The sequence below is a fragment of the Prionailurus viverrinus genome, chromosome C2 (assembly GCF_022837055.1).
Source record: "Prionailurus viverrinus isolate Anna chromosome C2, UM_Priviv_1.0, whole genome shotgun sequence".
In the NCBI taxonomy this organism is placed as follows: Eukaryota; Metazoa; Chordata; class Mammalia; order Carnivora; family Felidae; genus Prionailurus; species Prionailurus viverrinus.
This window is the reverse complement of record NC_062569.1, coordinates 147744351-147815209: the sequence shown is the minus strand read 5'-3', so window position 1 is coordinate 147815209 and position 70859 is coordinate 147744351. Positions and strand designations below refer to the sequence as shown.

General features: G+C 49.4%; 1 protein-coding gene across 6 annotated transcripts; it reads right to left on the bottom strand.

Moving 5' to 3' along the window:
• Positions 1–33820: 33820 nt before the first annotated feature.
• OLIG1 (oligodendrocyte transcription factor 1) lies at positions 33821–64265 on the bottom strand. Of its 6 annotated transcripts, XR_007155467.1 has the most exons (4): positions 62526–64265; positions 53880–53885; positions 37790–37795; positions 33821–33833 (listed from the first exon to the last, which is right to left on the bottom strand). XR_007155467.1 is itself a non-coding variant. In XM_047874129.1 (1 exon), the coding sequence occupies exon 1, from the start codon at positions 64182–64184 to the stop codon at positions 63360–63362; it is 825 nt and encodes a 274-aa protein (XP_047730085.1). In that variant the 5' UTR covers positions 64185–64265; the 3' UTR covers positions 61983–63359. The 6 variants fall into 6 exon arrangements, 1 of the variants encoding a protein (XP_047730085.1); XR_007155469.1 differs by lacking the exons at positions 33821–33833; positions 37790–37795; positions 53880–53885 and adding exons at positions 60729–60950; positions 61284–61412 and having other exon boundaries at positions 62992–64265; XR_007155468.1 differs by lacking the exons at positions 33821–33833; positions 37790–37795; positions 53880–53885 and adding an exon at positions 47345–47355 and having other exon boundaries at positions 62836–64265.
• Positions 64266–70859: the final 6594 nt, after the last annotated feature.

Sequence of the window (70859 nt, the reverse complement as noted above, 5' to 3'; positions counted from 1 at the left end):
GACAGAGGGACAGAGGGACACGTGGATCAGAGCTGCTCCTGCTGAATCCCAGACCTGCAGTAGAGACACAGAGTCACCCCAAGTGCTGCTGCCTGGGACTCAGTCACCCAGGAGAACAGCCCAGATCAGCCAACCCCAGCCCACCCCCCCACAGGCAGGCACGCAGGTGATCATAGTTGGCCATTTTGTAAAGCCACTGCGTTTTGGGTTCCTTACGCAGCCGTGCCAGACGGATACACTCAATGTTCCACAATAGTTTAAATATTCACTGAGGGCAGAACTTCTATGAAGTCAGGGTCTTCACTGCTTCTAGAACAGCTCCAAAAAAGGAAAGATTACAAATCGGCAGACTTTCAGCTGGTTTATAAAGTTGCACTCTATACGCATCCCGTATGTCATACAGGTTGATCTTCCCATCTCCCTCCGTTAAGTTCACTGGCTGGGGGCTGTGTGACCTCGGGCAAAGAGGATTATGGGATTACAGAATTGACACTCTCCATGTGAGATATGACTATTGTCACACCAGTGCTTCATATAATCAGAACTTTCCAGTGTCATCAGATAAGGCCCTCATGTTGAAAAAGTAAGGCTCCCTTCTTCCTATCAGCACCAATCACTCGTATGTTTGTACTTTACCCCTTTCCCGAACTAAAGGGCATGGTTTAACAGGATGTTCGTTAATCTTGTTGGAGTACATTGTATCTGAAAATTGTCAACAAATAAAAATTTTTTAAATGTTTATTTTTGAGAGAGAGAGAGAGAGAGAGAGAGAGAGAGAACAAGCAGGGGAGGGGCAGAGAGAGGTAGACACAGAATCCGAAGCAGGCTCCAGGCTCCGAGCTGTCAGCACACAGCCCGACACGGGTCTTGAACTCACAAACTGCGAGATCATGACCTCAGCCGAAGTCGGATGCTCAACCGACTGAGCCACCCAGGCGTCCCATTTTCATTGGATTCTTCAAGAAATCAGTAGCTTCCTAGCAGGTGAAGAACCATCACCCTAGCAGAAAGTCCAGTGCAAAAGAGGCTCTTACCCTCCAAGCAATTTTCCTTCAACTTCTATAATCCAGGGGCTCTAAGGATGAGGCATGTTAGTGGCGGTAGCATTTCCCGGGTGTTACTGTGTTGCTGGGCATTCTCAGTGCTTGTATGTGTGTTATGTCTGATTTAACGCCATTTACAGATAGACCTTGTGAGGTTTAGAAAAGAGGACTTGAAGCTTGAGCTTTTTTTCTTTTTAGTGTTTATTTATTTGCGGGGGAGGGGGGTGGCGGGCAGAGAGAGAGCGAGAAAGAATCCCAACAGGCTCCTCACTGTCAGTGCAGAGAGCCCAACGCGGGGCTTGATCTCACAACCTTGAGATCGTGACCTGAGCCAAAAGCAAGAGTCAGATGCTTAACCAATGGAGCCACCCAGGTGCCCCAACGCTTCCTATTATAAAGCCACTGATTTAGGTGTATTTTAGCAACTTCCGCCCCAACCCCTAAGTGAAAACACACACACACACACACACACACACACACACAATACCCCACTGTTGTAGCAACTCTCTCTGAGTTACAGGTATGCGTTTTCAATGCCCATGATAATCCTGCTTCTTACCCCTTCCTCCTCACCCTCTTCCTTTGTTCGCAGCCACTGTCCCAATTTTCTCTCGCCCTGAAGCTGTGGGTTCCCAAACTGACAAGAGCTTTCCGAAGACCAGGTTGAAGGCACTTAATTACAGAACCCACGAGCCTGAGGGACACATGTGGCTTGTGGGGTGCATGTGGGCGCTTAGGGACGTGCCGTCCAGTGCCTTCACGTGGTCTGGTGCCCCCTCTCCTCCCCAGCACGGAGGGGCAGGTCCTGTGCCTGCCAACGTCCTTGTGGACAGTGGTGACTTCCACACGTGTTCTCAGTGAGAAAGAACTCAGAAAGTCTCATTTGGACTAACTTAGGGGCGGCATCGGGCGTTGATAAGCGGTGAAAACAGCACGCAGCAAAGAACCGGGAGCAGCCATGCGAAGACGTCAGGTGCACTCCTGTCCCAGAGTGTGGAGGCCCCACCGAGGTCAGCGTGGGGTGTCCTGCTCATGCGTACAAGCTGCTTTGTTGTCTTCCCCAGGGCACCCCAGAGTGCAGCCAGGAACAATTTCCCTGCGGCCTGTGACCGGGGCAGGCGAGGGCAGTCACGGCCCTCTCCCCACTCCTAAATTCCGCAGCTCCAGGGCCCGGCACCTTCCTCTCTCTTTCTGTGCTCCCTGTGGAGGCTTCTGGGCCTCTCCCCAGAATCACGTTTCCCAGGGCCTGAAAAAGAAATACTCAGGATTACAAAGGAAACCAATTCTCCTGAAAGATAGTGACGAGAACGTTCTGCAAAGCCACATCCGTGTTATGTAATTACGTGTTTCTTTGAAAACATGCATCAAGTAAAGATCCGTTCGCAAGTCTCCTAGGCATGTAACTTTGAAACGGCGACGAGTAAACAGTATTTCGAGAGACTTCCAACACCTGCAACATGACTTGAATGTATTTGCCATTTTGGTTGGTGACGCACATTACGGCGGCTTGTGCCCTGCATTTGTAATCAGATGCAACATTTCAGTCGGGGGATAGTGAAAAAGAATATGGGGTTTCTCTCCCCAGCTAAGTTCACGCAGCCGGCTGAAGGCCTAGGAGGCCTGATATGGGTCACATTGTGCCCTCCCAAATTAGTATGTCAAAGTCCTAACTCCAAGTCCCTCAGGATGTGACTTTATTTTATTTTTTTAAGTTTATTTATTAATTGAGAGAGACAGGGAGGGAGAGAGAGAACAAATTGGGGGAGGGGTGGGGAGAGGGAGAGAGAGAGAGGATCCCAAGCAGGCTCTGCACCGTCAGCATGGAGCCTGACGTGGGGCTTGAACCCACAAACCGTGAGATTATGACCTGAGCCGAAATCAAGAGTCAGACGCTTAACCGACTGAGCCACCCAGGCGCCCCCAGAATGTGATTTTAATTGGAAATAGGGTTGTTGCAGGTGTCATTGGTTAAGATGAGGTCATGCCAGAGGAGATTGGGCCCCTAATCCCAAATTCCTGCCGTCCTTATAAGAAGGAGAAATTTAGGCGCAGAGACACGCACACAGGGATAACAGCGTGTGACACTGGAGACAGAGATCGGGTGACACTTCTAAGAGCCGGAGAACAGCCAAGAATGCCAGCAAACCACCTGAAGCCCGGGGACAGCCATGGGTAGATTTTCTCATAGCCTCAGAGGGAACCAGCCCTGCCCGACACCTCCATCTCAGACCCCTCGTCTCCAGGACTGTGCGACAAAACACAATACACGGGGGTGCCTGCGTGGCTCAGTCGGTTACGGATCCGACTTCAGCTCAGGTCATGATCTCGCGGTCGGTGAGTTCGAGCCCCGCGACGGGCTCTGTGCTGACCGCTCGGAGCCTGGAGCCTGCTTCGGATTCTGTGTCTCCCTCTCTCTCGGCTCCTCCCCCTCTCACGTTCTGCCTCTCTCTCAAAAATAAAGTAAACATTAAAAAAATTAAAAAAAAAACCCACAATACACAATGGTTTTGAGAAAGACTGAAAATGGAATCAATCCTTCCAATCCTTGCCCCCAGATCTTCTGCCAAAGAGCTTTGGTTTCAATACCTATGCCATCTTTCCTCCTTCCCCAAACCTCTCGTTTAGGTGCACCGTGGATTCCCAGGAAGCCCACGCTCCCCGCAATTTTTAAACGACATCTGTGAGGCAGTTGTAAAATTCTGGGCACCAAAACAGAGACGTTGTGCTTAATTGCGGGGCCGAGGCATGATTTTGACAGTTACAATACCTGGTTCAACCTCGCCGCTAGCCAAAAGTCACCCGTGAAACATGTTTTCTTAAACATGACTGATAAATTGTTACCTTCTAGCTTCTGCTGCTAATTAGACAACACGAGTCAAAGTTAATTTGGTGGAAAACATTTCTCAACTTAATGACATTTATGGGCAATTAGGCGCGTGTGGAAGGGAACGCACATTTACATTTCGGCCCCATTTCCAGGGCTTAACAAGAATCTCCTCTTTCCCGGCTGGAGATTTCTCATTCTCTGAGGAATATGTTGGGTACAGACACCATGGGTCTCCTTGTTATGCTAGAGACCGGCAATTGTTGGCACGAAACAAGCTACCACCCAGTAATGAGGTGCAGGCGGAATTAGGCTCAGTGAAGGCTTTTGTGTTGTTGAGACCCGCGTCTCGCAGCAAGAGGTTGTGAGCTGTGTGCGTGGTGAAAACCACAGTGGCAGACTCACACGGCTGATAAAGGTGGGCCACGTTCGTATTTCTCAGCCCAGGGTCAGAAATGGCTTCTAGTATCCCTATCAACCCGTTCGAAAAGCAGCTATGTAACACGCAGCATTCCTAGCGTTTGAGATTACACGCCTTTGCCGCCGGGTCTTTTTTTTTTTTTTTTTTTTTTTAGGTCAGAACATTCCCAGTGGGTCATTTTGTCCTAATGGACCGATCCAACCTCTTGCCTGCACTCACCACGTGGAAATCCAGCGTGGGCTGAGAAGCAAAAACTCCTGTGAATGTACAGGTTGTTTTCCTTTGGAACGGAAGGGTCGTTTTTATGCACATGCGTAAACACACACACACACACACACACACACACACACTGATAGTAAATGGTGGGGATTCCTTCCCCGCCTCCCTGGCAGGATGGTTTCTGGGCATAAAGAACGAAGAGCGAGGGAGAGCACACCATTCCGGTAGTTCCAAAGCAATGCAGTGGGCTAGGGTGCCGAATCGAGTCAGACCTTCTCGTAACTAAGCACGTTCCCAATGCAAGAGTCTTTCACAGGAGGCCAGGAATTCACAGTTCTATAAAACCTGGACTATGAGATGCCCTTGTTGCCTCGAGATTTATAAATTTCTCATGCTTCACTTAAATATTTAAAAATGTTTACTTTGTTTAATGTGCAACATACATAGACAGTATATATCCAAACATTAAAAAAAAAATCATTGTTTGGTTGGCGAAGGGTTGGGTAAGGCTTTACGTAACAACCAATAATGATAACTTTGGAGAAGCCTTGCTCTGTACTTTAGTTGTTATAAACTAAAACAAAACAAAATGAAACCCTCTAACATATTAATAATGTTTTAATATATACATGTTATTATAATATATAAGTATGTATGGAAGTTGTAAATAATATTAAAAGAAGAGGAAGGTAAAAAATAAAATAATGATCAGGTGACAACTTTTTTAAGTTTATTTATTTATTTTGCAGGGGAAGGGGCAGTGGGAAAAGGAGAGAGATCATTCCAAGCAGGCTCCGTGCTCACAGCCAATTCAGGGCTCCGTCTCAACAAACCATGAGATCATGACGTGAGCCGAAATCAAGAGGCGGATGCTCAACGGACTGAGCCACCCAGGCGCCCCGTGATCTGGTTAAAACTTTACAAATCGACAAGATAAATAGCACTCTATTTTAAGAAAGCTTCCCAGAAGACCTGTGTGATTTTCCTGACGGTCTGCATTTCAACGGAGAAGATTACAATTTTTAATGAGACCCAAACGTCCCGAAGAACCAAGGCAGTAAAGAGACCCAGCCCATCTCAGGGGGAAAGTCCACCCGGAAACCCGTGGGCAGGTCTTCGTGGGTGCTGCAGACTGGAGACCGAGTCGGAGGAGTGTGAAATAGTGGGCCAGGCCTCCAGGTGCCAGCTGCAGCAACAGCTTGGGGATGCCAAAAGGACTTCTCCATGGAGAATGTCCTCGTGCGGTGTCTCATCTAGATCGCTGGGCGCTTGGTCAAACCCTTGCTGGCCGCCTGATTTGGGGTAAGCTCCTAATCCTATCATTTTCTTCATCTGCAAAATGAAGATAATAATCGTACTGACATAGTATTGTTGTTATGGAGAGTAAATGAGCTTGCATATGTAAGCTGCCTCCAACCGTGCGGGCAGGGCACATCATGGTGGCAGTACTTGTGACAATGGTAACGATACCGATCACGGCTAACGCTTCCATTAGTGCTAAAAGCCAGCTCTCCCTCGTGGTGCGCAGACGCCAGTTGTGCTAAGAACGCCAAACGGGGAAATCAGAAGACCCCAATTTGAGTCCTGGTTAGCTGCTTGATATTCACCGAAAGCCCTGAGGTCCAGTCTCCTGTCTGTAAAACGGAGCTAATGACACCCACCTCGCAGAGTTGTTGCCCTCAGAGTGTGCACACTGAGGGCCGTGTTGTGTTGACCTGCCCTGGAGCGAGTAGTCAAAAGAGAAGTGCAACCTCGACTTGCTTTTCCTTTGGACTTGGGGCTGACCGCAGCCTCGCCTGGGCGTTGCCCTGGACCGCACACCGTTCTCCTGGCTTTTCCGACTCTTCCTCTCCATCACAATATGCCTGACTGGTGTCCTTCTCTGCGGGATCCTGCTTCCTGCCAGGTGACAGCAAGATGATCCAGCCATGCTTCTTGCTAATGGGGATTAGGGTGTTAATGGATTCTCCCTCTAGGTTAACATATGGACTTCCACAGCGGGGCCTTCTGCAGACGATGCTTTTGCCAGAAGAGTGACTCTCATGGACCGAGTTTGTAGGCAAGGGGGCGGGGGGAGACCCTTGCAGTCACGTGACTTCCGTGCTCTGTCAGCAGCCCCCTGTTTAACTCTACACAAAGTCGGGCCCAAACTCTTCCAATATGCCCATCCCTCAACTCCATTCCCCACTCACAAAACTCAGAAAGCTTTTCTTGCGAGGACAGAAAATATAGCTCTTAGTGAATGAATCAATTCATCCAATGTTTCCCGAGCACCTTGCAAAACCATAAGGATCGTTGTCACTCATTAAGCACCTGCCACGTAGTGAACTTTGCGCTTGGTGCTTTATGTATATTATTTTATTCAACTTCATGACCACCTTACAATCGAAGAGATAAGTTGTTGGTTTTTTTTTTTTTTTTGATTGTGGTGAAGTGTTGGGGAGGGTGGGTGATGGGTATCGAGGAGGGCACCTTTTGGGATGAGCACTGGGTGTCGTATGGAAACCAATTTGACAATAAATTTCATATATTGACAAAAAAGAAAAAAAAGAAATTGTGGTAAAATGCACATAGCATTTACCACCTTGACCATTTTTAAGGGGACAGGTCATTGGCACGGAGTACATTCATACTGTTGTGTGAGCGACACGGTCATCCATTCACAGAGCTCGTTTCGTCTTGCAGAACTGAAACTGTGTCTCCATTAAACAATAACTACCCGTTCTCCTCTTCCCCCAGTCCCTGGCTACCGCCATTCTACTTTGGTTTTGTTTTTTTGTTTGTTTGTTTGTTGTTTTTTGGTCCTTTGTTTATTTTGCATTTTTGAAAATTAATTTATTTTTTATTTTTTAAAAATTTTTTTTTCAACGTTTTTTATTTATTTTTGGGACAGAGAGAGACAGAGCATGAACGGGGGAGGGGCAGAGAGAGAGAGACACAGAATCGGAAACAGGCTCCAGGCTCCGAGCCATCAGCCCAGGGCCCGACGCGGGGCTCGAACTCACGGACCACGAGATCGTGACCTGGCTGATGTCGGACGCTTAACCGACTGCGCCACCCAGGCGCCCCTAATTTATTTTTTAAAATTGACACCCAAGTTAGTTAACGTATATAGTGCAATAATGATTTCAGGAGGAGAATCCAGTGATTCATCCCCTACGCGCAACACCTGGTGCTCAACCTAACAAATGTCCTCCCTAATGCCTCTTGCCCAATTAGCCCATTCCCCCACCCAACACCCCTCCAGCAGCCCTCAGTTTGTTCTCCGTGATAAAGAATCTCTTATAGTTTGTCCCCCTCCCTGTTTTTATATTATTTTTGCTTCCCTTCCCTTATGTTCATCTGTTTTGTAGCTTAAATTCTATCATACGACTTCACGCATATGTTATGTCTTTCTCCGACGGACCAATTTCACTTAGCATAATCCCCTCCAGTTCCATCCATGTTGTTGCAAATGGCAAGATTTCATTTTTTTTTGTTGTTGTTCGCTGAGTAGTATCTATATCTATATCCGTCTATCTATACCACATCTTCTTTATCCATTCATCCATCGATGGACATTTGGGCTCTTTCCATGCTTTGGCTGTTGTCGATAGAGCTGCTCTAAACATGGGGGTGCATGTGCCCCTTAGAAACAGCACTCCTGTATCCTTTGGATAAATTCCTGTCTACTTTCTGTCTTTATGTATTTGGCTACTCTAGGGGCCTTGTTTTAAGTGGAATCATGCAGTATTTTGGGTCTGGTTAATTTCACTTCACATAATATCCTTAAGTTTCATCCATGTTATAGCATATGTCAGAATTTCCTTCTTTTTAAAGGCTGAATTATATATATATACATATATATATATAATATATGCACATTTTATTTATTTATAATAAATATATATAATATATATTGTATATACATATATACATAATATATATATGTACCTATATACACACATTTATCTATTCATCCATGGATGGATACTTGGGTTGCTTCCACCTTTTGGCTGTCATAAATAATGCTGCTGTGAGCATGCCTAGGATCTCTTTGGATCCCTGCTTTCAATTCTTTTGGGTGCACACACAACAGTGGAATTGCTGGATCATATGGTAACCCTATTTTTTTTTTTTAATTTTTTTCAACGTTTTTTATTTATTTTTGGGACAGAGAGAGACAGAGCATGAACGGGGGAGGGGCAGAGAGAGAGGGAGACACAGAATCGGAAACAGGCTCCAGGCTCTGAGCCATCAGCCCAGAGCCCGACGTGGGGCTCGAACTCACGGACCACGAGATCGTGACCTGGCTGAAGTCGGACGCTTAACCGACTGCGCCACCCAGGCGCCCCCCCCATTTTTAACTTTTTGAGAAACTGCCAACCGTTCTCCCCAGCAGCCGTACCATTTTACGTTCCCTCCAACAGGACACAAAGATTCCAATTTTTCCGCATCCTCGCCAGCACTGGTTATTTTGTGTTCTGTTTGGTTTTTTGACAGTCGCCCTTCTGGGGGCACGGAGGAGACAGCGTTTGGCCAGATGCTGTGGGCGCTGTAAAGCAGTCTCATCCTTAGGATGTAGCGAAGCACTTATAGAGGCTGCTGCACTCATACCTCCGATGCAGAGAGAAACAAGTAACCACACAGGAATAAGGGCTGGGTAGTGTCCAGAGAGCGGTAGCAGGGAACCAAAGGGAACTCCTGTAAGTGGTCGTGGGACCTGGGGCGGGCTTTGTGGAGAGGACGGGCTGAAGCATATCAGAAGGCTGGGAATGCACGCTAGGAAAGGGAGCCACGGACACAAGGGTCCACCCCTTGTGGAACCCAGTAACTCAACTAAGAGGGGCCAAGAGGACCATCAGAGTGACCAGGTATGTGTGACAAGACAAGCCTCCTGCTCCTCCTGGTGAAGGAGGAGGACTCAGACACTCTTTGTAGCCCAATAAGGAATCAGAGGGTTAATCTCAGCACTGTGACACTTTGTGGGAGATTAGGAGGCGAGCCTGATGTGGGGTGTCAGCATCTCTGCTGGTTGGGAGTGGGTGCGGTGGCAGAAACAACGAGAGATCGTCTCCACACAGGACTGCTTAACAAATACACGGCGTCTGCAACATCGGGAAGTACAGAAAGGAACGTTATGATCATTATTCTCCGGGTTGAAGGTGCCTCTGACGACATTATGTATATTTAACTATGTTTCTGGACAACAGACACCATGTATATGGAGGCCACTATGGGAACCAGATTTCTCATGTGGAAGAAGGGAGTTACAAATGTGGAAAAAGAAACCTAGAATAGCTCTTTGGTCTTGGGCTGCTATTGGAGCTATCCATGTCAAGTCAGCATAAACACACGGAGGCATATTTTTGCTCTGTCCACTGAGAGGGCCTGGGAGCGGTGCCACCCAGTAACAGACGGCACGTTTCATGCTCAGATCTTGGTTGCTAAAATCCTAACTAACAGTAGCCCTAGCTCCTTGGGAAAATGGCTGATTCCGAGGCTGGGGTAGGGAAAACACACAATGAGTGTGGACCATCTTGCATCACAAAGCGAAGAAGGGCCCAAGAATGACGGGAACACGTCAAGAGAACACAGAAGCCGGTGTGAAGGAGTTCCTCCTGGCCAAATCTTGGACAATTCACGCCGAAAAATAAATAATAATAGTAGTTTCGTATAGCCTATTAAACAAAATAGGAACCCACAAGTTCTTACAGATATATAGAAACAAGGGCACCTGGGTGGCTCGGTTGATTAAGCGTCTGACTTCGGCTCAGGTCATGATCTCACGGTTTGTGAGTTCGAGCCCTGCGTCGGGCTCTGTGCTGACAGCTCGGGGCCTGGAGCCTGCTTCCGATTCTGTGTCTCCCTCTCTCTCTCTCTCTGCTCCTCCCCTGCTCACTCTCTGTCTCTCAAAGGTAAATAAATGTAAAAAAAAAAAAGATATATAGAAACAGATGAACAAAGTAATGGAAAAAGTAGAAGCTTTCCCTTAAAGTAGAATTCCAACTAATAAACACAGAAGGGATGATGAAACTAGAAAGTCATCAACTGGCAACTGTCATAGCAATTATTAACCCAACCAAGAAACATCCATGGATGTTAAAAACAGTGAGTGAAAGTTTGATGGGGAATGGGGATATCTGCATAGACTCAGAGGACGTCCCTACAATGTATCTTATTTTTTAAGTTTATTTATTTATTTTGAGAGGGAGAGAGAGAGACAGAGAGAGCACGAGAAAAGGCTACCAGGGGAGGGACAGAGAGATAGGGAGAAAGAGAATCCCAAGCAGGCTCCAGGCAGGCAGCGCGGAGCCCAATGAGATCACGACCTGAGCTGAAATCAAGAGTCTGACCCTTAGCCAACTGTGCCACCCAGGCGCCCCTACAATGTATCTTATTAATTACAAAGGGGGAAAAGTAACCTTACGGTGGAGACACGCGGAACACATCGCCTTAGTCATTTGATTTACATTAAAGTCAGGAGTATTGGGGTAATTTAAAGTCATGTGCCACTTGGCCAGAGGCAAGGGGAAGAACCCAGCGTCACATCTGTGATGTTTGTGTCAGAGGTGCTTAGCCTGAATCTAACCATGAGGAGTCATCTGAAAAACCCACATTCTACAAAAGAATTGGCCCGTAATCTTCTGAGAGGCAGAAACTATTCCAGATCGAAGGAAATGAAAGAGATACAACAATCAGTTTGATGAGTAATCCTGGACAGGGTCCTTTTGCCATAAAGGGCATTATTGAGAAAACTGGAGACACTTGAATAGCATCTGGGCATTTAATGGTAGTAGGGCTCAGTGTTAACTCCCTCATTTTGATGGTTGTATTTGGAGTATGACAGAGAACGTCTGGGTTTGTAGAAAATAGACACCAAGGGTATTTTAGGGTGATGGGGTATCACGTCAGCAATTTCTTCGCAACCACATTAGGAAAGAAAATTCTTGGTACCCTTCTTGCAACTTCCCTATGATTTTGAAACAATTTGAAAACACAAAGCAAAACATTTTTGACAATCTCCAAGTTAACACGCCACATCAGCATCTGGGTCCCAGTCAGTAATCAGAAATGGATCGAGCAAAGGCACATCCCCTAGAGAATCTCCCAGAGAACACACATACCCTAGAGAGTGCGTGACCTATTAGTGGTCCAGCCTGGCCCTGAAGGATAGCCCTCTTTTGCTTTATCTCCCACATTGGATACATTTTCACAACAAGGATTACAGTTTTTCTCTTCTGCCTCTTAAGTGAATGACTGCGTGGTGTTGCCCAAGAGTCTAGAATCGAGGCTGCGTCCCTGGTTATTGGATAAGCAGGAGCAGGTGGCCCCGGGGAAACCACTCCCAGACCTCCCTGCAGACTGTGTGTGTTAGAAAATACTACTCAACGTTGTAAAAGTCAGTGTGGCTGGTCCATGAGGTTCAATAGGTTTTACTAGAGAATAGCAAGATTGTTTGATTATGGACTGCTGATCTCCTCCCAACCAGGACACTGGCGTGGAGTATCCTGAAAGATTTTTGGGGGAAGGCAGAGGAAATCAGACGTGATGGAACCAGCATGGGAAGTCACTGCTGACTCCTGACTAGGGTTCAACATATTGATAATGGCATTGGGAGGGATTAAGAAGTCTGGCTTAGAGCATCCAGCTAGGCTAGCCCTCTGTTTCCAAGGGGGGGTGGTGGTGGTGGTGGTGGTGGAGGGGTGGGCATTACAAACTTCCTTTGATTAAACACACATGGATTCAGAACGAATTAATTGATGCCTTTGGTTTGCTGGGAGGACTCCGTGAATTAACACGTGTGAAATCACAGCACGGTGCCTAGACTGATAAATGCTGGGTAAACAAACCTACAACAAGCCCCAGGCGAGAGCTGGGCACATGAGAAGCAGCTTCGCCAAAATGCCTAAAAACCTTACCTAACCCCGTTAGCTAAAAATCTAAGTCTTAAGGCACAACACTGGCCACCCTGCTCCACCAACATGAGCATTGTGACCTCTTTATTTTATTTGCAACGGCCGTTCCCTCTGAGGAGTTCCAGGGTTCTTTACAAACTTTAAATTACCCCAGGGGGACGAATCCTCACAAGCAAGAGAGCAAAATAAAGCACCTCCACCGAAATTAACTCCCTCCATCTCTCCCTCTCCCTGAGCATCAATCCCCTCCCCGAAAATAACCCAGGCCAGCTTTCTGGGCCACCCCACCCCCACCCAGAGCACTCTCCTGCAATCAGCTGCCCCATCCATGCATTTTGCTAATGAACCTTTAATCGGGAGGTTTCTTTCACCCAGGTCCCAGTCCCTCTCTGGGTTTTAGTGACGGCCCTCTGACACCAACCACTGAGAATTCAAATCCATCCTGGTCGTAGGGAACGCGGATTCTCCTGCCACAGGGTTTTTGATACTAGTGAAGACTTCTTGACGCTTGGATCTGCTGTGATCACACACGGTGTTTGCGGTTATCGGTCTCCTGGGAGAAGCAGCCCCCCATGATAAAAACTCCCGGAGATGAACCTGACTTTGCCGAGACCAGAGTTCAAGACAGAGGGGTAGTCAGGAGCCCTGATCTGGGATTTCAAGAGCTGCTGTTCCCCCTGTGCCCCACATTCTATAAATAGGGATGAAACAAACAGGCCAGCCTCCAGGTTACCAATGGTTACCCCAGGAGCCCCAGAACCTCCTCGATTTGCGACCCACTGGCCAGTAAGGGGCGCTGTTGATTGAGAGACTGGCTGGAAGCCCGCGAGAGAAGTGGCCCGCGGCTGGGTTTTTGTGTGTGTGTATGTGTGTGTTCCCTGGTCCTTAGAGGTCTCGCTCTTTGGGGGGCGATCTGCTTCGAGCTGGAAAACTCAAAACAAGCGGCTTCAACCGCTGCAGGCTCAGTGCTATGCATCTCTGGACGGACAGCAATCCCCGCGGCAGGTTGCTCTGCCGGGTCCTCCCTGGCCACCCCCTCCCCTTGTCCAGCCACCTCTCCATCCCCAGCAGACAGCGTGGAGGGCTCCAGACCGCCACATGCCGGTTTGCTGGGACCGCTCGGGCTGTAAACTCCAGCCTGCTCCGTCCGCTTACCTACCTTTCCTACTGCCTCTGAGAACATTCCCGGCTGAATCTAGCCCTACTCCCCGCACCAGTCCGGCGCGCTGAAACTTACCAAGCACTTGGCTGGGTAGACTGCTAAGATTATCGACTCCAGTCCTCAAACTCGGGGAGGGAGACAGCAAAAAAGAGACAGAGAAGAATCCAAAGGCACTGGCAATGCCTCTCTCTCCTACGTGTGATGGGACCATACTTGTAACTGGATGATATATCTGCTACGTATCTTCTTTTAAAAACTCCTGCGGCCCCCTTCAGCCCAGGGTGAAAGACAGTGAGCCTCCTTGCACCAAGACAGGGATGGAGATGTGACCCAAGGCTAGAGTCCCCCCCCCCTTCCCACGCTCCCCCCTCCCCTGGGGACAGGCTCCTTTGCTGCTGGACCAGGCCTGTGTTCACTGGGAGGACACTTAGAGGCCCCCTCGAGAAAGGGCTATACAAGTGCAAATTATTAATAGTCGTTATCCCGTGATGCTCACTTAAAACCCCGTTAACAGCCGATGACACCGTCCAGGCCTCTTGCCATTTGCTTGGGCTTCTCCCTCAGCGGCCGGCACACCAAACATGCGATGTTTGAAAACTCAGGATGTCGGCATCTTTTTGTTTCTATTGGTCAAGCGAGGGAAGCCGGGTTTGGAGGGAAAGGTGCGCTTTCTCTTGAGCTGGCGGGGAACCAGTTAAATGAATACCGCTCCCCTTCCTCTTTTCTTGAGGTTACGTTGGAAGATGAAAGTGCCCCCCATTAACATGCAGATTTGGATATCCATCTGGAAGGAAGCGAGTTATTTCAGATGCTCTATGGGAATCCTTTCTGTATTTGTGCCTTTGGGGGTGGAAAGTCCAGCTGCCTCTTGTGGGATTGCCCATAACTCTTCAGATGTCAACAAATCATTGAAAGGTGTCAGAATGAGGGAAATGAAGATCATTATTCCAGCCGTGGAGAGCTACTTTGAAAGTGAATAGAATCTGTCAGATCGTCTTTTGAAAACAGCGGTTGGCTGCTTGTCTTGGCCATATTAAATGGATATATCTAGACCCCAGCGAGGTTGTTTGAGATGGCGGTAATCAGCTTAAGTTGGTTTTGGTGGAGGGAAAAAAGGCACTGGAAACGGGGCCATTACTGACTTGGCGTGGAACAGCCGCCCTGATATGGCGACGAGGGGGCTCCTGTTCAGTTCTTTAAAAACAAAACAAAACAAAACGGAATCTTACATTCTTTGTGAATGAATAAAGAGCAAAGTCCGTAAGGACTTGGTAATTTCCAGATGGGGTGGGTGTGGGGCAGCAGAGGAGGTTTTAAGGGGATCCTCGGCCTGGGGTGCGTGCGGTTCAGTCTCCGCTCAGGAACCGAACCAGGAATGGGAGGGCAGAGCGACCCTGAGGCTGGATAAGGTGGGTGCCCTGTGCTTACGCCGCGAAAACAAAAACGAAGGCTCATCGGACTTAGGTCATAGGTCTCCAGGGGACAAAGCAAAAGGGAAGCGATTTTAGGCAGATGTTCAGAATTATACAGAAGCCAGAGTTGTTCCTGCTTCTCGCTCCCCAAAGCCAGATTCTGAGAAACTGTAACTGCCATGTTTGGGGGGGGGGGGGGGAGGATGGTTAGATCCAATAAAGGCCAGGCCAGGAGAAAGTTGCCTGGGCCTCAGACCTAGACTTGCAGCGTGCTCTGAACAAGGCTGCCTGCATAGCTGGTCCCGGGGGAGGGGAGGCCGGAAGCAGGGGCCAGCTGTGAAAGATGCAGCTTGCCCTTGGCCCCAACAGCAAGCCACACCCAAGTGCGCCCAAGTGAAAGTTCTCTTCGAACCACATAATGATTCTGCGGATAGAATTATTCTGTGGGTAGTAACTGTTTACGTGTGTGATTTCTACGTTAAAAGTGCATCGGGGAGCCTTGGGTGGCTCAGTGGGTAAAGCATCCGACTTTGGCTCAGGTCATGATCTCGTGGTCTGTGGGTTCGAGCCCCGCGTCGGGCTCTGCGCTGACAGCTCGGAGCCTGGAGCCTGCTTCGGATTCCGTGTCTCCCTCTCTCTCTGCCCCTCCGCTGCTCATGCTCTGTCTCTCTCTCTCTCTCTCTCTCTCTCTCTCTCAAAAACAAGTAAACATTAAAAAAATTAAATAAAAGTGCCTCAAGGAGGTGACAGTTTGTCCCTGTGTTAGTTATTTCTTCATTTGCTAACAGAGTGGGAGCCACGGGCGGGCTGGGTGGTCCTCGTCTCTGGGAACGGAGCAAAGCAGGCTCTTTCCGTCATGGGAGCTTGGGCCAGATGGCGGGGTGGCTGTGTGGTCCATAGCACAGGTCTCCGTGGCTCCCCACCACGGACAGTTACCTGCCGTGAAACAAGGATTTGTCCTGCCTCGCTTTTCTTCTCACATCTGGGGCCGGTCAGGTGAGGAGGACCCTTCGTACCCGGTGTGGGCTGTGCCCTCTGGCCTAATGGGGTGGCGTGACCCTAGCATGCTGGGGTCGGGCACCCGGTGGTCCCTCCCCGTCTCTCCTTCCGCTCTCCCTGGCCCCTGAAGAGGTTTATCCTGGTGTCCTGGTTTCCCCCCTGGGAAATCGCTTAACCAGGGGGACCTCTCATTGTCTTTCTACCTCCTTTCCTAAGGGGAGGGGAGGCGGTGCAAAGTTCTTCGGATTCAGGATGAATTCTCATGCGCACATTTGTAAGCCCCTGACCCAGCGGCTGGATCCTGTTATTTTTAGTCTGTGGGTGTTTTCCTGCAGGATCCGGGCTTCAGAAGGAGTTTCCCAAAAAGACTGAGTGCCAGCAACGGGTCTTGGGGAGGGTGAGTGAGGACCTTCTACTGATTTCTGCACCTTGGCTCTTGTGTCGCTGGCGAAGGCGACATCATTTGGGATGAGTGAAACGTTCGCTGCTGGCTTTGTCAGGGCGCTGGGCTTCCCTCCAAGTGTCCAGAGACCCAGGCTCTATTTGACCTGACCTCTGTCAGCGGTTAGCAGCTCGCCCTTGCGAAAGTCGTCTGCTTTGAAGGACTTCAGGGCGATTTGGAGTAAGAAAGTAGATTTCCCTCTTATGATCTTGCCGCAAAGCTTGCCTGTACACACGCGTCTGTTTACACGGCAAGGCTGGCCCTGTTTGGTCATTCTCTGGCAAACCGCCACCCAGTGATGAGCTCCAGAGCCATAAAAATGTGTCCAAAGGCAAGAATACGGGCCCCGACTCACCCCCCCATCCCCCACCCCTGAGATCACCATGTGCAGGACTTAACGTTTCTGCAGGTTTTTTTGCTGCTTGAGGAGGACAGAGTCCCAAGGCAGTTCGTCCACTGCTTTTTCTCAGAGGCCAGAGAGAAGCAGGTGCCCTCCGTTAGGAAATGGGGACCCAGGAGGGGAGCATCACAGCCCTCTCCATTGCACCCAGGCAGGGGAGGAGGCAGAGGCTGGGTCCCCAGGGCACTGGGCTCTGATCTGAGGGCAGCTGAGGCCTATGACCGCCCCCACCCGTACTGCCACGACCAGACTCTGTCAACAGGAGAAGATGTCGTGGGGACAGTTTTCCCTCCCCGACAGGCCCCTCTCCAGAGTTTTTGTTTCACTGGCGGATCCGTATGTCTGTCCTCAACTTACCCTATTCATTAAGAAATTTTACTTCTGTACTTGCGGAAGGTTTGGTGTTTACTTTATCTTGATCCTTATGGGAAAGCGGTTTCCAAAATGGAAAGCAGAGAGGGGGCAAAAGCGAGATCTGGTTCTTTCTGGAATTGTCTTTCTGGACACTTCACAGAACGTCCGAGAACAGGTAAGGAAGACCAGCTGAAGGGTCCGCAAAGCTGGGGTCTGATCTCAGTTTCATTTCGGGGAAAGTACTCGACCTCTCTGAGCCGTGTCCTTCTCCTCTGTTGAACGGAGACAATCAGCTACACCTCCTCTTGGATATTTTCCAAATAAACTAGCGTCTGTGAAGGCAGTCTGTAGAAAGTAAAGACCTGTATTGTACGTAAAGCATCGGTATCAGTAGCGAAAAGAATATAATCTGTTGGGTCATCGTTGCTCGGAGTTACATCTGATAATAACATGGCTATGCAAAAAAAGGTCTCGTGCTTTCTGGATCACACACACAAAAATGCAGTTGTATTTTCCTTACAGAAAAGCCAGCCAAGGTTTCCACAGGCCCCGATGGGCCCTCTGCACCTGTTACCAGGAGAACAGCTTCTAGTCAGCTGAAGGCCTCTGGAAGCAGGGCTGACCGATTAGAAGGGAGGAGTCTCTTTTCTAGGTTTTATTGGTTAGTAGAAGTGTCAGTCATTGTATGCCCGCCCACAACTCCATGATAGACTTCAATGGCTGTTGTCCACATCACCCACCTGTGCCTACGGTTCCTGACTACTTCTGGCTGCGAAAGAGGAGTGGGAGCCTTTACTGGCTCGCATGGGGATCAGAACTGGCCGTGAGGGACTTAGTCAAGTGGGGACAGTTGAGGCAGAAGAAAGAGCATGTGGGGTTCAGGGTTCAGTGGCCAGTGAGGATCCCGTGCAGGTGGCAGGAATGAAGTCCCCCAGCTAGCGCGCCACAGAGCTGATCATGTTCTGACCCCCGAGTCCGGACTCTTGAGTATCGCTTTGCCTGACCTGCGTTGTTATCACAGAGTCAACAATACATAACTACAACCCAGTAAAACCCTGCAGCCCGGCCAAGTCAAACCATCCTTCACAGGATAGGTTTTAGCCACAGACTTTTTATGCCCCGTGAAGTCCCTCAGGGCAAGAGATTATTTTTTTTTCTCTTTGGCCGTGACTCCCCCAGCCTTTGGCATTGACCCCTTCTCACAGTGGGTGTCCAGGAAGCTCTGCCAGCCAGCTCTCCTTCCCTTCTCCTCATGAAGTTGATGTTCCCCACGCAAAGGAGCATCAGCAGCCTGACAGTGGACTGCTCCTAGGAAACGTATTTTTTATTTGCATTACTCTTTAAATCGCAAAAGGACTGCGTGTTTGGTGTTCAAAAAAATGCGAGTCATAAAAAAGGGCATGCTGTAAAGGTGGAAAGTCCTCCGCTTTCTACCTTCCGAATGGCTCGAGGTGCATTCTTTGAGGTAACTTCACATATAGATGCAGATACAGACATAGAGCCTTGGTTCTTTGTATTGGATGCACCGCAAGTGGTTCAATCAGGAACTTAGGTTATTTCCAATGTTTTCACTTTTGCGAATAATATTATAATGAAACCCGTTGTACATATGTCCTGGCACACTTGAGGGAGTAGCTCAGTAGGAAATCAGTCCCAGCCAGAAGTGGAATTTCTGGATCTGAGGGTGTGAGCCGGTTTACGGGTTGGTGGAGACTGCTAAATTACTCTTGAAGAAAGTCGTTCCGACTCCCGAGGCCAACAACAGCATACTTGGTCCTGACCCCCATCCCAAAGGGATATTTCTTTTTTTTTTTTTAATGATTTTGTAAGTGTTTATTTTTGAGAGAGAGAGAGAGAGAGAGAGAGAGAGAGAGAGCCAACAGGGGAGGGGCAGAGAGAGAGGGAGACACAGACTCAGAAGCAGGTTCCAGGCTCTGAGCTGTCAGCACAGAGCCCGATGCCGGGCTCGAACTCACGAACCGTGAGATCATGACCTGAGCCAAAGTCAGATGCTCAAGTGACTGAGCCACCCAGTCACCCCCCAAAGGTATATTTCTAAATTTTATTACATTTGTCGTTGTCCTCAGCTTGACTTCTTATAGGTCCTGGGGTCCCAGGTGAGTGTTCATTTGCATGGTTGACTATCACCCTGGGAACACTTTTCCTACTGAAATTAACCAGGATTCATAGGGATAACGCCTCTTGTATCATAGCAGCCACATTGAGGCATTAAAAAACAAACAAACGTGCCCCTGGGTGGTTTAACTGGTTAAGCATTTGACTCTTGATTTCAGCTCAGGTCATGATCTCACGGTTCGTGAGATTAAGCCCAGAGTGGGGCTCTTCACTGACAGAGTAGAGCCTGCTTGGGATTCTCTCTCTCTCTCTCTCTCTCTCTCTCTCTGTCTCCCTCCTCAAAATAAATATATAAACATTATATATAAAAAATATATATAAAATAAATATATAAACATTAAAAAAAGAAAACGAACAAAACCCCTAACAAACTAAGGTAGAGACTTGTACATAGGTACTGAATATTTTACACTCTTGCAAAGATATGTAAAGTCTGGACGGTTTTCCATATGGAAATTTCAACTTGCTTTGATGTTCTGGGAACACATTACTTTGTTTTTAATTTTTTAAAAATGTTTATTTGTTTTTGACAGAGACAGAGATGGAATGTGAGTGGGTTAGGGGCAGTGAGAGAGGGAGACGCAGAATCCGAAGCAGGCTCCAGGCTCTGAGCTGTCAGTCCAGAGCCTGACACGGGGCTCGAACTCACGAGCTGTGAGATCATGACCTGAGCCCAAAGTTGGATGCTCGACCAACTGAGCCACGCAGGTGCCCTCTTTTTTAAAAAGTTTTTAAAAATGTTTTGGGACCACATTAAATTTCTATTGAAAATGTCTGCAGGAGTCCCATAGGTGGCAGTCGGAGTTATAGGGACGTCCTGCTAAATTGATTTAACACCTATTACTAAAGGGTCCGGAACTCAACTTATAGTTGGTTAAATATAGTATTTGTGGTCATTTTTATGAAGAATTAGCCCCCAGACTCTGGATCAGGATCGTGTCCTCTCAAGGAATCGACTGTTTGAGAAAAATCAGCCCTCGTAATTGCAATCAAATGGCTTCATTTCTAGAAATCAACTTGTCATAAGTGCAGAGATTATTCTTAAATTCATTGCAAGCAATGAAAATCTTGGGGTCGATTGGAAGTAAAGCAAAAGTAAATAAAATCATTTTAAGATATCAAGCCAGTACCAGTGGCTTTACGCCAACATGCAGCTGCTAGGCATGCGGTCTGTCATTATTTTTAAAAATATGATTGTCACAAGAATAACATTTAGTTTTGGCCAGCTTCGTGCTGCATGAAGACAGTCAGAAATAGGAAAGAAGAAAGCCAACTAGTATTACAGCAGAAAAAATCCAACTTGCCGAATTATTTGGATTTATGGTAAATAATAATGGCAATAATACAATGTTACTGTTACCAAGGGTCAGGGGCGCCTGGCTGGCTCAGTCAGCAGACCGTGCAAATCTTAATCTCGGGGTTGTGAGTTCGAGCCCCGCACTGGGTGTAGAGTTTCCTAAAAAAAAAAAAAATCAAAATCTATATTGTCAAGGGTCCGTGTGCATTTAAACGAACGACTAGTATCCTGGAAGCTGTTTTCTTACTGAAGGTAGCCAAGGGCAGAGAGGCTATCTCTGTGGTTATCTACTGTGGTTTTGATATGGCTCTCATTTATGAAATAAATCCTTGCTGCTCTCTATCTGTCGGGCATTATGTCAAGCGTTTGTCCCACGTTTTCCAAATACAGTTCCTGCGAAAAAGAAAATACGCTCTCCTCTCTTATAAATGAAGACAGGCACCAAGAGGTTAACCGATTTGCCAAAGATGACCGAGCTGGCAAACGTTCACACAGGAATTCAACCCCCCGTTTATTCCCACACATGGTGTTTTCATCACCATGCTACATGACTCACCCGTCAGGTGGGTCTGGCTGCAAGACAGTCTAGTGCTTCCTCGTACTTGGAAAGCATTTAGAGACCTTATTTTGTGAGGCGTTCTACGCACAAAATGTTTCAGGCGCGGGAGTGGATCAGGGTTTCTTTCTCGAAGACGCAACACCAAACAAAAGTGACAGGAGTCGGAACAGGTGGAATGCTTACGCCAATCGGGCTTTTGGGTCTGTCCCTCATCACGACTCAGTTTCTGGAACGAAATTTTCCCACCAAGCGGCCGTACAAGTGCCTTGGTTGTGGAGCCTGAATTGGACCTTTTCCGGAGAATGACACTTCTTCCATTGAAACGGCCCCCTTTCTTGGATGGGGAGATGGGAGTGCGTGCGTGTGTGTGTGTGTGTGTGTGTGCGCTGTTTTCCTAGTGAAGCGGGCATTCAGGTGGTGCCATGCTGTGAGTGACTTGGGCTATTTGTGAAGGAGCTGGCAAACGTGGACCTTCTCCCTGGCAGGGAGGAGAAAGGACTGCTTGTTTCCGAAATATCCGCAAAAAAAGGCTGGCGCAGGTGGGGCCCCCGTCACTGAAATGTTGTTGGAAGTCATGGTAGCAGGTGCCGCCGCTGGACAGGGACATGGGCTTCCTGGGCCGGGCGGGGGAGAAAGAGGACTGCCAATCCCCAAATAGAACCGCACTGTTGTCCCAAGGGTGAATGAGAAAGATGTTTCAGTGCTGTGGACGGATCTGGATGGTTTGCCACGGAGCACAAAAAGTCTCCTATAAAATTCCATTTACATAGTGCTATCTCACTTGGGCTTTTGGTGACCAGATTCAATTGTGCTGGTGCTCCCTGTGCAGTGTGATATCATAGCTTCAGAGGAAGGCTTTATTTAGAGGTCACACTAGTTTGTCCTGGGGATGTAGTCATTTTTTGTGTCACAGACAATGTTTTACTGTGGAGATATGAGCCAGATGTCCCAGCCACTTGCAGTCCAGAGCTGAACAGAGTCTGCATTGTTGGCGAATAAACAGAATCTATTGTGTGCTGCTCGTGAAACTCTAGTGCCCACCACTGTTGAGAGATGAAGTATTTAATAAATTGTTAGGTCTCGCTTAAAGCATCCGCGAAGCCACATCTCAGCGGGACGCAGGCCTCCCCCCCCAAATCTAAACCTCCCGTGTTCTTAGAAGCCCCTGCCACCACCGCCTTCCTGGCGGCTCTGGGCTTCCTTCCTCCTCCTGCCCCGCCACCTCTTGAGGGCCGTTTACATCTACAGAGGCAAGGCTCTGATTTTTGCTTCTTTCCCACCGCAATCCATATGCTAATATGATCTGTAATCCTGGGGCAGCGGGATGGGGAACAACACGAGCCTGTGCTCAGCCTTCTCCAACTTTCTCACTGGCTCCAAGCCGGGAAGGCCCAGTGCAGCCTTCCAGGGGACGGAGCGTGCCACAGAGACGCCGTTGTAGGATTTATTTCGCCCCTTCTGCCGGCGATCACTCTCGCCGCCCCCAAAGACGGGAGGTGTGGCGTGGGGCCAGCCCCTGTCCCGCGCAGGCTCGGCCTCCCACGGTGGAGGTTAGGGGTGGGGACGGTGGGGAGGGTGGGCTCGCTGGCCCCAAGCGACAACAATGACAAACAAGCCAGCCCAGCAAACACACGAGGGTTACCGACTTCCTCTCGCCGAAGAATGCGCTTGGCGTGTCGCTTTCTGAGCATTTGCCACGACTCGCCTCCCTCTCTTTGTTTTTGTTTTGGTTTTGGTTTTCCCAAGCTGCGTCTTGTCTCCCTAAATGAAGCACGCCCTTCCGTTTCGCTTCGCCCAGCTGTGGCTGGGGTATATTGCAATGTCAGAAGTATTCGTTTCCCGCTTTAATTGCCGCCCAGGCCAACCTTGACTGGCAAGGAGAAAGCCACTGACAGGTTTGGGCTGTGTCCAGACCTCCTCAGACTTTCTGTCAGCCAACTGTTTGACAGTGTATGCAAATGCATGCAAATGCGGGGACACTGGCCGAACACCTGCAGAAAGTGACCATCCCCGCCTGGGCTCTGCCTCCCCGTAACTGGGGGTTTTGAAACGCGGCTTGGTCGCTCTCTGTCAGTTTATTATGCATTTGTCAGCAGAACGTTGGGGCTGATAAAAAACGCTGCTCGTCTTTGTCCTGAAGAGCCAGAGAGCTCCATGTGCCAGGGATGGTGAGATGGCTCCCGGCCAGCCCTTGTGAGTCCTCCCTCCGTCTCCGGGACCCGAGTGGCAGCATCTGAACTCTTGTGGGCTCGCCCGCCTCGAGGAAGGCCTTCTGTTTCCCTGGGTGGGGAGACAGAATGGTGGTGGGGAGGTACAGAGCGAAAGGCCGGCTCTCTCTAGCAGCTGGAACTTGGCGACTCTGAGCGATAGCGCGTCTCAGATTTTAAAAAGCCAAAGAAAAATCTGCCCTGGCTGTCAGGGAATGGGAGAAGGGGAGAGGGTCCGCCACCTCGAGCAGGAAGCGAACCGCCAGCCACACACACACACACACACACACACACGCACACACCACCTCCCGACAGTGGGAAGGCTGACAGGCAGTGTGACTCTTACATCCACTGCCGCCCGGCCCCGGTGGCTCCCATCTGCTCGGCCTCCGCCGGCCTCTGCCAGCCCCTCTCTTTAAGAGATGCTGGGACCAGCCAGTCGGCTGTTACTGCAAAGTTGTGTGTGGGACCGTAGTTTGAATTTGGCCTTTTTGGAGGTAAGGCAAGTGACCCAGCCAGCACGGTCCCACAATGGAAAGTCTGGTGGAAGAGTTTCTGGGGCCTTGCTTGAGCCATCGTGGAGGGAGGGGAAGGGCAAGGATGCTGCAGACCAGAGGTCTCTGTGGTCCTTGACGATTGGCAACCAGAACCGGGGAAAGCGTTCTTTTGCACTGTGTGTGTGTGTGTGTGTGTGTAGCTGAGTTTTGGGAGTGGTCGTACAAACCAGAACTTCCAAACCCTCCTATACTCTCTACTCACCGGCTGGAAGGACCTTGAAATACGAGAGTCTTCTTGTGTCATTTTGGAGACCTGAATATACACAACCTAAATATGCGACTAAGGTGTCCTGGGTATAGATCTGTAACCAACTCTGGCAACGTCTGGGGAGTAAGGAGGTACTGCTCGTAAGGAACAAGTAACCGATGTCAGTGTGGACTACTGACCAAGTGATTTAGACTCCAGACCGGATTTTTTCCCCCGTAAAGAATCATTTGACCCTTCACGCACCTCAAAGCAGCCAAATAACTGCCCGTTCTTTCTCGTTTATGAAGAGAAGTGAAAAATCACAGTGAGGGCTCTTACGAAGTCTGACCGTCCGGACCTCTTCCTCTAGAAGGAAAGAGCCTGTCTTTGGGCTTCCCCAGGGCTGCTGTTCTGGGACCTGGTAGGAAATTCAAGTGTGTGGATTCAAAGCAAACACAAGGGTTCCTTGCGCTGAGACGCAGCGTGTGCAAACACTCCTCCAGTGGCCCCTGAACAAAACCTGATGCAAAAGCAGGGGACCCAACAGATGGATGAAAGTCAGGGCTTCGCAACTGGTGAGCATCTTGGCACGGATATCAACACAATGATGGTGCCAAGGGCTGTGGGACCAGTGGGTTTTCCAGAGACTGACTTATTCAGAAGGAGAAAGAGAGCAAGTTAAGCTCAGAAAGGTGTGGCAGGTGCCTGCTAAGTACCCAGCTTTGGGCATCTGCTGCTGTGGATAAACCGAGGCACAAAAGCACGGATGAGAAATCTCTCGGGGTCATACTGTAGCTGGCTAATTGTTAACAATAGGACCCCAAAGTCTAGTCCAAGTTCTATCCACATGCCTTCTGTTAATTAGATCACCCAGTGCATGCAAGAAGAAAAACTCGCGGTGGGACCAGATATTGACAGAATGGAGGGAGATATGCATGAGAAGGATAAAGGTGATTTAAAGCAGAATGTAGGAAGCTTCCAGAAGGGCCTGAGAGATGATGAGGGATGCCTCAGCTCAGGTCCTCAGTGCCTCTGAATGTCCATGAGACTGATATTGTTTGTGGTTGTCATAACATCAGCAAGGAATTTCATCAGCTGGGGGGTTGTGGATGGATTTTTTTTTTTCCCAGCCCCAGTGCCTGGCATGAAGGTGACTGGGTCCTACTCCTCAACCCAGAAAGCCAGGACCAAGGCACCAGTTCTGTTTTACCAACTGGAAAGAGAGTTTCATCATACCAGCTCTAATTCATAATGTACAGGCACCTCTTATTTAAATGAGCCCTCTGTTTGCCTTTAAAAAAAAAAAAAGACCAGAAAGAAATAAAACGCCACATAAATGAGACCGTTTCGTCTCTCTCTTGCTCCCTCTCTCTCTCTCTTTTAAAAATAAACTTTAGAACCCAAGGTAGTTGTATTTAAGCAGCTTTAATTTCCTTTCAGGGCTGTGCGCACGGTTGTGGTCACTCAGGCAGCAGTAACTTTGAAAAAATGACCCGTCTACACCCAAACAATAACAGAATCCCCCTTTTTATGTTGGAAACGCCCACGGCTTTCTGTGTATCTGCAGACTCCCCACGTAGATGCAACTGTTTGACCGGCCTTCTACTGAACAACTTAATTAAGCAAAAGAAAACGTGTCAGTTTCTGCCAACCTCACAAAAACAGAGCTGTGGGGGTAAAAAGGGTCGGCCGAATTAACCCACATTCCTGAACGGGTTCACTAAAGCGAGGCCTGGCTTTGCAGCAATGCCAAGGGGAACCGTGTGCTGGGTTGCCATTCAGATTTATCAAGACATATTGTTTGGTAGATCATACTGAACACAATTAAAGCCGTAGTACCTCGGGGGGCTGCAGCTCGGTGCGAGCTTAGCTTAATTTAAAAAAAAAAAAAAAATCTTGTCCCGACACGGTGCCACCATTGACATTCTGCACAGTTAGGGAGACAAAACAGTTTTATCCCACCATATGAAAACAGCAAGTTGTTTTTAGGTTTTTTCCCCCCTTGTCCGTATCCTGCCCTCCCTCTCTCCCCCTTTGCCCTCTCGGTGAAAGCACACACAATATGCAAAGCAACTGTATATACTCGGTATGCAATTTGTACGAGCCAGACCAAACCCGAATTTAATCCTTTTTTTTTTTTTTTTATCCTGAGGGCGGGGAAGTGCCCCTGCCTAAATCCTTCTCTGGAAGCCGAGAAAGCACAGGCCCCAGGAATCCTGTTTCCTAGCCAATTAAATGTAGGGTTTTTTTTTTTTTTTTTTTTTTTCCAGGCTTGGGTTTTGATTTTGCTTCCTTTATGGGAAGCCAGGACGCAGCTTAGCGCCCAGGCCCAGCGCTCTCCCTGTCTCCCTGCCCCCACACTCCCACCTCCCCACCCCCCCAGGCCTCTCCTCACACCCAGCAGCCTCCTGCAGCCCTCAGGAAAAAGCAGGGACTGGCAGTGGCAGCCAAAGCGTGAAATTCACAGAAGTCGTGAAATTCACAGAAGTCGTGAAATTCACAGAAGTCGCAAAACACACAGAAGTCGTGCTGTATAAGCCTGGTTCGTAGGCCACTGTGCAGAAGGCCAGAGTGGCAAGGGGCACGCGCTCTTGTGTGCACAGAGCGTCACGAGCCACGATGACTTTTTCTTCGGATTTTACAATGGCTTCTCTCTCGAGCTTGACACCCCTCATAAAGGGGGTCCTCTGAGAGGCCTAAAAAATGCTTCCAGTGCAGAAATTTGCAGGGTTGGAACACAGGTAAAACATTCTGGTCAAAGAAAACAGAGAACGTCAGTGATGCAGTATTACCAGGAGTTTCTATCAGATGATTATCCAGAGAGTTCATATCCAGAGAATTATTTTGTCCCAAGTACACAGCTGTTTCAGACAAAAGCCATCAAAACTCAACACCTATGACAAGAATAGCTTATGCGTTTAAGGTTTCCTTGTATCTCTAGAAAATGGGACTGGAACGTTTGTCTTTCTTCCTTCCTTCCTTCCTCCTTCCCTCTTCCTTCATCCCTCCCTCCTTCCTTCCTTTCTTTCTTTCTTTCTTTCTTTCTTTCTTTCTTTCTTTCTTTCTCTTTCTTCATAGGCTTCATGTCCAGCATGGAGCCCAACACAGGGCTTGAACTCACAACCCTGAGATCAAGACGTGAGCTGAGATCAAGAGTTGGATGCTTAACCAACCGAGCCACCCAGGCACCGCTGTCTTTCTAACTTTTTCCCCCAAACCATTCAAGCCCCCAAACAGATTTTTCTTTGCGGTCTGAAGGGTAAAGTTTGTCTGGTTAGTAACTTTCATCTCCCCAGAGGTTTCTGTGCTGTCCTCAGATGGTTCTTCTGGGGCTTGATGGAAAATCTTAGCCAAAGAGCTTTAAGTAGGCGTAATGCCCCAAGGACGCACCCTCTCCTTAAGGGCCAGGCGTGCCAGCCAGCTGGCCCCTTGCCCTGCCTGCGGCCCCTGGAATGCCTCTTCCTGCTTCCTGCTCCCTGGAATGCCTCTAATGTCTCACTCTGTCCCCACTACAAGCAGTGTTGTCTCCACAGAGGACCCGTGGGCACTCTCCCTGCCTCTCACCACGTGGGGTGCGGACCCTGTGGCTGGCTACAGGACTCCCAGTCTCCTCTCTGCTTGAACCGCAGTGTGTCTTTAGGCAAAGTACTTAATGCTCCCTATACCTCAGTTTACCCATCTTTGAAACGGAGCTAATATTAGTCTCTACCTCAAGGGGCTGTTGTGAGGAGGTTAGAGTCCATCTATGTAAAGCGTTTGAACTGTGCCTGGTGTGTGGTAGGAACTGGAGCCATCGTTGCTGTTCTTGAAACTCCTCCGGGGCTCGAGTATTACATTATTTACCGGAGCACCTCCAGGAGGCACTCAGCAAAATGCCAGAAGCAGATGGTCTCCAGTTCTGCTTCCCCTCTGCTGGGCACAGCATTAGGCAGGCTTGAACCCCCTCCTTGCATTGGCGTGGGCAGCTGAGCCAGCGTGCCTGTCCCTGGAAAGGTTGCCCTCGAGGAGACGGCAGCAAGATGGGGGCTGGATGGGATCAGACCTTTCCTTCACCTTGCTGGTACCGCATGGAGGAGGGTGGCCAAATCCGGGAGGCTCTTAGAGCCCAAAGGGACCCATGCGTCCAGCACGGACCCTCCAACTCCCTCACACCACTGCTGGGAATGGAGGTCAGAAGCCCAAGCGATTGGCCCAGGCTTACGCGGCCAGGGCGGGGACCAGAAGCTGTCTGCAACCCCTCGGCTGTGTGTTTTTGCTGGAAACTATCATCACATTCCGACAGCAAGGTGTGTCACACAGCATTCAGTACATCACTACCTTGGTGCAAATGTTTTCTGTGACCCGACCTTCAGGCGTGAAGCCATCCAGACGGTCTGTAACATACCTCTCCAATCTCAGGAGAAACGCCACTACTGTCCTTCCCAAATGTGTGCTCGGGTGTGGAAAGTGTTTTAAGAAAGTGTCCAACTCCAGGAGGCAGAGGGGCGAACACACACACACGCACACGAACAGGGCTCTGAGCGCCTGGACCCTCAACAGCTCTGCCCCACCCCCAAGCCCAGCCCCCCTGTGCCTGGATTCGTGGCTGGGAGTTTCCCTGACATGCCTGAGCTTGATGGGAGCCTCTTGTTGGGTGAAATTTATGACCCGGCACTTCCTCCGGGAGACTTCCCACGTCGTCGAATTGTCACGTTTCTGACCTTACCGCCCCAAACAAGGGAAGGGTGGGGAGGGGAGGGGTGGGAGGGCGGAGGAAGTAGGCAGAGGGAGGTGCCACTTGGCCAGATGTCCCAGAGTGGGACCGTGCAGATGCCCCAGTGACAACCTGAGTGGCACAACGGGGCGCGGGGACGGGGGTCTCCAGGGCGCCCAGCTGGCCGGCAGGCGGTCTGCCGTTGGGTGCGGCTGGCCTCCTCCCACCTGAGCGACAATCGGCGAGCCCCGGGGAACTTCACAGATGGGCCCAAGCCTGGGGGAGTGAGGCCCTGCCTTGGCCCAACTTGTCCCACCCGTGCGTTTTCCGGAGGCACCCCAGGAATGCCCTAGGTGGGAAGAAAGAATTGCTGAAGGTTGTGGATGGAGATGCTTGACTTTGCCGGTTAGGGCCCCTGGCGTGGTTGTTTCCTAGCCGCTGCTGCACCTGCAGATTCTATTGGACAGTCTCCTTCTCCATCTACTTGCTCCCTTCTCTAGTGAGAAGAACGTCCTGAATCCTTTGAGGGGACTGTCACTACTCTTTCTTTCCTCCCACTATCCTTAGGGGAAGGATAGAATCATCGAGAAAAGCCTCTTAGATCGCAGTTTCTCAAGCTTGGCTGCTCACTGAAATCACCTGGGACCTGTTCAAATACCGAGGCCAGGGTCCCTCCCTCCCCCGCCCCCAAAAGTCTGATCTATCCGGTCTGGGACAGACCTGGGCATCTGGGTTTTAGAAGCTCTCCTGGGATTCCAACGGGAGGCAAAGTTGGAGAACGGCCAGCTCAGGTCTTCACAAGCCCAGCCGGACAAAACGCCAAGCCTACTGGGCCACACTACATCCCTTTTAAAAAGACAGAACGACCGTCTTGGGTTGATGATGCTATAGACTGTGTCTCGTCTGGAGATGATACCTACGTTTTGGCTATGGCTCAGTTGCAGAGACAAACTGTGAAATAATTTCCAAGGGAGACCCTAATGCTTGTAGTAAAACTTGACAAAACAACCCCCCCCCAATTGTTTTAATGTTTATTTTTGAGAGAAGGAAAGACAGAGCATGAGCGGGAGAGGGGCAGAGAGAGAGGGGGAGACACAGAATCCGAAGCCGGCTCTAGGCTCTGAGCCGTCGGCACAGAGCCCCACGCGGGGGCTCGAACTCACAAACCATGAGATCATGACCTGAGCTGAAGTTGGACACTTAACCGACTGAGCCACCCAGGTGCCCCCCCCCCCCCCCCCAAACACCAAAATCTTATTCTCTTTGAAATTCTTTGTCAGTAAACTTAGGAACTCAGTGTTTGAATCCAGCGGAACAGAGTTTCCTTTTTTTTTTTTTTTTTAATTTTTTTTTCAACGTTTATTTATTTTTGGGACAGAGAGAGACAGAGCATGAACGTTTATTTATTTTTGGGACAGAGAGAGACAGAGGGGAGGGGCAGAGAGAGAGGGAGACACAGAATCCGAAACAGGCTCCAGGCTCCGAGCCATCAGCCCAGAGCCTGACGCGGGGCTCGAACTCACGGACCGCGAGATCGTGACCTGGCTGAAGTCGGACGCTTAACCGACTGTGCCACCCAGGCGCCCCAGAGTTTCCTTTGTAGCTGAGGGAGTGGTAAGTCTTCAGACTACGACCCCTCGAGATTCATAGACTCCATCCAAGATAACATAGCATAGAATGATTTTACTGTATTAGTCCATTTAGAATAAAGCTGACATCTACATTATTCCTTGTCTACCTACAGCCAGTCCTGATCGTGTCTTTTATTTCTTCCTTTCTCTGGTGACATCTTTTCGGATAGATTAAAAGCAAACAAACAAACAAAAACCCGAAACCTATGAAAATAATTTTCAAATATGCTCAAATCCCAACTTTCGGACTCAATTCTTCTCCAGAAAACTCTATTTCATGTACCTCCTTTCTATTTTTCCATCACGCACATGCAAACATTCTTTTTATTACCACTTGGTGCTTATCGTGTGGTTTAATATTTGCCGAAATTGTTAATGGTCAGTTGGTTATATCCTGAAAGGGTGACTGGGAATTCTGGGGCTGGCAGCGACGTAAGAGGTTTTCCATAAATTATCTCCCCCTGTGAAATCAAGATCCAAGAAGTGTCAAAAATTCTGGAGCTCCCGATGGCTAGGTAAGTCAAGATAGGGCCTTGGATAATGGCTCTTACAGGAATCTTTATCACAGAAATGCAAAGTAGTTCATTAAAAATTCAAATTACATGGGGTGCCTGGGTGGCTCAGTGGGTGAGGCCTCTGGCTCTTGATTTCAGCTCAGGTCAGGATCTCATGGTTGGTAAGTTCGAGCCCCACATCGGGTGCTGTGCTGACAGTGTGGAGCCTGCCTGGGATTCTCTCTCTCCCTCGCTCTCTGCCCCTGCCCCGCTCTCACTCTTTCTCTCAAAAATAAATAAACACTAAGAAATAAATAAATTAAGGGTGCCTGGGTGGCTCGGTCCGTTAAGCATCGGACTTGGGCTCAGGTCATAATCTCACAGTTTGTGAGTTCGAGCCCAAAATTGGGCTTTGTGCTGACATCTCAGAGCTTGGAGCCTGCTTCAGATTCTGTATCTCCCTCTCTCTCTGTGCCTTTCCCCCACTTGTACTCTCTCTCTCTCTCTCTCTCTCTCAAAAATAAACATTAAAAAATTTTTAAAAAGGGGGTTGTCTGGGTGGCTTAGTTGGTTAAGTGTCCGACTTCAGCCCAGGTCATGATCTCGCAGTCTGGTGGCTGAGTTCAAGCCCCGCATTGGGCTCTGTGCTGACAGCCCAGAGCCTGAAGCCTGCTTCGGATTCTGTGTCTCCCTCTCTCTCTCTGCCCCTCTCCCGCTCATGCTCTGTCTCTCAAAAAAGAATAAACGTTAAAAAAAATTTTTTTAATTAAAAAAAGAAAGGAAGGAAGAAAGCAAGAAATTGAAAACATTCAAATTACATCCAATGCCTTAGTACTGGAATTTTCTTAAGCCTTGAGACACACACAGCATCCTTTCTGCTCTTCAAACAAGGAAAAGGCTGACGAAACTTGTTGGCAATGGAAAGATCATTTGGAATATGTTCCAACGCGAGCGAGAAGAAGGTTGTTGAGGAGGCTTTCGTGGCTAGTGGGGTGGTGGTCCCATGCACACAGATGGGCAAAGAGAGAGGGGGTCCAGGTTCACGGGAGAAAATCTCTTGAGCTTTGGACACAGAGTATAAGGTGCCTTTCGAACTCCAACAGAAGGTGTGGAAGAAGCGGCCGGTCACACGGTCTCTGCAACTGGAGACCCACATGTCACGTGCGCTGGGATGTGGACATGAGCGCCGCACGAAAGGAGTCAGCTTAGAAAAAAGCACCAGAGTGAAGAGCCTGGACCCCAACCTTGGGGAGCGTGCGTGTCGAAGCACCAAACAGAAAATAAACTTGCGCCAAAAGCCCGAGAAGATGGGGCAAAGAGGTAGGATGAGAACCAGCGGGGTGTGGGGGGCAGGGAATTCAAGACGACACCATATTGTGAGAAGGAGGGTCTAGTTATCACCCGCAAATTCTGCAGAGTAGGGTGGAGGCTGCAAAGCGCCCTTGGCCTTGGAGTCTGGAAGCACAGATGGCCTCTTAGGCGGTGCGTAGGCTGGGTGAACGTGCAGAAAGTGGAGGCACCACGCGGGAGAAGCCAGTCTGCAGAGGGTTGGAGCCCGAGGGTGCTTGCTGGAGGGAGAAACAGAGTAGGGGAGGGCACTTGGAAAAATTAAGTTGGGAAAAATGCCTGTGCTTAAAAAATGGGAAAGAATCCACCAGAGAAGGGGAGATGTTGCTTTCTTAGCAGTGGGAGGGAGGAACCCAGGGGAAGGCGACCGTGATACAGGCAGGTTTGTTGTGAATGTCTTGCTTTAGGTTTATTTATTTATTTGAGAGAGACAGAGACCGTGCAAGTCGGGGGAGGGGCAGAGAGAGGGAGAGGGAGAATCCCAAGCAGGCTCCTCGCTGTCAGCACAGAGCCTGAGGCCGGGCTGCAACTCACGAAACTGTGAAGTCATGACCTGAGCCAAAACCAAGAGTGGGACGCTTAACCGACTGAGCCACCCAGGCGCCCCGGATACAGGTAAGTGTGGGGTTGGGAAAATAAGAGTGTGCCCGTGTGAGGGCTTCTAATTCCTATGTGATGCTGGAGGTGGGGTCATCTGCTGACAAGGATGGGAGGCAGGGGGTTGCTGGTCGGTAGGGAGCGGAGGTCTGGAAAAGCACCTTGTAAGGGTAAGATCACACACTGAGTCGTGAACCTTTTGGGGTTGCCGGCGGTGGTAAGGATTGGACTGAGAAATGAAGGTTAGAACCCAGATCGGCTCTGTGATCAGCCACGTGGGCCTTTTTGGAAAAAGCCCAGATGACCCTCCCTTGCTTTGTTTTCTACCATTCTTTGTTCTCAGGCTTTAGTAGGTGGAATGGTTCCCCTCCCTCCCCCCGCCCCCCAACACACACACTCAAAGCTAGACTCACATCTTAACCTCAGAACCCCTGATGTGACCTTATTTAGGAAAAGGGTCTTTGCAGATGCAGAGATCTTGAGGTGAGATCATCCTGGATTACCCAGGTGGGCCCCAAATCCGGTGACAAGTGTCCTAATAAGAGACGCAAGGAAGAGAAACACATAGAAGGCGAAAGCCCTGTGGCAGCAGAGGCGGGGGCATGAGGGACACAGCCACAAGCCAGAGACACCTGCAGCCACCAGAGGCTGGAAGAGGCAAGGAAGCATCCTCACCTAGAGCTCTGGATGAAATGTGGCCCTGCCTTTCAGACTCCCGGTCTCCAGAAGAGTGAGAGAACACATCTCTGTTGCTTATGCCCCTAAAGTCATGGTACTGTGTCCTAGAAACCACTGGAAACTGAGACACAGGCTTTTCTTTCCCCAGCGGAGCCAGTCAAAACCCTTTTCCAGCACTCCTCCGTAAAGTTGGTTTAGACTTCCTCCTCTAAACTCCAAGCTACTCCAGACTGTCCCCTGCGTTCTCCTTCCTGGGTGTCTTACAGCTCAGATGTGCTGCGGGGGACTTTCTCGGGTCACCCTGGTTCTGGGTGCTCGGCACAGCATCCCTGGGGCTGTCAGCGTCTTCAGTGAGGGCGTCCTTTTAGAAAACACAACGCAGGACAGTCCATTGCCCGGTGTGTCCCCAGGACAGGGCTTTGCCTCAGGGCCAGTGTTCTCCCACAGAGGGGACCAGGGGTGGATTTGACTTCTCATTGATGTGTCTCCCGGCCTCTCCAACTCCAGGACACTTAACTCTCTCTGCCCCGAGACAACCGAGGATGCTTTGTGCTCAGCTTTGTGGTTTAAATCTTGGGACCCGGAGCAAAGCTTTCAGAATTCCCTAGCTCACGTACATGTACGGGGTCAACGTACGCCTGGAGATTTGAGCCCTTTGGCCGCTGCGGTGACCAGCGTGGCCTGGTTGGCCTGGGACTATCCTGGCTCAGCGCTCAGTGCAGGCAAAGTGGCCCGTGTGCCGTGGAAGGCATCGTTTCCTATGTGCTCTGTGGTGCGGGGAGGAAAACCCCAACCTTAACCTTAACCTATATCCCCCTTTTAATTTCAAAAGAGGCACATTTCTGTTGGAGAGGAGGCCCCTTTCCTTTGTGTCATTCCTCTCCTGGCTCATCTCTAGCCAGGAGATCTCTGGCCAGCCAGCCAACTCTGGCTCTGGAAGGCAGCTGTGAAGTCCTTTCTTTCTTAAAAAAAAAAAAGGTTTGGCTTTTCTCATTGTAGTAACAGTCCATCATCATGGCAGCCATTCCAGACAACAAAGGAAAGAAATTAAATTCACCAAGAATTCTGCCCCCCAGTGATGATGGGGATGGGGATGGTGGTAATCAGCAGTTACGGGGAGCTTACGGGTCCGGTGCTCTTCCAAGCTTTTTACATATATTAGCACGTTTCTTCAAAACATCTTCAAAATAATCCCTCTTTACAGATGAGGCAAACAGAGGCACTGGGTGTTTGAAATGAGTTGCCTATGGCCTCAAAAGTGCTGTTTGATTTTTTTCGGGTTCACATTTCCCCTTCTAATGTTTATTTATTTTGAGAGAGCGCCCAGCTGCAAGTGGGGGAAGGGCAGGAAGAGAGAGAGAGAGAGAGAGAGAGAGAATCCCAAGGAGGTTCCGCACGGTCAGCGTAGAGCCTGATGCGGGGCTTGAACTCACGAACTGCAAGACCATGACCTGAGCTGAAGTCGGACGCTTAACCGACTGAGCCACCCAGGCGCCCCCAGGTACATATCTTAAAATACTGCATAAAGCAGCAGGGATCCGCCTTGGGTCTTAGCCTTCAGCAGCTCCTAGATCGCATCCCCTCAGGGCACTGGTGTCCTTTGGGCTACATTTGAGTGTCCCAAGGAAGAATGAACGCCAGGGGTCCTTTGCCCCCGACTCACTGCCACTTGGGCAAGTGGAGAGCACTTTTTCTCTTGTTCAGTTTTCCATTTCCACCCTCTGGTTTCCTTCGTCAATCTTTGCCACATTTACATGCTCCAATACGACATTAAGTGGTATCGAATTTGATGCACGTAACGTGTGGAGTACCTGAAGGTTTCACGAAAGTTGTGTTTCATGGGGTTCCACGCAGCACACCCCGACTTCCCAGCGTGGCCCATTCCCCCAGGAGGGGGCTCACGGGTGGGGCCTCATCCCGAAGCCCGGAGGAGTGTCCCTGGGCTGGTCCTCCCGATTCCTCTGTCCTTTCAGGCCACCCTGTCACCTGTGGGGCCTGGGGAACGAATGAGAGTGGTGAGCTTCCCGGCAGAGCTGTGGAGGGAGGCCCAAGCATCCTCCCTGCCTTGTCCCTCTGGCTCCTACGGAACACTTTGTGCCCCTCCCCCACCCGGCATCCCGGGCCCCAGGCCGAGGTTAAGATCCTGCCCCTGTTCTGTTGTTCTCCAAGAGCGGCCTGTCTCTGGGCCCCCTCCCCCGCCCAGATGACGGTACTTTAGTGACCTTTCACATGAGTACTTCAGGCCTTTGTGCGGAGCGATCGGTCCTCCTGCTCCTTCTGTGGGAGGACACAGACGAAGGCATTACGACTCTCAGCCCGCACGGCGCAGCACGGGTGATGAGCCATCGGGGACCCTCGCAGCTCCCAGGAGAGGGTCACAGCAAGAGGGGGGGCCACGACGAGGGTCCCCTTCTTCCCAACCTTCAGGGTGACCACAACCTTCCACTGTGTGTGTGTGTGTGTGTGTGTATGTGTGTGGTATTACCTGCCTCTGTGTGTGTGTGTGTGTGTGTGTGTGTGTGTGTGGTATTACCTGCCTCTGTGTGTGTGTGTGTGTGTGGGGGGGGGGGGGGTATTACCTGCCTCTGTGTGTGTGTGTGTATGTGTGTGTGTGTGTGTGTGTGTGTGTGTGTGTGGTATTACCTGCCTCTGTGTGTGTGTGTGTGTGTGTGTGTGGTATTATCTGCCTCTGTGAGTGTGTGTGTGTGTGTGTGTGTGTGTGTGGTATTACCTGCCTCTGTGTGTGTGTGTGTATGTGTGTGTGTGTGTGTGTGTGTGTGTGTGGTATTACCTGCCTCTGTGTGTGTGTGTGTGTGTGTGTGTGTGGTATTATCTGCCTCTGTGTGTGTGTGTGTGTGTGTGTGTGTGGTATTATCTGCCTCTGTGAGTGTGTGTGTGTGTGTGTGTGTGTGTGGTATTACCTGCCTCTGTGTGTGTGTGTATGTGTGTGTGTGTGTGTGTGTGTGTGTGGTATTACCTGCCTCTGTGTGTGTGTGTGTGTGTGTGTGTGGTATTATCTGCCTCTGTGAGTGTGTGTGTGTGTGTGTGTGTGTGTGTGTGGTGTATTACCTGCCCGTGTCCAGCGTAAGGCCCTGCTTCCCCAACTGCAGAGCGGAGATTGCAGTCTGCTTCTGCTTCTGATTATGACTTGACCGTGTGACTCCAAGAAGTCATCCTATTTCCTTACACAGTCTCAGCTCTGCATTTTCCCTTTTCTCCAGGTCCATTAAGAAAGTGAGTTAAAAATACTCTCAGCTCCCTGGAGAAAAGTCCCGTGCATAATCCAGACTGTAAAAAAATGCAAACTGTAACACCATCACGAACTGTGTTACAACCGTTACTGTTCCTAGATCTTCTTGGAGCACTCTATCTCCTCATGCTTTGATAGACTATTAAAATAAAAAGAGACTGGACGCCTGGGTGGCTCAGTCAGCTAAGCGTCCTACTGAGGCTCAGGTCATGATCTCACGGCTAATGAGTTTGAGCCCCAGGCGGGGCTCTGTGCTGTCAGCTCGGAGCCTGGAACCTGCTACCGATTACGTGTCTCTGCCTGTCTCTGCCCCTCCCCCACTAGTGCTCTGTGTGTGTATGTGTGTGTGTGTGTGTGTGTGTATCTCAAAAACAAACATTAAAAAAATTTAAACATAGAGGTTCTTCAAAAAATTAAAAATAGAACTACCCTATGACCCAGGATTGCACTACTAGCCATTCATCCACAGAATACAGGTGTGCTGATTCGAAGGGGCACATGCCCCCCAATGTTTATAGCAACGCTATCGACAATAGCCAAAGTATGGGAAGAGCCCAAATGTCCATCGATGGATGAATGGATAAAGAAGATGTGGTATGTATATACAACAGAGTATTACTCGGCCATCAAAAAGAATGAAATCTTGCCATTTGCAACTACGTGGATGGAACTGGAGGGTATTATGCTAAGCGAAATTAGTCAGAGACCGGCAAATATCATACGACTTCATTCATATGGGGAATCTAAGATACCAAGCTGATGAACAGAAGGGAAGGGAAGCAGAAACAACAAAAAAAACAGGGAGGGGGACAAAACATAAGAGACTCTTAAATACAGAGGACAAACGGGGTTGCTGGAGGCATGGTTGGGGGTTGGGCTAAATGGGTGAGGGGCATTCAGGAAGACACTTGTTGGGATGAGCACTGCGTGTTATACATCGGGGATGAACCACGGGAATCTACTCCTGAAATCATTGTAGCACTATATGCTAACTAACTTGGATGTAAATTAAAACAATAAATAATAAAAAACAAACACAACTCATTATGTCAGACACTTGAAACCAACAAAAATTAAATATAAAATAATAAAAGAGAGGACACGAAATAATGCCAACCACATGATCCCAGCTTTGTAAGAAATAAAAGTATATGGGGCGCCTGGGTGGCACAGTCGGTTAAGCGTCCGACTTCAGCCAGGTCACGATCTCGCGGTCCGTGAGTTCGAGCCCCGCGTCAGGCTCTGGGCTGATGGCTCAGAGCCTGGAGCCTGTTTCCGATTCTGTGTCTCCCTCTCTCTCTCCCTCTCCCCCGTTCATGCTCTGTCTCTCTCTCTCCCAAAAATAAATAAAAACGTTGAAAAAAATTAAAAAAAAAGAAATAAAAGTATATGTTCTAATTATGTATACATAGAGAAACCAACCGGAAGGAAACAGTTGTAAATGTGAACAGGTTATCTCTGGGAGGTGGGATTACTCATGCTATACATTTTCTTCTTCTCTCTAGTTCAGCGTTTGTTTGAACTTAACATGAACCTGCATCATCAGGTTAGAATCAAAAAGAAACACTAATTACTGTTTTTTAAAAATGCTCATCTATAGTCTGCGTGAGTTCTAAAAGACCCTGGAAATGTTCTCTCCTCCTGTTCTGTTTGAAAAGGAAACAGTCACTGCTTTCCTGGAAACCCGGGATGGATTGTCTGAGAAGGCGTTTCTGACCTGACATCCCCTCGACCTTCTTCAGGTGACTTCAGAGAGGGACTGGAGTTTGCTGTCCCACCACCTGAGGCGATCCAAGGGAGAAAGGGCACGTTCTCTTTGCCTCATTCTTCTGCCTCTGAACAATCTGGCAAGTTTGTTTTGGCTTGCCACTCGGGGCTCTGTGCTAGAGAATGGGCAGAGGAGGTCTCCAGCTGAGTGTGGATGCTGCAACTTTGTGACCCCTTTGGTTGTCATTCCCTTACTCCCAAGTCGGCTTGGTCCACTGGTACCATGGCCAGAACCTCACCTTTGCCCAAAGGCACACAGTAAAGGGGGGCATCTGGTTAAGGTTGACTCTTCCACGTCTGGTAAATAGGTGACATCCGCCCAGCCCGCTGTCGCAAGCAGCCCTTGGAAACCTGAAGTGTGCTGTGTTCGTGTCCATCTGGTACAATCTCCTCCTCCGTCCAAACAGACGGAGCTCATATTATAAGCTCATATTATAAGCTCATATTATACACAAATTCTACAAACTGCCCAGCAACCTGTTACGGCATCTTTCTCTGACTCTCTCCTTCTCTCTCTGATCAACTAAAGCTTCAGATTATAAGGATGAGAATTTTGGTCAATTCCTATTTGGTTTTAATATTAAAAGCAACTTTGTGATGAACGTCTTGATACGTAGATCCTTAAGCCCTTGTGCTATGCCTATGTAGAGTAAATTCTTTGAAAAAGATTTGCGGGCTCAAGGGTGAGATCATTAATCATTCATATAAGAGTATATAACATATACGTTGTATAATATACAATACACTATACAATATACAATACAATATACAGCATCATAATGATGTATGTAATTTTTAAACATGTGTATTTATTTATTTTGAGAGACAGAGAGAGCGTACAGGTGGAGGAGGGCAGAGAGAGATAGGGAGAGAGAGAATCCAAGCAGGCTCTGCACTGTCAGCACGGAGCCTGATGCGGGGCTGGAACTCACCAACTGTGAGATCATGACCTGAGCCGAAATCCAGAGTCTGATGCTTATCTGACAGCCACTCAGGTGCCGCTGATATATGTAATTATAAATTATTATTATTTTTTCATATAAATTTTTATATGTCATTATTTTGCAAACATTCAAAATTTTACATTACTATATTATGTATATTATATTTATTACATTATATATATGTTATACATAATTAAACATAATAATATAATATAATAAAATAGAAATTATATATATAATTGTATATTATATATATGTATATGTATAAATTTGCTAGGGACTTTTATGAACCAAAGTTTAGATGTACTCAATCCTTGGCATTGAACAGAGGTAATCCTGTCTTTTAGACACTACACTTAATTTTTCCACTCAGGTCATGGATACTTGAAATTCTCCCAGGGATTCACTAAATGAAAAGTGCCTCTAAAACCCGCAACAGTTTATAGCCCCCACACTTCTTATGAGAACTTTCTTTCTTTCTTTCTTTTTAACTTTTTTTATGTTTATTTTGAGAGCGAGAGAAACAGAGCATGAGCAGGGGAGGGGCAGAGAGAGAGGGAGACACAGAATCCAAAGCAGGCTCCAGGCCCTGAGCCATCAGCACAGAGCCCGACGCAGGGCTCGAACTCACAGACTGTGAGATGGTGACCTGAGCCAAAGTTGGAGGCTTAACCCACTGAGCCACCCAGGCGCCCCGAGAACTTTCTTTAAGACGGGGGTCGAGAAAGCAAGCAAGCCTTCCAAAACAAAGAAGGAAGGAGGGACTAGCCTATATTGAAAACTAATTGGCTTGGAGTCCACGATGTAACACAGATCTGGACCTGAGTAGGGAGGAGGTTGCCTTTCACAGGAGTGAAGTTTGGACCTCAGGTGCTGAGTTCCTACAAGGAGCGCAGATGAGAAAGTAAGGCACTGGATTATTCATCCGACACTATTTTGTTTTGTTCTTCTTCTCCTTCTTTCTCCTCCTCCTTCCTCCTCCTCCTTCTTACTTTGACGCCCAATCTTGACTGTAACTACTCCGTTCTTGTGACCTTTTGCACCTTTTTCTCCTGTAATTCGAAAGAATAAAAAAATTCTAGCGTCCCGGAATAAGATAACTCCTCGCTCCTTCTTGCTACCTAAATGCGATTGGGGAATAAATACAGTGCACGTTCACAAAAAACAGTGAAGATAGAAAATTGTTTAAGTGCCAAAGAACTTTATCTATTGTGTTGCAGGCCAAGCTATGCCAGCTATATGTAAATGTAAGCAGTGGTCTGTGTTCATGTGTCCACTTTGAAATTGCCATCAGAATTTAATTCTGCCTTTGTGGTTAAATCAGGCCATTACGTTTAATCTCACTTAATAGTAAGAAACGTCCTTTGTTGTTTCTATAGCAAACATATTCTGCCCCTAACATATACAGCTTGGCATTCACACTTTGCTATTAATCCCCGATGGCTGATAATTGCTTCAACTCCAAGCCCTCTGTCCATTCACAGGGGCTGATTGCAACTATTCTTTCCCTATACATTAATGCACTGTTTGGGTCTTGCTTCTTTGGCTCAGTGAACCCCATCAAGCTGTCCACATTTTCTGGGCATGTGGCGTATTGTGCGATGTTAAATTAAATTCTGTGTTGACCCCCTACACGCCAGAATCTATTAGACCTGCAACTTAGCTGATTGACAAGCGGACTACTTTTCCGCTCAAAATCCCGCAATAAAATAAAAACAACAACCACAGGCCGAGTATTCTGTGTCTAGGCAAAGACTGGGGTCTCCTGACCGCTGTCTTGTTATTTCCATTTTCGCGGCCACCGCAGGAGCGATTGCATTATTGCCGCGATGCTGTTGCATTGATCCTCCGTTTGTCTGTTTCGTGATTTCTCCGGGAAAAATTATTAGACCCCAGGGGAGCACCATTAATTGCTTCAGGGTTTGCAATGACTTTCACCTTGATTTATTTCCCCCAAATGTTGTTTTAGGTGATGAGAGCTAGGGCTCCCTCCACCTGCTATGGGGTCCCATGAATTGCTCAGGCATAGATCTCTGAGGGCAGAGCCCCGGTTGGTGGAACAGCCTTCTCTCTTTCCTTTTTTGCAGCTAAGGTAACAGATACGGCTAATTTTAATGTTAAGCTTTACAAAGAAAAGAGGCTTTCTTTTCTGTCACCCATTCATTAGATGGGCGATAGTTGCTAAGCTTTTTATTGTGCTAATTTAGGAATACTGTCATTATCAATTGACTTTGTGGTTCCAAAAGTATCATTAGCTGCTTGTGTTTCATTCATATGAACCAGACAGAGTACCTGGAATTTGGCTCGTGGCTGCAGCACTTACAGAACCATCTGGTTCGGCCAATAGTTTTGCCTGGCTTTATCCAACTTCAGCCTCCCTGCTGCTCCGGGGGCTCTTGGGAAATCCATATCCCTATTGAAAACTTTGTTTTCTGATTATGAAAGCAACCTCATGAAAGTACTTTTATTCTTGTCTAGTACCTGAGTATGATCTACACGATATATACTTACGTAAGTAATAATCACATCAAGGGAATTATGTATTCATCACGGACAGATCTTAAAAGTTCAGAAAAACTAAAGAAAAAGGAAAAGCCATTCCAAATCCCACAGATAGGGCTGCTGTTCTCATTTTGGTGTATTTTCGAGATACGCTTTCCATCCCATAACTTACGTGTATTCAAATAGACTCAGTGTATACAAAAATACGTACACGTAACTTTAAAAAATTTCCAAAGGATTTTATCATGGTAAATGTCCAATAATTGAGGCACCGAAGCACATGTGCCACGGGGTGAAGACGTTATCTTATTTGTCAAATAAACTTTTCATTTTGGGGGCGCCTGGGTGGCTCAGTCGGTTAAGCGGCCGACTTTGGCTCAGGTTACGATCTCACGGTTTGTGAGTTCGAGCCCCACATCGGGCTCTGGGCTGCCGGCTCAGAGCCTGGAGCCTGCTTCAAATTCTGTGTCTGCCTCTCTCTCTGTCCCTCCCCTGCTCTCACTCTGTCTCTGTCTCTGTCTCTCTCTCAAAAATAAATAAGTATTAAAAGAAACAATAAAATAAATATTCTCCTACGTCATTAAACGTTCCTGTAAAATGTCGTTTTAATGTTATCTTTTTTTAAAAAAATATTTAATTTTATTGATTTTGAGAGAGAGAGAGTAGAGGAGGGGCAGAGAGAGAGGGAGAGAGAGAATCCCAAGCAGGCTTCCCTCTATCAGCACAGAGCCCCATGTAGGAGATCATGCCCTGAGCTGAAATCAAGAGTTGAACCCTTAACTGACTGAGTGACCCAGGCGCCCCTAATGTCATCTTTTTTTAAAAGAGGCAGCTAAAGTAACAAGTATGATTGCTCAATGAGTTAGGTTCTAACTTTTGATAGTGTACAATCGGAAAGCTGCTTCCAGAAAAGCTCCGGTGACAGGGGTAGGGTGTGGGGGGCATCCCAGGAGCATCCCTACCCTCCAACCTCAAATCTGCTGTGGCCATGCGATGCCTGGGGGGGGCATCGGCAGCGGAGCCTAGGCTGGCCTCTGCAAAGGAGATTCTGTGCGTGAGCAAAAGGAGTCCAGGTGTTATCATTTCTAACCTTTGTGGGGTTTTTTAAGTTTATTTATTTATTTTGAGAGAGACAGAGAGAGCGGGAGTGGGGGAGGGGCAGAGAGAGAGGGAAAGAGAGAGAGAATGCCAAGCAGGCTCAGCTCCGTCCCCAAAGAGCCTGACATGGGGCTCGAACTCACGAAACCTCAGATCATGACCTGAGCCGAAATCAGGAGTCGGGTGCCCAACCAACTGAGCCACCAGATGCCCCAATATTTTATATTCTTATAAAAAATTTCCCCCAATGACTTCATGAAATTGTATCCTATAACTTTGTTGTAATTATTTAACCCCATCTCACATTTTTGGACATTTAGGGTGTTTCCAGCTTTTTCTTATTCTGAAAGGGCCAGAGATAGTTTTTATTATAACATTTTTTCCTATTCTCGCCTATTTATATTTTCCTAGTGTATTTTTTCTAGAATATAATCTAATACAATACCATATACTTTAATGTGATGATTAGGTGTAACCGGGTGACATGTCGTATTCTTTCCTCAGGAAAAATCATCAAAACCAGAATTAAGTAGTAAGATCGAGGTTGCCCTGTTATACCTTTCTCAAGTGGTGTTTTGCAAAAGCTACAAAAAAAAAAAAAATCACATTTCACTGTTTTGGGTAGGGAAACCTCTGTGGAAGCATAATTCTAAGAAAAGAGGAGTCCTACCACGGTTTTGGGGACTCATTGATTAGAAGTTTCTGTTTAGTCAGCTGGGTAGCTACCCAAGGGCTCCCACACAAGGAGATAGGTACGCGCACGCGTGAGGTGTGGAACATGAACGCCGGTTCCCAAGGAACCGCCAAAAGGACTTGGCCAAAAGGAGATGAAAATACAAGCAAGGAGGTCAAGAGGGTTAATCACAAATTGTCATTTGGCAGGTCAGCCATCACATTGCTAGAACGGGTTATCAAACAGGTTCAGAAAACATGAGCAAGTAACGCCTGGGGGGCTCAGTCGGTTAAGCGACCGACTTGGGCTCAGGTCATGATCTTGCTTGCGGTCCGTGAGTTTGAGCCCCGCGTCGGGCTCTGTGCCGGCAGCCCGGAGCCTGGAGCCTGCTTCGGCTTCCATGTCCCCTTCTCTCTCTGCCCCTCCCCAGCTCGCTCTCTCTCAAAAATAAATAAAACAGGAAAAAAGAGAGAGAGAGAAACCATAGGCAAGGACAAGCAGTTAGAAGTAACATCATACTGTTTGCTTCGTCCCGCGGTCCTGGGATTCGGCCTTGCAGATAATACCGCTGTGGTGTCAGCTCTCAGTTTCAATAGTTTTGAGCTTGATGCCTGGGTGAGTTCACTCTTATTGATCTTATCTGCATTGCCTCTAAGCGATGATGACACCTGCTATCGTATTGAGTAGGAGCCGGTGTTTTTAGTTCTAGCTTACTTTACACTAAGTTAAGATGTGGGGTTAGACATATGATTAAAAACAAACAAAAAAAGACTCCTAAAGCATTTACCGGGTATAAAAAAAAGACTTTGAGAAATCCTCACATTTCTTTATTTCAGAACATAAAATCGGTAGCCAGAGGAGCATTGGTATGGGGCTCGATATTTAAATTCCATCAGAGAGATTCCTTAGAAAACTGGGAAAGTGTTTAATTTCTGGCAGGATTTTGTTTTCAGGTGCGCACCCGATCGGAGCGTTCGATTACGGCTGCTTTTCACTCCTTGACTCTAAGAGCGCCCCTTCCTCTCTTTCTCCACCCACCTCGGTCCTGTTTTCCCTTCCTTCTCCCTCTCACGTTTCTTTCAGGGTTTGCGTAACGTTCAGGCACGGAGGAGGCCAAGAGGTAGGTTTAGATCCGATCGCTGTGCAGGAGGAATTATGAAGGGGGGAGAGAGAGAGAGAGAGAGAGGCAGTCGCCGGTGCCTGAGTGATCGAGAGAGGTGTCTGGGAGGAAGCCACACCTGAGCCAAGCCCTGAAGGGTTTGTAGGGTTGTGGCAGATGGAGGAGGACAGAGATGCTGAGGTTGACAGGCCGGTGGGAGGAAGTGGCCAGGATGCGGGCGGCGGGGAAGGGAGGGGTTGGCAAGAATGTTACCTAAAGGTGAGAGAGGACTTGGGGAATAGCGGGGCCAAGGAGCTGGGAATTCTGTGTGTTTGGCACTCCAGCCTGCAGGGATGGGGCTCATCGGCCTGACAAATGTTGATGAAAAGCTCTCAGCAGAACGCCAGGCGTGTATTGGCCAATATGTTGGCGTGTCGGAGGCACTCCCGAGCTTTCTGTGACAGATGGAGAAACCCCCAACCAGGTGTAAGCGTCAGCCGCCCGTGTCACCCAAACACAGTCTCACAAAACACCCGGCTAAGGCACTTGCTTCCACCCAGCTGGAAGATCATTTTGCCAAGATAAACTTTGTCTATCGTGAGCCTGTTCATATCATTGAAATGACATGGCGCGATCTGGTCTGCTTTTGTGATGTAAATAATACCTGCTTAAAAAAAAAAAAAAAAAGCCTTGCAGGGCTCTATACCCCACCCCCCAGTCTCTGAGAAGTGGTGTGAACAGATCCCAAGTGATGGCTGGGGGTGGAATCTGAAGCCCCCAGCCCCGCCCCCGCCCCTGCAGGCCTGTGGGGAGCCCTTTGAGCCCCCCTCCCCCTCCACCTCTGCAGGCCTGCGGGGAGCCCTGTGAGCCCCTCTCACACGGGGCCTGAGTGAGATCAGTCATCAGAATAAACGTGTGTATGTTTAGGGACCCACAGACCAACTGGGAGCGCTGTACCCACCCCAGGAAACCGAGTGAGAGGTTCGAGGCTCGCTGGGTCATGAAGCACTTACAGCTCATGCAAGTGCTGTACCCACAACCTCAGCTTTGTACCCACAAATTGCAGCGACTTATCGTGGTCTCTGTAATCCCTGCCAATCTCCAGGCAGGAGAGGAAGGCAGCGCTGGGCTCTCCTGGTAAAGGGAGATGGCTGAAAAACAGGGGCGCCTGGGGGTGCTCAGTCGGTTGAACGTCCGACTCCAGCTCAGGACACGATCTCGCAGTTGTGGGTTCGAGCCGGGCTTCGGACTCTGCGCTGACAGCTCGGAGCCTGGAACCCGCTTCAGATTCTGTGTTTCCCTCTCTTTCTCTGCCCCTCCCCACTTGCGCTCTCCCTCTCTCTTAAAAATAAATAAACATTAAAATTAAAAATAAAAAAAAATAAAAGGGAGATGGCTGAAAAATAAAAATTAGAAAATTGGCATTAACTTTCTCCTTCTTTTTTAGTTTACAAATGCTAAGGCGAGGCATTGTGGGTCCCTACCCCTCCAGGGAGCATATCAGCTATTGTTGGCTGAACCTGTTATGGCTATTCCCAGGGTAACTCCTTGCATACACACAGGCTACACACAGGCTCCTGACTCCTTGCACTGACTCCTTGCATACAGACAGGCTCCTGACTCTGCATACACACAGGGTCCACCCTTCTGCACGGAGCTGGGGTCATTGCATAGGGGTTTGGAGGAGCCCCAAGACCCCAGGTTTTGCTTTGTGAAAAAGAAGTATCCATAATTTTTATATCCATTGTCTTAACCACCCCCCCATTCCCCAATCTGGTCACCTCCTGCAGGCCACAGGACAGCTGTGCACCCCAGGTTACTTTGAAATGGATGCCTCCGTAAATAAGACCCAAGATTGAGTTTAAGAATTTGGTTCAACTGAAAAATGTTAAGTCGGGAAGGAAGGAAGGAAGGAAGGAAGGAAGGAAGGAAGAAAGAGGAAAGAAAGAAAGAAAGAAAGAAAGAAGAAAGAAAGAAAAAAGAAAGAAAGAAAAAAGAGAAAGAAAGAAAGAAAGAAAGAAAGAAGGAAAGAAAGAAAGAAAGAAAGAGGAGGGGTGGAGGAAGGAAAGAAGGAAGAGAAAGAAAATAGAAAGAAAGAAATAAAAAGAAAAAGAAAGAAGGGAAGAAAGAAAGAAAGAAAGAAAAGACAAACCGAGTTTAAATGTTGGAAAGAGCCCAAGTTTACAGTTTAGCAAACCAGTGTTGTCCCAGAGCATCAGTAAGGAAGTTAGAGCAAGGACTGAGCCTTGGTATTTGTCATGATCACTTTGGCTTATGTGACTAGTACTGCTTATTTATCCATCAACCTGGGGATGATTTGTGAACTGAAGACAGAGGCACAGTTTAAAGGGATTGCAGCTCTCAGCTGCGTCAGCCTGCACATTTAGAGTGCGGGTCGTAAGCCCAGAGACCTCAAAGACCAGATGACCGGCTGGGGTCGCTGGAAGGGATTTGGAGACTGTGGCCTCAGCTCTAACTCCTGGGGCCATGCAGAAACTCGGCTAGTGTGACCATATCTGCCAGTCTTTTTCTGGATGTAACAAATCTGATTTTCAAATGCTGGCAACTACTAATTCATCTAAAACAGACAAACAACACATCCCTCCAGCTGCCTTCGCCCTACGGGCCACCTGTGGTTTGGAATGACCGTGACCCAGTCATTCTCAACCGGGTGCGCTCATCTGTGGAGTTTTAGAAACCATACACATAGGGCTCTGGGGTGGCTCAGTTGGCTAACTGTCCACGATTCTTGATTTTGGCTCAGGTCATGATCTCACAGTCATGAGATCAAGCCCTGTATCGGGCTCCGCACTGAGTGTAAAGTCTGTTTGGGATTCTCTCTCTCTCTCTCTCTCTCTCTCTCTGCCCCTCCCCAACTCATGTGCAAGCTCTCTCTCTCTCTCTCTCTCTCAAAAAAAAAAAGATAGATAGATGATAGATAGATAGATAGATAGATAAAAGAAACCATTTATATGCCCAACATATACCCACACTAAAATTCTTTGGGAAGGAAAACTAGACATGTGCCTGGTGTTTTTAACACATTAATTTTATTGTGGGAAAATTCCCGTAACATAAAATTTACTCTCGTAACTATTTTGAGGTGTCGAGTTCAGGGGCGGTAAGTTCATTCACCCTGTTGTGCAACCCTCACCACTATCCACCTCCAGACTTTTTCATCTTCCCAAACCGAAACTCTGTCCCCATTACACACGAACTCCCCCTCCCCCTCCCCCCAGCCCCGCCCCCCCATCCTGCTTTCTATCTCTATGAATTTGACCCCTATAGGGACCTCATGTTAAGTAGAAGTACAATATTGTGTCTGGTTTCTTTCACTAAGTGTAACGTCTCCAGGTTCATCTGTGTTGTTGTACGTATCGGAATTTCCTTCTTTTTTTGGGGGGGGGTGAAAAATACATTGCATTTTATTTATCCATTTAGCTGCGGATGGACATCCGGGCTGCTTCTACCGCTTGGCCATCGCGAACAGTACTGCTACGGGCAAGGATATATAAATATGGGTTGGAGTCCCTGCGTTCAATTCTGGACAGGCCAGAGGATGACAAAGCCCCCTGATGATTCAGAACTCAGGTGCTCTTTTAGAAGCTCTCTCATAACTGGTCCCATATCTGCCCTGTGTTTCAGCCATCTGACCTGTCACATCACACTACCTGACTGTTACAGGTGAACAGCGAGTCTGGGTGCTAGACTCCGCTTAACCGGACAGATAAGGAATCAGCCAAGGGAGATTGGCTAGCTCATCAAATCAATGCGGGGGCTGAGGAACATCCCGGGCAGGGGCATCTGATTGACGTTGCTTAGACCACAAGCCCAAGCTCTGGGTGCCCCGGGGCCGGGTGGAGGGAATATACGCGACCTGGGGCTTCCAGAGTGGCAGTGGCTGGAGACGCAGCCCCAACAGGAAGGGAATTCATGGTCATTGCTAAGCTGGAACCAGCTGTACGGGCTCACCCAAACGCCTGTGTGAGCCTCTTCCCAGCTCTGGCTTCTGGGACATCTCAGCGGTGGCTTGGACTGAGCCATGGTGGGAGCCTTTACACCAGGGGAAGGGGCAAACACAACAAATCAGGGCTCGGTTTTCTTTCTTTTTTTCTTTCTTTTTTTCCCAGAGAGCCAGAGCGCACCGATGGCTCATATACCAGACAGCCAAGTGACATGTGTCAACTATCCAGGGGAAATAATTAGTGATTTCTGCAAAAGAGGTTACTGAACTGAGTTGAAGGAAGGACAGAGAGAGAGAGAGAGAGAGAGCATGAGCAGGAGTGCGAGTGCCCATGAAGTCTGGATGTATATTCGCAGGGGTAAAGACAGCTGAGAACGGTACTATCCAATAGAAGTATAATTCAAGCCACATACGTATATGGAATCTTCTTTCTTTCTTTCATTTCTTATTTTATTGATTTATTTATTGATTTATTGATTTATTTATTATTTATTTGTGCTTATTTGTTTCTTTATTTTTAAGAAAGAGATGCAGGGCTGGCACATGAGGAAAAAAAAAGAAAAGCTCAAAAGCACATCACGTGTCCTCATTCGTTTTACTTTCCAAGTGTCTCTTGTGCACTTAAGCATCGTCTTTTGGGGTGTTTGGGTGGCTCCGTCGGTGAAGCTCCAACTTCGACTCAGGTCACGATCTCACGGTTCGTGTATTCGAGCCCCGCGTCGGGCTCTGTGCCGATGGCTCAGAGCCTGGAGCCTGCTTGGGATTCTGCGTCTCCCAATCTCTCTGTCCCTTCCCCGCTCATGCTCTGTGTCTTTCTCTCTCTCAAAAATGAATAAACATTAGAATTTTTTGAAAATAATGAACATTGTCTTTTCGTGCCCAGCCCTAACTTTATACTTTTTATATTTTCTTTTAAATTTTTTTTTTTTCAACGTTTATTTATTTCTGGGACAGAGAGAGACAGAGCATGAACGGGGGAGGGGCAGAGAGAGAGGGAGACACAGAATCGGAAACAGGCTCCAGGCTCTGAGCCATCAGCCCAGAGCCCGACGCGGGGCTCGAACTCCCGGACCTCGAGATCGTGACCTGGCTGAAGTCGGACGCTTAACCGACTGCGCCACCCAGGCGCCCCAATATACTTTTTATATTTTCAAATACCCAAACTTAATCTTATATTTTCCACTTTCTTCTCTACACATATAGGTGTGTACAATGTTAAATTTTCCAGTAGCCATGTTAAAAATGAAAAGAAACAGGTAAACTTAATTTTAATAATACGTTTTATTTAACCAGTATGTTCAGAATATTTCCACATCAGCATATAATCAATATAAACGTCTTAGTGGAACAGTTTACATTTTTTTCTTTACACTAAGTGCTCAGAATGCATGTGTGCCTTTTACGCCTACAGCACACTTCCATTCGTGGCTTTACATCAATAGCCACGTTTCAACTGCTCAATAGCTATGTGTGTCCAGTGGTTGCCACACTGGACATTAGAGGCTTGGAGCAGTTCAGGAATGGTGAACTGGGGTCTTCAGACCATCCCCCAGTGGTGGGTTATGAAGGACAGATGTGTTCCTCTCTTATAGATGTGGATATCAGAAATCCCAAAGTCGCATAAAAGTGAGTTATGTATGCGTGGGCCATTCTCTGGTTCATTCAGGTAGAAGGTGGGTCATTTAATACAGATCCTATGTTATGAACGAACCATAAATATTGCTGGGGATGTTGAACATAACCTTAAAAACATGAGCATGCGTGGAGTGAGACAGGAGGGAGAGAGGAGACAGGACAGCTGAGTCCCCTGTGTGAGCGCAGGTGGCAAAGAATTCTTACAACCTTGCCAGACCGGTTCTCCCCTCTTTCCAGAAGACATATCTACAATGTACCTCTGCCCGGTGAACGACTAGACCCTGTTTAAATACGTTCGTGGAAACAGGTGCTGTCTATATTGTCAGTCGGGAGGTTTCCTTGGGAGGCTAATTTGACTATGGCTGGAAGAGTTTTTCTAGGAACAATCTTAGGAAAGTCCTGTACACGTGCAAAGATATATAAGCAAGGAAATTCATTCGAATAATGAAAACAACTAGAGTGCTCGGCCGGGAGGAACTGGTGCAGTGATTTACCGTATGTCCATCCTGTGGAACACTCGGCAGCCACTAAAAATGAGACCTGTGTGTGTTGATAGATAGATGATAGATACATAGATAGATACGTAGGTAGATAGATAGATAGATAATAAGGGACATAAAAAGAAAGCCACAGTATATCTATAGTCACAGAAAGAAAAAAACAAGTTGCAAAACCAACTGAATCAAACACCACTGGGGCACCGGGGTGGCTCAGTTGGTTGAGCATCCGACTTTGGCTCAGGTCATGATCTCATAGTTCATGAGTTCAAGCCCCGTGTCAGGCTTACTGCTGTCATCACAGAGCCTGCTTTGGATCCTCTGTCCCCCTCTCTCTCTCTCTCTGCCCCTCCCCTACATTCTTTCCCTCTCAAAAATAAACAAACATTAAAAAAAAGAAAAAATAAACAAAACACCCTGAATAAAACACCATCTTCGTAAGAAGGCAAAAAAATGGTTTGTTTGTTTTTTTCTGCCTAGGCATCGAAAAGAAAATTTCAAAAAAATACCATCGGGTTACCTGAGGGTGCGAGGCTATAACGGGAGGCTTTAGGGAGGGCGGTTTGCCTTTTTTACTTTATATACATTGATGATGTTTGGAATTTTTTTTTTTTTAACATTTATTTATTTTTGGGACAGAGAGAGACAGAGCATGAACGGGGGAGGGGCAGAGAGAGAGGGAGACACAGAATCGGAAACAGGCTCCAGGCTTTGAGCCATCAGCCCAGAGCCTGACGCGGGGCTCGAACTCACAGACCGCGAGATCGTGACCTGGCTGAAGTCGGACGCTTAACCGGCTGCGCCACCCAGGCGCCCCGATGATGTTTGGAATTTTACAGCGAGCATGGGTTGTTTCTAGAGTCATAAGGGGACATAAAATAAGAAGTAGACATACTATATTTTACAAAAAAAATACCCAGTGCCGTGGAGGCTATCAGGACACACGTTCTTAGGCCCTGAGGGTAAGAGTGTAAATCACTCCTATCTTCCTGGAGGGACCTACTTGCCAACACGCCTTATCGATGTGATGGCCTTCAGGGTGTGACCCCACCGCTAGGGATCTTCCTGGGATAAACCGATAGAAGGCCTGCAGACGTGCGCACAAGGATGTTCATTACTTCGGGACTTACAGCGAGGGGAGAAATTCACGTTCACTCACAGGGAGTTACTTGGGTCAGTCTCAGAATAGACGACGACGCGATCCAGGCCAAAATGGTGATGCACCAATGTGTTTGTTGGCAGAGAAAGCTGTCCAGGGTCTATTGTCAAGGGAAGAAAGCAGGTTACAAGACAGCAGGTTTGTATATTTCAATTCTGATGTGTATCATGCATTGGCCTATGTGTATAATACTTCTGTTGAGAAGAAAATCTGTAACAATATATAGCAGGGCATTGCTTTCTCGGAGTGGTGAGATTATAGACAATTCCGATTTTCTTCTGCATTCTTTGTGAAATGGTCTAATTTACGTACCTCGTCTAATCCTTTTATTATTTCAAAAAGTCACGAAGAACTCGCTTAATTTTTTTTCCAGCCAGTTTCAAAATTTCCCTCTGTTTCTCTCAGAAGTATTCTGAGGTATATGGAGCGCCTGGGTGGCTCAGTCGGTTAAGCGTCTGACGGCGGCTCGGGTCATGATCTCACGGTTCGTGAGTTCGAGCCCCGCATCAGGCTCTGTGCTGACAGCTCACAGCCCGGAGCTTGCTTCCGATTCTGTGTCTTCCTCTCTCTCTGACCCTCCCCCTCTCACGCTTCGTCTCTCTCTTTCTCTCTCAAAAAGAAATAAGCATTTAAAAAATTAAAAAAGGAAGAAAAGAAATATTCTGAGGTAGAAATCGTGTATAAGCCATCTTGGCACCTGTGAGCTATTACCGTGCTGTGTGGGGCATGGGCTGGGACCCACTGCCTGTGAATCTTGTTTCGAAGGCTTTTAATACTGTTGCAGTTGCTATGAACCAGGGGAGGTCGTCTGACCTAGGATGGCCAAGTATAATTCACAAAGTCTCATAAGGGCTCTTTTCAAATTTTGTGTGTGTGTGTGCGTGTGTGTGTTCTGATTTAAAAAATGAACTTAAACCAGTTTTTTCTTGGGTGGGGGTGATCATTCCATTGGAAGAGGCTACTCGTGCCCGCATTAGAACCAAGCATGGCTCTTTCGAAAGCCACGGCAAACATTTTTCAAATGCATGTGTTGATTTTAAAAATCTGACCCGTGTAACATTGACTGCATTCAAAGACTCGCGGACAACCACGACATCAAAGATTGGCCGTCTATCCCTTGTCCTGCCGAACCATCTCCCAGGGTTGAGGGTTTGGGCCGGAGTGTGTAAGGATCAGGCATTGATTGCTCGGAAGACAAAACACCTTTATGTTACCCAGTTAAGCACTGGGGTGATGTGGGATCGTGTTCCAAGACTCCTTATGTTTAATGTCCAAATGTGCTCTGATAGGGCCACCCCAGGACTCCCTGCATGGAGTCACCAGGCTTCCAGGCCAAGGTGACACCCCTCCAGGGGGAAAAAGCCAGGACTGAAGACCTGGGCCCAGCCCAGGGAGGTGCCCCCTCCCCGCAGGGCTTCAGACATCGAGGCTGGAAGTTCTGCTCAGCGGGGCTGACCACAGGGCACCGGCTCAGTCCAGCTCCACACGCGCCTTCCCCCTTGTTGGGCTGGATTCCCTCTGCTGCCCTCCACTGTCGACCCCAAGCCCTTAGCACAGGCCAGGCACCAAACAGCATGCCCAATAAAATGCTCACTAACAGTGCTGACCACTATTGCTGCGGCTGTGCTCACGGGCACCGTTTAATCTGGGGAGGTAAGCACCACTATTGGGCCCATCTTACAGATGAGAATATAAAGGCTTAAAGAACTCATGTATAAACCTGCACAAGGGAACAGACAGCTAGGGAGGGAGGAGCAGGGATTAGAGTCAACGCTGCCCCTTACACCCCTGTTACCTCACCCCCACCCTGGGATCCCGGCCAGGGACGACACTGTGGCCTCATGGGTGACATGGGGGTCACCCATGCCGGGAGGGGGTCAGGAGGCTTGCCTCCGTAGCTGTGCTGGAGTCTAGGGGAAAAAAAAATCAGGGACGCCGGTCCTGTCTGTATTTAAGCCTTTCATACTTTGTTCATCATGTATTTCCGCATCAATTTTGATTTTTAAAAATGTTGTATTAAAATATTCTTTACTGTGTTAACTGATTTTTTTTTTTTAATTTTGCTTTCAAAGAAAGTGCCACACTGGCCCCACATTAACCTGGCCCTCCTTGTTTCTCGATGCTGTAGGTCCTCATAAGGCCAAAGTAGCAAAAAGCAGGTCTAATCTGTATTTCGCTTCGTGAGACAAATTTGCTTACTGAGACTATTTTGTCTGTCTGTGCGTTGTTGACCGGTTGAAGATGGATGAATGTAGGTAATAATTATAATGTATATTATAAATACGATAAGAAATAGATGAAAATATTATAATTATAATATATATTATAAAGAATTATGATTAATGAGTTTGAACCAAACATAATTACTATTGAAAACTCAAATATTTTTTTTTCAACGTTTTTTTATTTATTTTTGGGACAGAGAGAGACAGAGCATGAACGGGGGAGGGGCAGAGAGAGAGGGAGACACAGAATCGGAAACAGGCTCCAGGCTCCGAGCCATCAGCCCAGAGCCTGACGCGGGGCTCGAACTCCCGGACCGCGAGATCGTGACCTGGCTGAAGTCGGACGCTTAACCGACTGCGCCACCCAGGCGCCCCTGAAAACTCAAATATTAATAAGACTTCCTCCCTCCCTTCCTTCCTTCCTTCCTTCCTCCCTCCCTCCTTCCCTCCCTTTCTTCCTTCCTTCCTCCCTCCTTCCTTCCTTCCTTCCTTCCTTCCTTCCTTCCTTCGTTCCTTCCTCATTTTAACCAGTGCTTCTATCGAGGCACATTCCTGCTCTAGAAATCTGCTTTAGGCACCATCCCACGAACACAGACACTATTCTGAGACCTGAGGGCCGTCTTGGCACCCGGCAGGCAGCCACCGGGATAAGGGCAGAGGAGGCCTCCTCAGCCCCACCCCTGTCTCACTGGCGGGAAGGGCCAGCACCTTGCAGGGAGCCTATCATAGGCCCAGCTGAGTTCTCTTCAGCCTCGGTGCCCAGAGGATGACTCAGCCAGTGATTTCATTCACCCAGCCTGGTGTTTATGCCACAAAATGAGTTGATACTGTTTGGAGCTGTCCTGAGCTGACGCTATGCAGGGCAGGGGGGTGGGGGTGGGGGGGGGGGGTGGAGAAGCTCATCCAGTCAGCTTGTGGCCTCTGTGACCAAAACAGCTGAAATGTTGGGGCTTCTGAGGGACTCACTGTCTACTAGTCAATAGGTGAGGAGGAGGAAAATCCCAGTGTCCTCCCTCCCCCTCTACCCTGGAGAAGCATTTTGGCCTCCGTGGAGGCTCAGCTTGGAAGGACGAAGCTAGCGTTGGATTCCATAGAAGAAACCCCACAAAGGACGCCAGCAGGTGCAAGTTACAGCCAGGAGGAGCTGGGGGTGGAGGGGAAGACAGCTTTGCTCATTTCAGACAGATTTCTACCTGGCACCATCAATGCCGTTGCCCTGGGCCCATCCATAAATTGCAAGAGAAGACGGAAATGGTTGCGAGCCCGCCATGGCTTTCTAAACAACCATTCGCAGTACACAGAGTCATGTAAGTCACGTATTTCTAGCCAGTGGAATGAATTGCATGGGAAAGAAATCCCCATTACAACAGGCGCCGTGCTAACGGTTTACACGCAGTGCCCCATTTGTGTCCCGTGAGGAGGGTCCTGAGACGACCAGATCTCAGAGATCCAAAGGCACAAGTGGCCCATTCAAGGTCAGGGGGCCGGCGAGTGGAGGGAGCACTAGCAAGGCACAGCCAATGGGCAGTGCACATCAAGGCTTCACGGGGAAGAGAAGAAAGGAGGGCAGGGAGGAGGATGGGAGAGGGGACCGGAATTCGATCGCCCTGGAACACAGCACGGGTTCCCAGGAGTGGAGGGAGAATGAAGTGATTCCTTTCTCCTGTCTTTCCCGTGGATGGGGGTCCGGCACCACCAGCAGCCTCTGCCCCCGCCCCCCGCCCCCCGCCTCTCCCACCCTGCTGCCCAAGCAGGCAGGTCTGTGGTGGGAGCTAACGACTCTCCATCTGAGTCGCTGTGGGTCTGTGTGAATATAAAAGACCAAAGGTCACCTTCTTGGTGCCCTCAAAGCCCTTAGAGCCATGGATTCCATGGTCACGAGTGATATCAAAAGTCGTCTAGGGGCGTCCGGGTGGCTCGGTTAAGCGACCAACTTCCGCTCAGGTCATGATCCTGTGATGTGTGCGTTCGAGCCCCGCGTCGGGCTCTGTGCCGACAGCTCGGAGCCGGGAGCCTGCTTCCGATTTTGTGTCCCCCTCTCTCTCTGCCCCTCTCCTGCTCACACTCTGTCTCTCAATAATCAATAAACGTTAAAAATTTTTAAGAAGTTGTCTAATATAATTTATTTTATTATTTTTATGGGGGGAGTTTTTTTTTTTTTTAAGTAGGCTCCACGCCCTATGCGGGTCTTGAACTCACAACACCAAGATCAAGAGTCACATGCTCTACCGACTGAGCCAACCAGGTGTCCCTAGAAGTTGTCTATTAGAGGCGGTGCTGCGGCGTCCAGCTTTTTTTTTTTCTCCACTGGCGGTGAGTGCAGTGAGAATTGTGGCGTTTACCTCCTGGCCACGACTGTCCCTGACGGAGCACAAGACTGTAAAGAGCCAAGACTGTGGGGAAAAACATCACTAAAACTGCCAAGGGCAAGCAAAGAAACAGAACAAAGACAGTAATGACAGAATACTCCCCTTACCCGGTAAGGTGGAGAAAAAGACAACAAATTATCTTCAAACGTTTTCTTTACCCATTCTTCATCTGCGCAAAGTATTTCTTAAGGTCTGAATTGGACGATACTTAACGATCACTACCGTGAAAACCTTTTTTTTTTTTCCTTTGGTTTTGCTTTTCGTTTTTTGCCTGGATGCTCGCTGTGATGGAAGGACCAGGGGCACATAATGTGTTCAAAGGTGCAGGCTACGTGGCCACTGTCTTCTGCCCCAGCCACATCCCTGCGTCTCAGTGCTGTCTTTGCTTACATCGGCCACCACCAGAGCTGGAAACATGGGAAATGACTGTGGGCTGGGACACAGTGAAACCTCGCCGTCACATTGATTAGATGCGTTCCGGGTAATATCGACCTGATGCAAAGCTGGATGAAGAGGCAGGTGGGAGAACCACAGCCTTGACTGCTGAGGAGGAGGAAGGGAATTTAGGGAGGACGACCCACGGGGGCCGGGGGGCGGGGAGAGGGCGTCTCCCTCTTCCAGACAAATCTTGATTTCTTTCAGCGTCTGGCTTCTATGACCTCCCTCAACCAGCCTCCGCTTCCTGAGCGTTTACCTCCTCGTGCTTCAGTGTTCTTATCTGTGAACTGGTGTAAATCCTCGTGCCATGAAATGAAGTCGCGCATGTAAAATGCTTAGGCCACTGCTTGGCCCCTGATAAACACAGCGTTAGCTCCGGCCAAGGCCATTATCATGGGTATTCCTAGCTGCGATACGCGGCCACCTCTGCTATGAGCTGGTCTACCTTCCCACCTGCCTGCCCCCAGCTGAATGAGCTTCTCTCTCTCGTTCCCCAGATGAGTGTTCTACTCTGATCTTGTTAGTTTGGAGTCTCTTGGTTGTTACCACTTTGTCATTCTCTAAGGAGGTGCCCGGATTCCTTGGGACACAACCGCCCTTCCTGATCCCAGGGCTCCCCACCTCCAGCGAGCGTTTTCTCCCCAGGTCCAGTCACCTACCTGTGGCTGGTGCTTCCTGTGCCATGCCCACCGTCAGGGGTGCCCTGTCCTCTATCCCGGGGTTTGGTGGCAGCCAGGGCTTACACTTGGCAAAAAAAAAAAAAAAAAAAAAAAAAAAAAGATGCTCCCATTGTTGAGAAAATCGGAGCCCATCAGCATCAGAACACTGAGCATCTATGTGGAAACCCTGAGGGACCCCGCAAAAGAGAAAGCCCCCAAGACACCGTTTTCCCTTTCAGCCCGCTGGCCTTGCCTGTCAGGTGGCTGCTCCCTTGCCTTCTGCAAGTTTTGCTTTCTGAAACCCCGATGACAAACATGTAACCATCAGACGTTCTCTCAAAGGATTTGCTTCGCCTCTGCTGCTCTCTGTCACGGGTCTGGGCCTCCCTCGGGGCTAGGGGGCAAGGCTGCCGGAGAAAGTTCAGGTGACCGAACTGCGGCCGGGCACCTGGCAGGGGATTGGCCGTGCGGCTGCCTTTTCTGGATGCCACTCCGTAGGGGCAGACCGAGAGCCGAGCCAGAGACGCTGGAAATGGCCAAAGGCCACAGATTTTCCAGGAGGCGGGAAGAACGTGTTCGTCTCTTGCCACAATTGCCGTTTCCGGGACATTCTGGTCCCACCAAGGCAAACCAAGGAAGTAGCTTCTGCCTCCCCAAAGCAGGTACTGGTCCCTGGCTACCTGTGTGGCCTTAAGCCTGTCTCCTGAATTTCCCAGGCCTCAGGTGCCTTATTCAGCGGGGAGGAGGGTGGACAGATGACCCCGGAGTTCTCTCACTCCATGAGCACTCTGTGGGATTTAGAGATATGATTGTGGCCTTTGTCCCGGGCAGGGGCCCACCTGCATGTTCTGTCCTCTGTGGTCATTGACGAAGTCTGAGTGAGGGAGAAACGCACTCCCTTTGCTTTCAAGCCAGGTAATCCTCCCCCTGCCCACCCCTCCCCCCCCCTCCCCCCCACCCCAGCATCAGGCAGCCTGTAGTGTTTAAGGACGTGGACTATTGACCTGATTGTCTTGGGCTCACAGCCTGAGCTCTGGCCCTTCGGTATTAGCCGGACACAAAGGGGAAAGTTCTCTGATGGGGCAGCTAATCCCATGTGGACAGAAAGAATTTGGCTTAATTTCTGATCAGACATCTCAGCTTTTATGCTGGGCTTAGTTAGAAGGGACGGAATGGGAAGTGCTTGAAGCCATCTGCAAGGTCTCCATCCATAATGAGGCTCGTCTGTGTGTAGATAGACGAATGGCTTTCTACTCTTTTTTTGTTTGTTTGTTTTACATCTTCAATTTGGTAGCAGAAGCTGGGCGCTGCTTGGAAAAAAAATATTTCCCTACAACTAAAATCTGCTTGATAAAAGTGAATTTGTAGTTTTGGAAAAAACACGCCATTTTTCAGACGTTTGCTTCTTGAGCCTACTTCGGTAGAGGCGGTGATCTCCTTATTGAATGCTTACCGAGTGTGCAGAAATGGAAGGGGTAGTGAGTGAGCCTGACGGTGCCTTCTGGAAGGGGTGCACTTTCCCAATAGATGTGCTCTGCGCCATGGTGAGAAAAGGCATCGGGTTTTTCGTGGCTCTTCCTAACCATCACCTTGTTCTCAACGAACATCACCTAAACATCACCTTGTTCTCAAGGTCATGGAGCGTTCTTGTGCGGCAGAAAGAAAAGCCTTTTCTCTTGCTGGCTTCTAGGAGGTCTGGCTAGCAGGCTGGGGCTCTGAGTATTGACCATTAACACGGACCCAGCCCCTCCTGCATACCAGGAAAGTCCACAAAGGCTAGGTGGGTGACCCGAACCAGACGGGCACGTGAAAGCAGTTTTGTCGATAATCTGACCTTTGGAAGATTGACGTGCTTCCCATGCTTGGAGTGGCCCTCTTCCTTCATGGGGACATTTACCGCCTAAGTCATATGTTTCTCAAGGTGACATTTTCATGCCTGCCGTAATCCGTGTGCCTTAGAGGAGAACATCTGTAAACAGACCATCACTACGGGCTAGGTCAATCCCATGGTGCATTTGGTCTGCTGTTTACTGATTGCCCACCTGGCCTCCGTACGTATACGGATAACGTATACTTATACATATAACAACATAATGTCGCAGGGCCTCGTGTATTTACCCCTTACGTTTCTCTCACTCTAATCACCACGATTGCGTGTTGGTGTTGGGCTGGGCGCAGGGACCCTATGGGCAGCTAGTCACATGTTCTTTCTCATCTTGCTTCTGAGGCCCGATGTACTTTCCTTCAGGAGCCTGCCTTATTCCTTTTCTTCTTTCCCAACCTCTTCAAAGAGCAGGTTAAATTGGTTCCTTCTTCAAAAAGCTCACTCTGGCTAAAATCAAGTGAGGTGGGCACATCAGCTAGCTCCCTTACACATGGGACACGGCACTGCAGATTTGATCCAACAGCTCCACACTCTGTAACATACATGTCTAGGCTTAAACGCTGCACCTGCCATAGAATTTGTTGAGAGGACTAACTTTGTGTTATTGACACTGTATGTAATTACCTTTTTTTCCCCCTGTTTCATTCTACGGGACTCTTGAATACTCACCGATGCCATTTTTCAGGATGTAAGCTCCGTATAAGGAGAGGCTGCAAATCTTGCTTGGTGCGATGGCTAATCGATGCTACGTGCAGGCAGATAACTTCAATATTTAAGCCATGGGTACTGGCTCCAATTTATAAGTAGAGATAGGAGGGAGACCACACACCCGCTTCTCTGCCCTGAATGTCCCTGTGTCTTTTGGAAATGCTTTTTGGAATGATGATGGCATTTAGGTCATGGAGTTGGGACTGTGGGAAGAACTGTTTACTTCCAATCTCTCAGAATGGTTTGTTTTGTTTTGTTTTGTTTTGTTTTGTTTTGTTTTCAGGGAGGACCTGATTTGATTTTGATTTAGTTGTTGATTTTTACTTTTCCTTTGGGACCTTGTCAAGCTGCAAGGTCAAGCCAGGACGGGCATTAAAGAAACAGAAAACCCGGATTCAAATTTACTTATTACAAAAGCCTGTTGACTTTTCTGATGGTGGAGTCTAAGAAGAATGAGAGACGCTTTCCCGAAACGGGTTGGTGAATACAGCTTCTTTCTCTCATGTCCTCTCCTGCTTCCTCTGTAAGGAAACAGACATTTAACTGAAATGGTGAGGAAAGCAATTCGATCTTTCTAGCATTCCGCACCCCCCCAACACGTTCTCCAAATGAATGCTCATCACCCCAATGTGTGTACGTACCTCAGATAAACCAACATGGATAAAATTAAGTCACCCCATGGGGTTACTTTCATTTTCTGCAGGTTAAAGGGGACACCTTCTCCTCTCTTAAACCTCTGCCTTTAAGCAGTGGTTGGATTTCAACAACTACGAAATGTTTAAATATTGCATGGGAACAAATCACTACTCAAGGTTCTTTGCAATATCACCAATCACACAGAGGAGCTTTTTCACCTCTCAGAATAGAGCGATGTCCAAGGTCATGATTTCAGAGGAGACCACTCCAAACTTATATAAAGAATGGGGGAGATCCCATGTAATACATGGGAGAGCCATGTATGATACTGTTTAAGCTTCTATCCACTGAAATAGAAAAGGTGGATTTTTGAGAAAAATGGTAACATACAAAATAATTTTACGATCAATGTATTTTTAAACTCATTTTTAGGGGCACCTGCGTGGCTCAGTCTGTTGAAGCCTCAGGTCATGAGCTCAGGGGTGGTGAGTTCGAGCCCTACACGGGGCTCTGCACTGACAGCAAGGAGCCTGCTTCAGACTCTCTGTCTCCCTCTCTCTCTGCCCCTCCCCTGCTCTCTCTCTCTCTCTGTCAAAATAAAGAAATAAACATATAGAAATGAATAAATAAACTCATTTTTAGAGGAGGAACTTGTAGTCAAGAGACCCATCTCCCAAACCTGGCTAAGAGCTAACTCCACCCACTCACCTTCGGCGGGGTCCTTAGATTTCTGCCTGATGCCTGAACTTGACAAGCAGTCGCCTGTTCACTGAATTATTTTCCAAATCAGGAAGCCAAGTTTAAAAACTCTGGAACCCGGTTATATTTAACCACTGACTTCATCCCCGGGTTCTGAATCCATCCACACACCCGGGGCATTTTTCTTAACAAACAAATTAGCGGGGAGGGGGGAAACGTAAGGTCTTTAAACATTTTATTTCGTGGATTCTTCACAGAGCAAGTAAACAACGTTAGAGATAAAATAAAATGCCAGTTAAATTCGGCTACTACCAACAACCAAAACCTTAAACACAGAATTCAAAGCAAGCTGCTGAAAGATCGTAAAATAATCTTGGGTGCAATAATTTGTTAACGTCTGTAACAAATCAAGACGGGTCATCTATGCAGTGTTTCAACTGCGAGAAGGCCTGCCCAGAGCGCTTTTCAAGGACCCCTCACGCAAAGGGGCAGACATCCCGCCATCGCCGCCACCACCGCAGCGGGGACCCGCCGAGCCGCCGCCGCCGCCGGTTGGGGGGGTCAGATCCTCCTCCGCGTCTTGAAATGAGAACGTTAATTAGCGATCGTGCTTTCGGACAAGACGGCGGGCGACCGCGAAGGGCCTTGTTACCTATTTTAGACCTATTTAGAGACCACCGCCTGCGTCAAACGTGCTTGGTTTTTGTTTTTAAGCAAGCGCAAAGGTTGGTTACGCTACCTTTGGGGAAGGGGAAACAAACTGGTGAATCTCAACTTCTAAACGGCCTTTCAAAGAAGATCCCAGGATTTAAGGGCGAGTAATCTCCGCAACAAAACCCCTGGTTACGCGATTCTCAAAAATCGCACTCTAACAGTCAGGGTACAAAAGCGGACCGACTGCCCAGCCCAGCACCCCCAACGACCCTGGCGTTATCATCGCCGCCTCCCGCCGCACCGCGAGGCCAACCGTCCGGCCGCCGCCGAGGGTCAGTCCTTCTGCTAAGCCCGGGACCGTCTGCGCGGACTAATTGGTTATTCTCGGCTTCCTGAGGTCGGGCAGCCTTCTCTGACAGGCCTTGGCTGCTGGGGACCAGGGTGCCTGTGGCCTCTGGTTGGGGAGAAGGAAAAGAACTCTTTCCCTGCCCTCGGAGAGCGGCCACTCGGTCCCCTGACTTGGCAGGTGTCGCCTCTTTGAGCCTTGGCGCTGGGACCGGCCTCCTGACTCACCCAGAGCAAGCCGCGCTGTGCCTGAAAACCCGCGCCACCCCCCACCTAGCGCACGACTCCCGGACCGGGGGAGACCGACGCTGGGCAAGAGTGGGGTTGGGGACGCGCCCCTGCTGCCCCAAGAAGCTGGAATCCACTCAGAACCCCAAACGGCCCCGACGCTCCGTCGAACACCCGCTCGCGTCACTTTCATTTCCCCACGGTGGGGGCGGGGAAGGGGGCGCCCCACAGTCCCTTCCTCCGGGCGAGAAGGTTGGAAGTGTCCTCCGTGCCCCTCCCGGCTGTCCCCGGGTGCGGGGCGCGGGGGCGCGGAGAAGCGGGGCGGCAGGACGCCGGGCCGAGGTAGCGCCCCGGGCCCGGGCGGGCCCTCACTTGGAAAACTGTGCCTGCACGGCGGCCAGGCCCAGGCCGGCGGGGACGAGGTGCGGGAACTTGCAGACCGCGCAGGTGCAGAGGCCCGGGCCGGCCGCGCCGCCGGCCGCGCCGCCGCCGGGGAGCGCGAACTGGCCGCACGGCGGCTCGTCCAGCGCCAGCGACAGGTACTTGGCCGGGCGCAGCGCGTCGGGAGGCCCCACGGCGCCGGGCGCCAGCAGCACCGAGCCGGGAGCGGCGGCCAGCAGGGGCAGGCCGGCCAGCAGCAGGCGCGGCGCCGCGGGCCCGGCGCCCTCGCCCAGCGCGCGGCGCAGCTCCTGCAGCGAGCTACCCAGCAGCAGGATATAGTTGCGGGCGAGCAGCAGCGTGGCGATCTTGGAAAGCTTGCGGCCAGGCGCGCCCTGGCAGTGCGCCGCCGAGTAGGGCAGGATGACCTCGCGCAGCGCGTCCATGGCCAGGTTCAGGTCCTGCATGCGCTTCCGCTCGCGGCTGTTGATCTTGCGCCGCAGCTGCTGTTGCTGCTCCTCTTTGGCGTCCGCCCGGGAGCCGCCGCCCGCGTGCGCGCCGGGCCCCGCTCCGCTACCCAGCTGCTCGGCCGGCGCCTCCGGCTTCTCGCGCGCCGCCTTGGGGAGGACGGGGGCCGTCGTGGAGGAGGAGGACGTGGAAGAGGAGGAGGAGGAGGAGGAGGAGGAGGAAGGCGGCTGCCGGTAGCCCACCAGCTCGTACAGGGAGGCCCCGAGCTGCACGTCTCCGGGCCGCTGTGGCCGCAGCATGGTCGCGGGGGCCGCGTTCACGCGCGCCTGGGAAAGCGCATAGTACATCTGGGGGGCGGTGGGGGCGGCCGAGGGCGCCCTTCAGTAACGCCCCGGGGTGGGCCCTGCGGCAGGCCGCCCCTCCCCGCGGGCCTGCGCGCGGGGAGTCGATGGCGGGGCAGCGGGCAGCTCCCGACCCCTTTAAACCGGCTTGGGAACCTGCGGGGCCGCGGGTCGCTGGGCGCAGCCAATGGGGGCGCGAGGCCGGGTCCAGGCGCGCGCTCATTGGCCGCCCCGCCTCGGGCCGGCGCGGAGGTGCCGCGAGCCCGGCCCTGGAAGGTTATTGCGAGCGCCGGCGAGGGAGTCACAGGACGGGACCCCAGAGCGGCGGGAAGGGACCGCGCCTTTCCGGGTGAAATGAGGTGGCGCCCGGAGAACGGGTTGCACTGGTGAGGCCAAAGGTCGTGCGCCTACCCCCTCCTCCTCCCTGCCCCTACTTTATTGTGCATATTCGTTTTATTTAATTGCAGTCCTGTATAAACACAACACTACCTTAACCATGGTAACGCACACATAGTGTTGAGTCCGGTCCCACTGTCGGGCACCCAGGCACAGAGCTCTTCATCTTGCAAAACTTGAACCCGGTGCTCCTTAGGCAGCGAGTCCCTACCCACCAGTCTGCAACCTTGGCAACCACCCTCCTTCTGTCTGGGCATTTGACCACTCTAGGTACCTCATTTAAGTGCAATCCTGAAGTATTTGTCTTTTAGTGACTGGCTTGTTTTATTTAGTACAATGCCCTCAAGGTTCACCCATGTTGCAGCACGTGTTCGAATTTGCTTCCCTTTTAAAGGCTAAGTGATGGTCCTGTGTGTGTGTGTGTGTGTGTGTGTGTGTGTGTGTGTGTGTGTGCCATACTTTGTTTACCCACTTCTCCATGGAGGGACGGAGGCGTTGCTCCCACCTTTTGGCTTTTGTGAATAATGCTGCGGCGAACATGGGTGGAACGTGTTTTTGTGGGTTTTGTGGGTTTTGTTTGTTTTTGTTTTGTTCTTTGTTTTAAATGAGTGATTTCCTGCCAGGTCTTGAGGACTAAATTTCTGGGCTCAAGGACTAGAAGAATCAGAATGGCTGCAACTGGGCACTCTGTCTCCCCGCCCTCGGATGGACAGATCTTTAAGGGACTTGGGAGCTTTGGGGGTCGTCTTTCTTTCCTCCCCGAAAGGGACATGTATTCATCCTGTCCGTGACTCCGCTCTCTAAGCCTCACTCTTGTTTAAGCAAAAACACAGAAATCAGCCTCTTATCAGAAACAAACAAACATCCACCCACACACTCGTATCTGTTGAGGGTGGGACTATATCTTCCTCTTCCCCGAATAGCACTACTTGGTGGCTATGGATATGACTGCAGCCTTTCGTCACAGCCTGGGGAAGAGGGCCTTGGTATCTAAACCTCTGTCGTCTGCTTAGCCCCTGTGGCCATGAAAATCTAAAATAAAACCAAGGTAGCATGGCTTCCAGCATCTAGAGTTCCAGGTGGCTAGAAGCCATCTATAGGACAGCACAGGCAGAAAACATGACCTCCCTCACAGGAAGTCCTATTGGATGATGCAATGTCAAGGGACCAGAAAGAAAATGGGCTCGTCCACCTTGATCCTCTTTGGGGCGAGAAGAGGGACGTCTGTCACCATGGGGACTATTGGCCTGGGCTTGCCGATTTCAGGGCTGTTCCCATTTTCTTCCACCAACATTTGCTCCATAGGCTCACCCTGATTTCTGCTTCCGACCCCCCAGCTCCTGCTCTGCCCGTGATACCTTGTCCCTGGATCGGTTCAACCCCAATATGACTTTCTTCTTGAAGCCTTGATGATTTCTCATGTTTTCCCCCCTCTCATCGTGTTTTGACGAACCATCGATAGCATTTCCCTTGACCTAGGTTGTTAGGTGGAGATCATCTCTGCATTTGGGTGTGATTGTTTGGGGGGGTGGGGACCGCCTATTCTCTTCCGTATCCTTCCAAAGTCCAGCCCAGTGCTTTGCCACTACCATGTGTCCAGGGGGGCGTCTAGGGATTGGTCTGAAATCTCTCCAGCTCACAGGCTGTCCCTTGAGATGTTCAGACTCCCGGCATGCTTTGATCCAAGAGTTTCCTGTGGGTTTCACAGAGACGGGAGGAACCTGGTAGGAGCCCCTGACCCTCAGGAGGCCTTGACTTGACAAAGCGTTGCAGAGGTCGCTTGGGAAGAGAGACGGGGGCCTGGGCAGGAAGGAGAGAGACCAAACAAGTCACCTCACAATTTCCAGGCAGGTTAGTTTAGCAGCTCACTAATCATTTGAAAATCATTCTGCTTTTTGAAGCATTTTTTTTTTAATTTTTTTTTTCAACGTTTTATTTTATTTTTTGGGGGACAGAGAGAGACAGAGCATGAACGGGGGAGGGTCAGAGAGAGAGGGAGACACAGAATCGGAAACAGGCTCCAGGCTCTGAGCCATCAGCCCAGAGCCTGACGCGGGGCTCGAACTCATGGACTGTGAGATCGTGACCTGGCTGAAGTCGGACGCTTAACAGACTGCGCCACCCAGGCGCCCCAGAAGCATTTTTACAGATACCTGATGATTCTCGCAGGAGCCCTGTGAGCTGGGCATTTTAAAAAAAAATCCCTAGGGGCGCCTGGGTGGCACAGTCGGTTAAGCGTCCGACTTCAGCCAGGTCACGATCTCGCGGTCCGTGAGTTCGAGCCCCGCGTCAGGCTCTGGGCTGATGGCTCAGAGCCTGGAGCCTGTTTCCGATTCTGTGTCTCCCTCTCTCTCTGCCCCTCCCCCGTTCATGCTCTGTCTCTCTCTGTCCCAAAAATAAATAAATGTTGAAAAAAAATTAAAAAAAAAAATCCCTGCTGTAGGGGCGCCTGGGTGGCTCAGTCGGTTGAGCGACCAACTTCGGCTCAGGTCGTGATCTCACAGTTTGTGAGTTCGAGCCCCGTGTCGGGCTCTGTGCTGACAGCTCAGAGCCCGGAGCCTGCTTCGGATTCTGTGTCTCCCTCTCTCTCCAACCGCCCCCCCCCCCCCCCCCCCCCCGCTCATGCTCTGTCTCTCTCTGTCTCAGAAATAAATAAACGTTAAAAAAAAATTTTTTTTTTTAAATCCCCGCTGTAGATGGTGTAACTGAGGCTCCCGGGAGGCAGTGGGTGTGTGGGGTTGACAGCGTGCCTTCAGACAAGAGAGGCAGAGCTGCACCATTAGTGGCTGGCTTCTAGAATTCCCTCCAGCTGGATCAGGCTTCCAGCAAGCCAAGAGGAGGCCATGATGGGGAGGGTTGGCGACTGGGGTAAAGGATGGAGGGCCAGGCCTGGGCCAAGCCAGTATTGACGAGTTGATGGATTCCAGCCAAGCCTCAGAAGAGAGGGCTCGCGGGATCATGAACCCTGACCAGCCCCCTCTGGCAGCGCTCATTTTCACCCTGAGGACCCCCTCTTTCCTGCAGCTGAGGTACCATCCTGGCACGTTCCTCCTCCGTCCACATGCTAGGCAGGGGCTCTCGGGCTTTCCCCTGCCAGCAGGAAGAGGAAGTGAATGAGAAAGGGAGATCTAAAGCCTGGGACAGAGTGGCCCATACAGCACCCTATACGTTTCCCTTCCAGAGGCAGGGGCACCCCGGGAATCAAAGAGCTGGAAACACGCCGCCCTCCCCCGCAGAGGGCCTCTCTTTACTGGGGGTGTCCCTGGGGGCTTCCTTGAGCTCTTGACCTCACCGCCTTGCTGTCTTGGGAAGGAGAAGTCCCGTTCCCTGGCCAAGGACACCGTCAGTCGGACATGCTGGTCAGTGAAGTGCTCTCCAGAGAGCCCGACAAGAGAGCTCTGGGTGGCCGTGCGGGCCCAGCATGGGCACAGGATTTGGCGCTTGTTGAAACTGGTGACTTGGATGGCCCCTTCTGCTGGACCGGAGCTCCAGTGGCATGCAAAGTGTGACAGCTGGCAAGGGCCAGCGAGTCATTATAGCTCCTGGCAGGGGCCCCGAGGGCCGTCTCGAGGGGAGGCAGCTGCTGTGGCCTCCCACATTCAGGACATACTTGGGGAACAACTTGCGTCCACCATAACAACCACTCTTGTCCTTGCCTAAAGGGGCCTTGTGTGTGTTTGTGTCGGTGACTCCTTTCACCCCCAGGGAGGTGTGTGTGTCGGGCTTCCTTTTCCTTGTACAGAAACCTAAAAGGTCTCCCACCCGTCCTCTAAGCCCGCTGGCCACCCCCGCTCTGGATCAAGAAGCTCGAGCCTTTGGCATGGCAGACAGTGGGGACCCGGAGCCTCGGGGAGTGTGTGTGAAGGGAAGCGTGTGTTTGGGATATAGCACCATCCACCTCCTCCGTAAACACAGACTGTGCCTCTGCGAGGCCTGCCCCCCACTCAGAGCCCCCTGTCGTCCCCGGGGAGACCGTCCTCTCGGAGAAGGTCAGCTGAGCGCAAAAGGTTTGTCTTTGCTGCAATGTGCCGTTTACACTGGCTGGAGCCTGGGCCTGCCATCCAACCAGAGGGCTCGCTTCTTAAAGTGCTACCGTCTTCAAAGACGGGCAAAATTCTTCGGAAAGTTGAGGTTTCAAGCGAGTTGTTGAAACTCACACCGTCACGATGAGACGTGGCCGCCACTGCTGAAGGCACCGCGTAGCGGGTTTCATCCCAACACAACTGTGCCCGGAACGTGGAAGACAGGGCCTGGGGGGGGGGGGGGGGGGAGTGGTTGCTGCGGGGAGAGGGGCCCTCAGCTCCTTTCTGGGTGGAAGAGAGTAGTGGTAGAGAACACGGGCGGGAGAAGGTGGATTACCCTCCGGTAAGTGTTCTTGGATGGAGCAGTGCTCCTGAGAGACGTTTCGTTCCCACTCACCTGCGGACCATCTTGGCAGAATTTGTGTTACACTTAGACACGGTTCAGGTCAAATAAAGATTCCTGCCGGGAAAGAAAATTGGAAAAGATAGGAACTTTGTTCATTTTCCAAAGGGAGCGCCGGTTGATCGAGTTGTTACGAGCTAACAAGATGCTCATAGTGACCTACCGTGTCATTGTCACAGTTATCCTCCCTTCCGGCGTGGAAGCACGTAGGCGGTAGGACAGTGTTCTCTGTTCTGGTTAAAACGCCACCTATGATCACTGGGTAGTGTGTGTGTGTTTCACAAATATTATAGGAACATCTATTTTATTTTATTTAAAAGTTTTGTTAACATGTATGCATTTTTGAGAGAGGGAGAGGGGCAGAGCATGAGTGGGAGAGGGACAGAGAGAGAGGCACACACACACAGAATCGGAAGCAGGCTCCAGGCTCCGAGGTGGCAGCACAGAGCCCGATGCGGGGCTCGAACCCACGAACCGCGAGATCATGACCTGAGCCAAAGTCGGACACTTAACTGACTGAGCCACCCAGGCGCCCCAGTGTTTATTTTTGAGAGAGAGAGAGAGTGCAAGGTGGGGAGGGGCAGAGAGAGAGAGGGAGACAGGATCCAAAGCAGGCTTCCTGCTGACGGCGGAGAGCCCGATGCGGGGCTCGAACCCACGAACCACGAGATCATGACCCGAGCCGATGTCGGACACTCAACCGACTAAGCCATCGAGACCCCCCAAGCTTATTTATTTTTAATAAATGTCATTTGAAGGCCCGATTTTAATAAACTTTACTACTTAAGATTAATTCTAAGTCTAAACTTGTGACTTTTCTTTCTGTATGTGGAAAAACGTTGAAAGGGGAAACAATTAGACGGCATCTGAGTATTTTTTCAGACTCCTTTTTAGTAATAAAGGATTGGTTTGGCTGTTGGTGACAGAGCTCAAGCAGACGGACATATGGGATTGGGGGGTTTTATTGATTTTGTATTTTTTTCAAACTCAGGGTGACCTAACAGAAATAGAAATCCTCATTGCTTTGGGCAGACCAAAAATATTCTCTGAGTCTCCCCCAAAGTCAGGAGCTGAAGCCAAATGTTCCAAAGGCTTCCATTGATACAATGAAAAGAGACAATTTGCTTGGAAGGCTGTGGCTAATTTATAACACAATGTCCAATGTCATGGTTAGTTTTGTTGCAAAAATTTGGCAGTTTAACCTAGAGTCTCAGGCAGCCTGAAAAGATGCGAGCGATTCTGGCCGCAGCATCTCTCGCTTGCTAGATGTTCCAAATGGTTCAAACAAGCCCTTTCATAGAGACGTGGGGCCAAGTGTGCTCAAAGGAATGAGGAAAACAAAGGTGGCTCTGAAGTCATTTCCCCGCACTGGGTCCAGCCATCCGGTTTCACTCTTTCCCCATTGAACGGGCAGGAAGAGTGGGGATAAAGAGAACAAATAGACCGATGTGTTTGGGGAGAGAATGGGGAGAGGCCGGGGCGCTGAGCTGCTAAACTTCCATTCTAGGGTTTCAGAAAGGAGTGAATGATGAATTATAGAAACCTGAAAGGTAATAAAATATGGGTCACTGAAGCGCTGAGGCCAAGTTCCTAAAACACCTGCAGAGACAGAAGGTTCTGGAAGTCAGTGTGGCCCTGCCGTCGTCCGGGCAGGCACCCTGCCTGAGGCACAGAAGGGGACTGTTCAGAAGCTCACCTGTTGTTTTCCCGTTGGCTCGCAGTCCTTCCCCGGCTGTAAGAGCCGGCGGCTGGATCTGACTCCAGATGAGACCACCGGGGGAAGAGAAAGATCTCTTTCTCTTAAGGAGACCGGAGCTGGGAGGCCACCGCCTTCCTCTCCAGAAGGCGCTCTGTCTGACC

Excerpts from the sequence above, each read along its gene's own strand:
- OLIG1 (XM_047874129.1), bottom strand. The coding sequence starts at position 64,184 with ATGTACTATGCGCTTTCCCAGGCGCGCGTGAACGCGGCCCCCGCGACC.